At 39.4% G+C, this 72,089-nt stretch overlaps 1 protein-coding gene across 1 annotated transcript; it reads right to left on the minus strand.

Moving 5' to 3' along the window:
* Positions 1 to 16,907: 16,907 nt before the first annotated feature.
* LOC111881478 (uncharacterized) lies at positions 16,908 to 17,722 on the minus strand. Its single transcript, XM_023877866.1, has 2 exons — positions 17,353 to 17,722; positions 16,908 to 17,245 (listed from the first exon to the last, which is right to left on the minus strand). The coding sequence occupies exons 1-2, from the start codon at positions 17,720 to 17,722 to the stop codon at positions 16,908 to 16,910; spliced, it is 708 nt and encodes a 235-aa protein (XP_023733634.1).
* Between the last annotated feature and the right edge of the window lie 54,367 nt (positions 17,723 to 72,089).

The following is a 72,089-nucleotide window of genomic DNA, read 5'->3' on the forward strand; positions in this document are numbered from 1 at the left end:
CCGGAGTTGACTATGATGAGACCTTATCACCAGTTGTGAAGATAAAGTCTATTAGAGTGATGCTAGCTATTGCCGCATTTCATGATTATGAGATTTGGCAAATGGATGTCAAGACTGCTTTCCATAATGGGAAGTAGGATGAGGATGTTTACATGGCTCAGCCAGAGGGTTTTGTTAATCCGAAGCATCCAAATAGAGTGTGTAAGCTTGAGAAGTCCATTTATGGACTTAAGCAAGCGTCTCGCAGATGGAATCTTTGCTTCGATGAGAAAGTCAAAGAGTTTGGATTTGTACGAAGCGAAGATGAATCAAGTGTATATGTCAAGGCTAGTGGGAGTATAGTCAGCTTCCTCGTTCTGTATGTCGATGACATACTACTCATAGGAAACGACGTCCCGACACTGCAGGAGGTTAAGTCCTGGCTCGGGAAGTGCTTCGCTATGAAGGACCTCGGAAAGGCTTCCTATATTTTGGGTACAAGGATAGTGAGAGAGGGAAGTAAGAGACGAATAGGACTTAGTCAGAACACTTACTTAGATAAAGTACTAAAACGTTTTAGTATGGAAAATTCGAAGAAGGGAGAATTATCGATACTCTGATAACCCTATATTTTCCAAAAACAGTGTAACGCTCAAATGTCAAATACAACGAAAACTATTTTGAATTAACCTCACAGATAAAGTGTTCAAATATCTAAGTTGGGATGCATCAAATATTAGATATCGTGCCAAGGTTTCCAAAAATATAAAGAACATTCAAAACCGGGTTATATTGAGGAAATTATAACCGCTCGTATAATTACGATATACCGTTAAAACGCTATTTAACTTAAAAAGTGACATTTCAATAAAATGCATTTTAGCCTTAAGTATCTAAACAAAAGTCGTAGATTTCGTTAAATGAAAAGCGTGCATAAAAAGATCGCCCAAATTGGACTTCGTATGAAGAAGTTACGAATTTCCTAAGTTTCGTAACAGTAGTAGAGGGCTAAAAACTCAAATTGAAGATTGAGTGTTATTTAGCTATCGCCACCTAAACGGAAGTTGAAGATCTCCACAATAGTAATAAAACGATAAAAAGACAAACGAAAACCGACGTCGAATAAAGAAACTATGAATTTTTAACGGACTTTAAGAGTCCCGGCCTATTGAAATTATATCATTAAAAATAAAATCAAAACTAGCTGACGGAGTCTAAATGAAAGTTATAGAGCATAATCTCACCTACGCGTGGATATAAAGAACACGAAAAACGGAGCCCGTACGTGAAAGTTACGGAATTTAGAAGACGGGAGCCGGGATTACGCCCCGCATAATATGGGAGTACGCCCCGCGTACTAGACCCAAAGTCGAGTCCCATCAGCTGCACCTCTACGCTTAGCTAGACCGGAGTCGTAAGCCATGACGCATTTCTACGCCCCACGTAACCGAAGTACGCCCCGCGTACTGCGTACGCCCAGCGTACTCCAGAGGTACGCCCCGCGTACGCCATCCTCCAGTACTATAAATAGAAGGTTTGAGCCTCGGGTTTTTGCACACCTTCTCAAAGTCTCAGTCACTCTCCCATACTTCTAAGCTCCAGAGATCATCCCGACGCCCTAGGTTTCCGCACTCGAGCCCCCGACGAAAGATCTACGCTGCAGAGATCCCCGAAGAGCCTGAAGACGCAACTTTCTGCGGTCGAAATTCTGCTCAACTATAGCCTCTCTCTTCAAACCAAACGAGTGAGTTCATACCCCTATTTTTCAATTATTTTCATGTTTTAGGGGGGAAATACAAGTACATTACAAGTCAAAGTATCGTTTTATAAACAAAATTATAATATCTATTTTACAGGATATTGATACAAACATCTTTATGTTTAAAGGGCTATTATATCAACTAGTTATTCTTACTAAATGGAAACATACCTTTTGAGGAACTATAACGAGTAAAGTTAACAAGTTATTCATACATTTTGCATATATATTTTGACTAATGAAATACTTTCAAACGAAGTAAAGTCTTTCTTATCGTAAATTTGTTTATACCAAGTAATGTGAGATATTCAAACTTCAACGTACTCTTATGCATGCATTTCAAGTCCTGTATTATATACCATAATCTCTTGGAGAGAGAGCGTGATACTTGTGTATAGATCTATACGGGATTGACAACCCCGCACCTAAACTATTAGCTATTGTTAGACCAGCAGGTCTGGGGTGACAAATGTCATAACACTACAACACCTGAAGAATGTTGTTACAGGCCGTCAGTGTCAATAGTATGGTTATAAAAATCATGTAAAAGTATAAAAACAAGTTTGATTTACGAGATTCATATATGCATTTAGTTTTCCACAACATTTTTAGCACAAAGTTTATCATTATTATTCAAGTAAGGAACATACTAACGTACACCAACTCTGGAATCTTTTCAAACCATTTTGTAGAAAATATTGGATTTTCTGAAAACCTTATTCATCGATTTACTACTAAAAGGACATACTTTTCAACGCGAAACACTTATGAACTCACCAACTTAATTGTTGGCACTTTTTCAATACCACTTGTATTTCTCAGGGAATCAGTAATACAGGTAACCTACCAGCTTTTGAAGAAGGAACTCTAAGGACGTTTTATTATTGAACATTTATCATCATATTGTAATATTCTTTTGCTAATATGTATAATGCAACAATATACGTTTTCATTATATATATGATGGTTGTGTTACTTTCTTTACAATATTCAATTGTTGTGATACTACGTGAAGTCATCCACCCCCGAATGTTTCCGCCATTCTCGTTTGGGGGTGTGACAGATAGAAAGTAATGCCAAGTTGAGTAAGACTCAAAGTCCGAGTACCGAAGCTGAAATAGCAGAAATTAGCCGAGTACCATACGCTTCCACAGTTGGCTCAATCATGTATGCTATGACTTGTACTCGCCCTGATGTAGCCTTTGCTTTGAGCATGGTTAGTAGATATCAAGGGAACCCTGGTAAAGCCCATTGGATTGCGGTCAAGAATATCCTTAACTACCTTCGGAGGACCAAGGAATGGTTTTTAGTCCTCGGGGGGAGTGATGACTTGAAGGTGCGAGGGTATAGTGATGCCAGCTTTCAGACCGATAGGGACAACTTCCGTTCGCAGTCGGGCTGGGTGTTTACCCTTAATGGAGGAGAAGTAACTTAGAAGAGTTCCACGCAGGAAACCGTAGCTGATTCAACGTGCAAATCAGAGTACATTGCAGCGAACGAAGCGTCGAAGGAGGCAATATGGTTGAAGAACTTCATTGGTGATCTTGGAGTTGTGTCTGCCATAAAGGAGCCTATGGAAAATTTATGTGATAATGAAGGAGCGGGTGCCTTGACCAAGGAACCAAGGGATCATGGCAGGTCTCGTCATATCGACAGAAAATATCATTTCATTAGACATCGAGTAGAAGAAGGACACCTCGTGGTCAGGAGGATATCATCAGAAGATAACCCAGCAGATCCGCTTACGAAGGGACTGAGTAGGGTTAAGCATTTGCAGCATGCTAGGAGTATTGGACTGAGAGATGATATTTGATTAGATTAGATGATTTTAGAAACTTGTAATAGATAAATGTAATTTAACATTTGATGAATAAATAAAGGAGTATTATTTATAAGTAACGTTACTGTCTTATGTTAAATGTTTAACTATTGTTTCACTTTGCATATTTTGACTTCCAGAATAATTGAGTTTATTTAGAATAATCGAATTATTCAAACAATCCACAATCGTTAATATGTTGGAAGTAGGTATGAATGAAGATTGTCATGAATTGGTGTGTAGATTGTCTAAATGGCATTAGACATAGCAAAAGTTTGTTGCAACGTTCATGAGTGCTTATGAACTGGTTTTGAGCATTGGAACAAACCCGCGCTTGCTGGAATCACCTTATGGAATGTGATAAAAAGGTTGATCGCAAGACGATAATATCATATGGTCTTAAAACCTAGATATATGGTTTGTTATTTGTTAACTGTTTATACATTGATAATGCGAAACCACATCAGTAAATTGATGTTATAAAACGCATTGTTGTGTATAATTGATTAATGAATAAGTAAATGCATATAAGTCGAAGTTTATTAGTTACTTTTATCCTAAGAGGGTAAAAGCAATATCTCGGCCGCTCGATGATTTGATTTGACTTATGTGCCTGGTACGGTCAGAATTGAATTGATGTGTTCGATTAAGTTCTATGTCAAATAAATTTGAGATCGAGCAACCAACTGCTGGACAATTGGTTCCATAGAATTGTCCGCATGATATCTAAAGAGAGGACTGTACGATCCCTTATCTAAAGGATAGGACTGATAAGATCAGAGTTTGAGCGCATCTTTGAGAGCTACAATTGCAAAATCGGATTATTCTTGTGTATATAGTTACTAGACTTATCTAAGTGGGAGACTGTTGGAATAGTGTCTAAAGCTGCAACTATATTTGGCAAGTATTTGACCCGGTTGTGCATGGTCCTTTTGGGTTGCCTTCACCATAGCAACTTGACAGCATGATTTATAATGAGAGCAGAAATATTATTAATATATTATGAGAATAATATAAGGAATAATAATATTGTTGCTTGATTAATATAAGTAATAAATTAATTAGGAAGTAATTTCGTGACTTAAAGAGATTAATTAAATAAAGGGGCATAAACTATCAATTGTATGATAGTTGTATTTTGAGCAGTGATTCCTTATGGATAAAAGGTGGACGATTTTAGGGTTTGGAAGCGCCTAGAAATCGTCCAAGGCTTATCAATAAGGAGATTGGATTGCTTAGGGTCTAAGTTATCCAAGGGTTTAAGGGTGAAACCCTAGGAGGCTCACTAGTATAAATAGACCCTTAGGGTTAAGAAAATCGGCACCCCTTGGTATTGGAGAAACCCTAGCCGACTTTTCTCACCCTTATCTCTCTCTCTCTAATCATCCTCTTGCTAAGTTGGTGTTTGTAAGCCATTAGAGGAGTGACATTTGTGACTCTAAGCTCCAAGGGCAAGAAGATTCAAGCAAACAATTCAAGGTAATCTTTCAGATCTGATTTCATGTGTTATGATATGAATTTTTTCATTAGATCTATCAATCAAAGTCTTGGATACATTGCATGTTCAATTAGAGAAACCTAGATCCAAGCATTAGGGTTTGTATGTGCACATCAGAAAGTTCTTATGAATCAAACCCATGATATATATATATATATATATATATATATATATATATATATATATATATATATATATATATATATATATATACTAGTAGGGTACCCGCACAATGCGGCGGCGTCATATAATTAATCGGCAATTAATGTGCAACGGTAATTAGTTTTGTTTCGACGGGCTATGTCAGGATCAAAATGAAAGTATATTTTTAATTGTGATTTTTAGAAAAATATGTTGTAGTTTTGCAATACTAATAAAATGTATTGTTATTTTTAGCTTAAATATGAAAGTGTGTTGCTGGTATAGGTTAAAATTAAAAATACAATGTTGTTTAGGTTAAATAAAATAGGCGTTTTTTTTTATCTTAAAAAATAAGTCCATAATTTTTCTTTTTAATGTTTGAACTTAACAACATTATATTCATTAACGAACATATTATTGGTTTTATACTATAATTTATTTCTTTTAGTTAGGTCTCGAACATTATTCTCTTGGTGGACCATGTTTTTTAAACGATTAGTTTCATATGAAAACTTGTCACATTACAAAAATTAGAGAATGCACCGATATATATATATATATATCATTAACATTTAAATACATATAAATAGAATACGAACATAATTTTATTTTACATATCATGTAAAACTTCTTGTTACATCACGTTTGATGGGTATACTCCAACTTGATTAAAATCTTTAGTAGGCTTCATTAACACTTTTGTATTGTCGTGTGATATTCTGTCACACCTCAAAACCGAAACGGCAGAAACGTTCTGGGGCGGAGGACGTCATGTATAGTATCACAACAATGCATAATAGTAAACAAGCAACAACATCATCCATTGCATTAATAATATAATTCAAATACAAGTGTTCTGTGTATAGTTTATAAGACACCAATAATGAATAATAAAAAATAAATTTGAGTGTGGAAGCTGCTCCGTCTTCTCAAAACCAGCCATCGGTACCTGTCTACTGATGACTTGAGAATACAAGTTATTTTGAAAGAGTTTATCAGCATTAAAGCTGGTGAGTTCATAAGTATTTTAGTGTCATTTGTTTGTATAAGTTTACAACAAATGTTTGTAACAATGTAATGTAAAAGTTTGTAAATGTTTTTAAATGTTCGAAAATGTTTGTACTTCCTAGAAAATCATATATTTCTTACTGAAATGCAGTATTCTACCTAGACCCGACTGTTTTGTATGTTTGTTCTCTTGTAAAAGTGTGTATTTTATCAATTATGACTATCATTAAAAAAATATAGTTTACATTATCGGTTATGTGAGAAGATCAGAAAGTGAATGCAATAGGAAAATAATGTAGTACTATAGTATTTTATAGATTGACTATTGTTGTACTAACCACCTTAAATCAATTGTTAATTAACGTAAAATGTGATATTTTGTAACCATGCTTGATTGACTAATGGAAACACGACGCTGAAATACATTGAAAAGTTATGACATTCGTTACCCGTAGACCTGCAGGTCCCACTGTAGCTAGCATCAAGGTGTAGGATGGTCAGTCCAGTATAGATCTATCCATAAATTCACGCTCTCCCTCCAGGAGACTCTAGTTACAAAACGAGACACAACAATGATGGCATGCCCCGAAGTAGTGGCTCACATTTATGTTATAGTATTCTTGTATATGTATAGTATGCTCTGTCTGTATAGCGTATAGTATGTTCTCGTTGTAGAGTGTATAGTATGTTCTCTTTGTTTCTCATCATAGTATGTTCTTTTTGTTTCTCATAATAGTAAGTTCTCTTAGTTTCTCATGATAGTATGTTCTTTCTGTTTCTCATAATAGAAAGTTTGTATTGACCCATGAATGAACTGACTCATGTATGTTTCATTGTACTAGAAATAGTGAATAGTATACCTCTAACCTATACTTATTATAGTTTTACTAGTAATGTTGTTTGAATGACTGAGTATGTTTATACACCTCTGCTACCCAAAGGTGTTGGAACTGAGGTAAAAGCTTTTATATCTATACACATATACATAATATATAACTAATGATCAAGCGACACTCGGATACACAGAAGGGTACTCTAAGTCCACAACCAAATAAGGAACAAGAAATAAGGTGAGTTATTAGTCCTAAGTCCTTCCAACCTTACTTATATAACTATATCTGCATAGACATGGTTTTAACAATATATATGTTTAAAAGAGTTTAAAGGAAAGGTTTAGCATATAAAAAAAGAGTTTGAAAAAGAGTTTAACATGTAAAAGAGTTTGATACTACGCTTTGAAATAGATTTATTGGAAAAAATTTTTTTGAAGTATATGAAATCCATATGTTTGATAGTTATTAATCACATGTGATTGATTCAATAACTATAATGTTCAACTTGTATCCCCCCTGTCAAAGCATTTAAAATCATTTAAAAGGTAGATTAAGGGGTATGAACTCACCGGTAGTGAGTGGTTTGGATGAAAGAGTAGTATAGGATGCTAAGTGTCAAGTGAAGACTTGAGCACACACACATGGATCTTGTTTAGCATATAATGACACATATATGTATATAATTAGTGTTTATACAACTAATCAAGTAAGGCAAACACCTTATGGACTAGGTTACACTTGAATGAAAAGGTAAAAATCAAAAATGATTGTGTACAAGGTGAGTTTACGGCCACACTTGGTGTTTATGGCCAAGTGTTCATGGCCCTAGGGTTTACGGCCATTGAGTTCACGACCACATGAGTTTACGGCCGTAAACTCATGATGAATTGCGTCTAATGGGTGTTTTAAGGTCTTACAAACCACAAGGAAGTGTTCTAGCCTCAAGTCCAAGCCTTAGGAAGAGTTTAAGGCTCATATGCACCTCTAACTAGGGTTTATGGCCAAGGGAGATGCTCTTGGCCGTAAACACCTCTTGTTCATGGGAAATGAGCGATTCCAAGGTGTTTAACATGCGATTCAACTAGATATCGAGTATAGGGAAGTAATACTTACGATATAGAAGCTAAAAAGGTTGATTTTGGACCAAAACACTAGTGTGTGTTCTTGGTGTTTCTTGAAGATCTAACCAAGAAATGAATTTATCGATGAAATCAATGGGCAATGCTAGTTAAGAAGATGTAGTAACAAATAAAGGAATAAAACACTTACATTTTTGAGGGAAAAATGAAGATCCTTGATGATAGTTGAGAGCAAAACCCGATTTCTTGGCTTGAAAATGGTAAAAGTGTTGGAAAATAGCCAAGATTCATATATATAGCCAAGAGTTTATGGCCACCATGAGTTTACGGCCATAAACTCATGTGCCCTAGCCATAAACTCCATTTAAAGGGGTTTATGGCTTGATTGATTGTTTTGAACTTCAGTTGACACATCCTAACACTTAATCCTTTGATGTACTAGGCTTAGAATGCTCAAACAGACTCTAAACAGTGCTGAAAGTTAGCAGAAACAAGGCTGACTTTGACTGAATTGAATAGTTTTACAGATAGAAATTTCGGGTTGTCACATCATCCCCCTGTTAGAGAGAATTTCGTCCCAAAATTAGAGTTTAAGCAATTATGTAGTTACAAATAACTAAGCGAAAAGTTGAGCATATTTCAATTTCATTTGATCCTCACGCTCCCAAGTGAGTTCAGGTCCTCGCTTGGCATTCCAGTGAACCTTCACTATCGGGATACGACTTTGCTTCGTTTTCTTGACCTCACCGTCCATGATCTCTACTAGTTACTCAACGAAGTTGAGGCTCTCGTCGATCTTGATCTCGCCGAGTGGGATTACAAGAGTCTCATCGGATAGACACCTTTTCAAGTTCGAGACGTGGAAAGTAGAATGTACGTTACTAAGGACGCGGGGTAAGTTGAGTTTGTAAGCTACAGGGCCGATCCTAGCGATGATCTCGAAAGGCCCTATGTATCTTGAATTTAGCTTTCCACACTTTCCGAAGCGTATCAGACCCTTCCAAGGTGAGGCTTTCAAAAGAACGTGGTCCCCCATCTAGAATTCCAATGGTTTCCTTCGCTTTTCTGCATAGCTTTTCTGTCGGTCTCTAGAGGCTTTCAATCATTCACGAATCTGAACGATCTTCATTGTCGTTTCCCAAAGGATCTCAAGACCTATGAGAGTGTTGTTAGGAATTCGTCCTTTAGCTAACTGTGTCTCACCCACCTCAGCCCAACACAGAGGGGATCTTCACTTTCGACCATAGAGGGCTTTGAATGGAGCAACCTCTATGCTCCTGTGATAACTATTGTTGTAGGAAAACTCGAAAAGGGGTAAATGAGTATCCCATGCCTTCCTAAAATCGATCACATAGGCTCTGAACATATCTTCCAAGGTTTGGATAGTTCTCTCACTTTGTTCGTGGGTCTTTGGATGGTAGGTTGTACTCATGTCCAACCTCATTCCTAGGGAACTTTGTAACGACTGCCAGAACCTCGAAGTAAATCTACTATCTCTATCGGAGATAATGGATATTGGAACACCATGTAGTCGTACGATCTCCTAATGTATGTTCTTGTAAGCTTATCCATCTTTCTAGTCTCTTTGATGGGCAAGAAGTGTGCGGACTTTGTCAACCTGTCAACGATCACCCAAATGGTATCGAGACGACCCGTTGTCTTGGGCAACTTGGTTATAAAGTCCATCGTGATCTGCTCCCACTTTCATTCTGGTATCTACGGTTGTTGTAGTAAACCTGAGGGGTTCTAGTATTCGACCTTAACCTTGGCGCAAGTAAGACATTTAGTCACGAAGGTATCAATCTTTGCTTTCATGTTAGGCCACCAGTATAACTATTAAAGATCCAGATACATCTTTTCTGAACCTAGATGGACAGAATATCGAGTGTTGTGCGCTTCGGTCATGACCAATTCTCTGAATCCACCGTGTTTCGGTGTCTAGATCCGGTCCATGAGATATAAGGCTTGGTCACCCTTGACTTCCAGGTTTTTATCCATCCCTCTCAGGGATTCACCTACCACATTTTTAGCTTTCAAGGCGTCATGTTGAGCCTCCTTAATTTGTGTGGATAGATGCGAATGGATAGTCATAGTCAATGATTTGACTCTATGACCATAATATTCTTTCTGACTTAGGGCGTCTGCTACTATGTTGGCTTTACCAGGATGATAACGAATTTCACATTCGTAGTCATTGAGTAGTTGGACCCACCGTTGTTGTCTCATATTGAGCTCCTTTTGGTTGAATATTGTTGTAGGATTTTTTTGGTCTGTAAAGATAGTGCTTTTCGTACCATACAGGCAGTGTCTCTAGATTTTCAGAGCAAACACAACTGCTCCTAGTTCAAGATCGTGTGTGGTGTACTTTACTTCGTGCGTGTTCATCTGTCTTGAGGCATAGTCGATGACCTTACCTCGCTGGATGAGGACACAACCAAGCCCTTGTTTGGATGCATCGCAATAGACCACAAAGTCTTCTATTCCTTCTAGGACGGATAGTATCGGTGCGGTGCATAAGGCTCGCTTCAGTGTTTGGAATGCCTTCTCTTGTTTCTCTTCCCAGTCAAAGACCACACCTTTCTGGGTCAATGTAGTGAGTGGTTTTGCGATCCTAGAGAAGTTCTATATAAATCTGCGGTAGTAGCCAGCGAGGCCTAGAAATTGATGAATTTCTATAGGCATTTTTGGTGCGGACTAGTTCTCAATGGCTTTAATTTTGGAAGGGTCCACGTGAATTCCCTCTTTGCTAACCACATGACCTAAGAATTCGACTCTTTGGATCCGAAATTCACATTTAGAGAACTTCGCGTAGAGCTTCCCTGACCGTAACGTTTCTAAGATCAGCCGTAGATGTTTACTATGCTCCTCCTCACTATGAGAGTAGATAAGTATTTCATCGATTAATACGATGATGAACTAAACCAAGTAAGGACGGAAGACCCTATTAATCAAATACATGAATATTGAGGGAGCATTAGTCAATCCGAAGGGCATCACCACAAACTCGTAGTGTCCGTAACAAGTTCAGAAGGCTATCTTCGAAACATCCTCCTCTAACACTCGTAACAGGTGATACCCGGATCTCAGATCAATCTTTGAAAAATAAGTCGCCCCTTGCAGTTGGTCGAATAAATCGTCTATGCGAGGCAGAGGGTAACGATTTTTGACCGTTAGCTTGTTAAATTCTCTATATTCGATGTACATACGGAATGATCCGTCTTTGTTCTTCACGAATAAGATCGGTGCTCCTCATAGTTAGAAACTTGGTCTAATAAAGCCCTTGCTGAGCAGTTCATTAAATTGATCGAATAGTTCTTGCATCTCAGTTTGTGCTAGATGATTGGGCGATTTGGCTACTGCGGTAGCTCCTGGAACTAAGTCAATTCTGAACTCTACTTGGTGTTTCGGTGGTATTCCTGGTAGTTCTTCTAGAAAGATGTCAGGAAGGTCGCATACCACCGGAATATATCTACAATGTGAGAAAGGAATGCATGATATTCCTTACGCAAGTTCTTCTGAGCTTGAATACTTGAGATGATATGAAGACTCATGCCAGGTTTGTCACCGTAGATAATAAGCGTTTCATTAGACGGAGGATTAAGGCGGACAACTTTTTCAAAACACATGATGTCGGCACACAGATGACTCAACCAATCCATGCTGATAATGACGTTAAAACTTTCAATTAAGTCCGGCATGAGGTCGATTAGAAATGAATGGCTATTTTGAGTTAGAGTACATCCTATGTATATACTGCTAGTGTTCTTAGTTTTCCCGTTAGCCATTTCCCCAGTGAATGGTTCTTTAAGTGTGTGTGGTTGTTTAAGTAAGTGAGCAAATTTATGATTCACGAAACTCCTCTTCGCTCCACTATAAAATAGTATGCATGCTTGAGAGTTATCAAGGAGAAACATACCAGTGACCATTGTGGTGTCAACTACTGCTTCCTCATGGCCTATAGCCAAAACTCTTCCAATGCCGCCTGTGTTCCCTGCCTTCGGGCAGTTCCTCTTGTAGTGGCCCACCTCGCCACATCCGGAGCAAGCTTGGCGCAGACCAGCACCGGGGACTTCGTTGATTGGCCTTTCCGGAGCTTTGCAGAAATGGACAGTGTGTCCCTTCCTGTTGCAGTTAGAGCACTACATTTCTTGGTAGGGTCCAGTGTGGTGGAAGTTACGCTTCTCGCACTTAGGCAAGCTCCCAGCATACTGCCTTGCTGGCGCAGTAGCAATAGGTGTTATCGCAACATGAACAACAACGACCTGCTGCTTTTTGGTAGAGTTCCGCGCTGCTTTTTCCTTCTTGTTAACCCAGTGTTTCCTCTTGTTGTCAGCGGTCTTTGGAGGTACTGGGATGGCTAGGGTTATTGTTGTTGACGGGGTGCGGACTCCGTGATCCATGAGCCGCTGTGCCAACTGCTTGGCACTGTCAAAGGTAGCGGGGTTTAAAGCTAGGACATTCCCCTAGAATGGAGGCATCAACCCCCATATGTACCTCTCAATCTTCTTTCCCTCAGTAGAGACCATTCCGGGACATAATGCCACCAGATCGCTGAATCTGGCAGTGTAGCCCACTACGTCGGAGCCTTTCATGGTTAGGCTCCAAAGTTCTTCTTCAAGTTTCAGAACTTCGCCCCTCGGTCAATATTCCTTGATCATGAGCTCCTTCAGATCTTCCCAACCCATAATGTTAGCCACTATAACAGTTAGTTACTTGACATGGCTATTCCACCATGTAAGGGCTCTTTCTGAGAAGATGCAAGGAGCAAAATATACTTTGCTTCCTTCTGGGCAGGAGCAGATCTCAAAGATCGACTCCGTCTTCTCGAACCATTGCGAGAAGGAAATGATTCCGCCAGTTCCGTTAAAGGATATGGGATTGCAGTTGCTGAAATATTTATACGAGCACTCCTTAGAGCACGCTGGAGCTTCGACAATAGTGGGAGGCACATTAGTCTCACTCCCGCTAGTACCGGTGTTGGTGAATTGTGATAGAGCTGCCGTAACAGCCACATTTACCGCAACTTGGATAGCTGTTAGATTGTATTGTGGAGGAGGCGATGGTGGTTGAGTTGAAGTTATCGTAGGATCACGTCTTGATGATCGACGCGAAGGCATGTTTTAACTAAAAGTTTACAAAGATGAAGATAATAGTAAGAATAAATTTGTAAGTATAATGAGAGTGATCCGTGGACTAAATCGCTATAGCCCAACAATTGAATGAGTGTACGATTGAAATAAAGATATAAATGTAAGAGTAGGAAAAGATAGACGCAAATATTTTCAAACATATTAGATAACTGTCAATAATATTGGTATTAATGATGTAATAAGTTCGGGAAAATGACCTACCAGTAGGTCTTACACCAAACCATACAGGGAAAATGTTGACAGCTTAGAAGTCTAGTAAAAGTATTCGAAAGACAAGAATATTTTACAGAAAAGTGCTTCATAGAGCACAGATAAGAAAGGCTATCCCTTAAACCAAAACAAAAGAAGAGTCAAACATCTTCTACCGACACTGGGTACTCCTCGAGAGAACCCTCGGATCTGCCAGTTAACGTACTACGACTTGAAGATGTCGTTCATGAGCTCTCTGATGCACTCGAAGTTCTATGACTTTAGCTCGGGATAAAACTAGCCGTTGATGCAGAGCCTCATTGTCTCTCCTAGTCCATCCCATAGCCTCTTCGAGATGGCGAATGTGGACCGTGTTAACGTTGATTTGGCATCAATTTCCATGATTCGGTCGATGGCTGCCCGACCTAGCTCATCATTCCGAGCAATCCTGCGGACCATAATGGGTAGGACTCGGTCAGCTGAGCCTCCCTCGCTTAGATTGTAAAAGCTTCTGTCTCCATTGAAGGGTAAAGGTTGACCCTGTTCATTACTCCATCTGTTCAAGTTTGTCGCCCACAAGGGTGTGGGACCTTGAAATACCGGTCCGTGGTTGAGATTTGGGATTTGAGCCTCTTGAGCTAGGTTGTTGACTTCTGGTTTGGAGTCAGAACCTTCGGAGAAGTTCTGTGCAAAGTCATCGTCCAAAGGGATTGCAGGCTCTTCTTCTGGTTCGGCGTCGATCCAACTAGCATTGCCTTGGTTTGGAAAGTACGGGTCGCCTAGAGGATGGAATCCAGCCATGATATCTACGCGAGAAAAAGGGGTATAAGAATCTTATATAAATAGACGTACTACTTAAGATAATTATAAGATGATCCTAACCAGTTACTTCAATACTTGCATAGTTCATACCAGTTATATGAAATCAAAACAAGATAGACCTTCGAATAAGTGACCCTAACTCCAAATCCACAACCAAACAAGGAAAAGGAAATAAAGCAAAGGTCACAGACTCTAAGTCTATGACTGCTTAGTCACATATAACCTTAGTGTATCCACTTAGCAACTATTGACGTATTAGTATAGACCTTTTTAATTCTCAAATAAGTAATTATAGTAACACAAACTACTCCTATAGTATTTTAGGTTCATGTTCTGTTCTAATGTTTTCATTGTAGTAGTGTTGGTAAGTTTTTAGACTTGTTGCAACCTTACAGCCATTCTTGGGCATATTCTAATCACTTCTCGGACCAACATAGGTGATCAGGCTATGTCATTCCCAGAACTGACCATACATCCCCAAGCCTACTTGTGATGTTCAACAATCGTAATACTTTGGTTCTGTCCTAGTGACACTGATTTTAGCATGAATGCAGGTATATATACATAGTTAAATATTTTATTATTTAAAAGTATAAACTCTTGGTCAGAGTATTTTAATCCTGATGTGTTTATAGTTTCTATATCTTTTATGGGTTGATACACTCGATTCACTATACACAATGCTTGATTGACTAGTGGAAAAACGACGCTGAAATACGTCAAAAAGTTATGGCATTCATCACCCGTAGACCTGCAGGTCCCATTATAGCTAGCAGCAAGGTGTAGGATGGTCAGTCCAATATAGATCTATACACAAATTCACGCTCTCCCTCCAGGAGACGCTGGTTAAATGAGACACAATAGTGACGACATGCCCCGAAGTAGTAGCTCACATTTTTGTTATAGTATTCTTGTATATATATAGTATGCTCTGTCTGTATAGTGTATAGTATGTTCTCTTTGTATAGTGTATAATATGTTTTGTTTGTTTCTCGTCATAGTATGTTCTTTATGTTTCTCATAAGAGTAAGTTTGTATTGACCCATGAATGAACTGACTCATGTACGTCTCATTGTATTAGAAATAGTGAAGAGTATACCTCTAAACTATACCTATTATAGCTTACTAGTAATGTTGTTTGAATGACTGAGTATGTTTATACACCTCTGCTACCCAAAGGTGTTGGAACTGAGGTAAAAGACTTTATATCTATACACATATACATAATATATAACTAAGGATCAAATGGCACTCGGACAAACAACAGGGTACTCTAAGTCCACAACCAAACAAGGAATATGAAATAAAGTGAGTTATCAGTCCTAAGTCCTTCCAACCTTACTTATATAACTATATCTGCATAGAAATGGTTTTAACAATATATAAGTTTAAAAGAGTTTAAAGGAAAGGTTTAGCATATAAAAAAAGAGTTTGATAAAGAGTTTAACATGTAAAAGAGTTTGATACTATGCTTTGAAATATATTTGTTTGATAAACATTTTGAAGCATATGAAATCCATATGTTTGATAGTTATTAATCACATGTGATTGATTCAATAACTATAATGTTCAACTTGTATTCCCCCCTGTAAAAGCATTTAAAATCATTCAAAAGATAGATTAAGGGCTATGAACTCACCTGTAGTGAGTGTTTTGGATGAAAGAGTGGTATATGATGCTAAGTGTCAAGTGAAGACTTGAGCACACACACGGATCTTGTTTAGCATATAATCACACATATATGTATATAATTAGTGTTTATACAACTAATCAAGTAAGGCAAACACCTTAGGGACTAGGGTACACTTGAATGGAATGGTAAAAATCACAAATGATTGTGTACAAGGTGAGTTTACGGCCACACTTGCTGTTTATGGCCAAGTGTTCACGGCCCTAGGGTTTACGGCCATTGAGTTCACGGACACATGAGTTTACAGCCGTAAAATCATGATGAATTGTGTCTAATGGGTATTTTAAGGTCTTACAAACCACAAGGAAGTGTTCTAGCCTCAAGTCCAAGCCTTAGGAAGAGTTTAAGGCTCATATGCACCTCTAACTAGGGTTTACGGACAAGGGAGATGCTCTTGGCCGTAAACACCTCTTGTTCATGGGAAATGGATGATTGCAAGGTGTTTAACATGTTATTAAACTAGATATCGAGTATAGGGAAGTAATACTTACGATATAGAAGCTAAAAAGGTTTATTTTGGACGAAAACACTAGTGTGTGTTCTTGGTGTTCTTGGTGTTTCTTGAAGATCTAACCAAGAGATGAATTTATGGATGGAATCAATGGACAATGCTAGTTAAGAAGATGCAGTAACAAATTAAGGGATACAACACTTACATTTTTGAAGGAAAAATGAAGATCCTTGATGATAGTTGAGAGCGAAACCCGATTTCTTGGCTTGGAAATTGTAAAAGTGTTGGAAAATAGCCAAGTTTCATACTTATAGCCAAGAGTTTATGGCCACCATGAGTTTACGGTCGTAAACTCATGTGCCCTGGCTGTAAACTCCTTATAAAAGGGTTTATGGCTTGATTGATGGTTTTGAACTTTAGTTGACACATCCTAGCACTTAATCCTTTGATGTACTAGGCTTAGAATGCGCAAACAGACTATAAATAGTGTTAAAAGTTAGCAGAAACAAGTCTGACTTTGATTGAATTGAATAGTTGTACAGATAGAAATTTCGGGTTGTCACATATTCCAATAGAGAGTGCGACGTAAAGTTGTCCATGCGAGAAAACTGATTCCGGTAGGAAAAAACCCACATTTGGAATTGTTTGGACTTGAGCTTTATTGATTGTCACAACTAAGCTAAGTCGAACTGGAAATTGCTTTCCTTTTAGTTTGAATGGAAACATGTCATCAGAAAATGGACAAAGAGGTATTCTTGGCAAAAATACTCTTTTTCCAGCTTGATGACCAACTACTATTTCTACATCGATGACGTTCATTTGAAAACCTTTGCATATCAATCTCGTTCCATTACATAACCCATTCGAAGGATCAATATTCCATAATAGTATTATAGGGTATCCAATTTTAAGTCAAAGGAAGTAAGGGGTAAACCACTAACATTTAGAGAGTTTAAGAATTTCGTCGGATAGAAGTTATTCTTCTCTTCTTCTGCTTTATCAAAACTGTAGTACACCTTTTCATCTCCATGGAAACTATCGATCAGTTGTTTATTAATTTGGTCAACATTTTCATTTTTAGTTGATAATATGGCCCGGGAAATAATATAGTCTGAAGAACCACCATTGATTTGCAAAGAAGGAAAAATTACATTAATCAAATCATATTTCGATTTAGCTTGATCAGTTGAAGCAATACACATGTCATCAGGTATTCGAATAAAACTTCCATCAATAGCTTCTTCATCACCATCACCAACTCGTATTAAGAACTTTGAAAACCATGGATTTGCCAATGTCCTCATGTTTATAATTAACCATATCTTTTTAATCAAAGACCAAAGAGGCAACATCCGTAGGTTGGAGTCTAGAATTTGTGCTCGAGTGCCATGTCGAATGACTAGCAACACCTGTCTAAAATCACCTCACAAGACCATTATCTTTCCACTAAATAAGAGGCTCACGTATTTAATGTCTTGCGTCGTTCGATCCACCGTCTCCACTGCATGCCTATGCGCCATCGATGATTAATCCTATATGATTATGTTGGCCAAACGAAGTAGTTGTGCAGCCCCACTCTGTTGGTTAATATTGCACATCGAGTTATTATCAAGATTTATCGGAATCTTAAAATGCGAGTGAGTTGATCTCCATCCGGGCATATTATTACCAGCAACACCCGATGTAGCAGTCGAAAGTGCAATAAGACCATGGGAATGAACCTCGGAAAGTAATGCTTTGTCACCAGGAGCATCTATAAAGAACACACCTGACATATTGTGATCTATGTAGCTCATGATCTCATCATATGCAGTTCTTTGATCGAGATTGAGAGAATCTTTAGCACAAATGTCTTCGTCCTCCACAAAAATAAAGTACTCTTGTTGAACCTCACGATATCCTCCAAATTCCAAGTTGATGTTTGTATTTACCCTAGGAAGATCAAAGTCACCAAGATCCTTACCCATAGATTGTAAAAATATAGTAATATATGTAAGAACCATAGTTTGAACTCACTCAACACTTTCACATTGTTGCCTGTAATCTTCAGAAACTGAATTATAGTGGCTATCTCATAACTTACGAACGTCTCTGGGGTCACAATAAAACAATATAGTAGAAAATAACCTTCTTAGAGCCCCAGGAAATTGAAATAATGGGGCCTTTGTAAGACATTCCGATAGATTATCATCATTCTCTATTAATCCTCTCTCAACAGCAAATTTATGAAATATCAAGTGTAATATGTTGTTCACCTTGTAAAGATCTTCAAAGCACATTGTCCCTTAAACATGTGACAATAGTATTCGCAGGTAGTAACGCTCTCCTTCAGTGGGGTTAGCAGAAACCAATATGCTTCTCATTGCTTCTTTCTTTTGTTGATTCCAACAACATTTGGTTGCATTCCATGTAAAGTGTTTTGGGAATTCTTTATACAAATATTGCCTCGCTATCTCATGTTCTTTATTGGTGTAAAAAAAGCAGTCAACATTGAACTCCTATCTTTCTCCCTATCAATAATATTAGCCATGATATTGTTATCTTATAATCTAACTAACTGTTGGTTTGGGAGATGAAGATGCAAAGCCTTAAAAAAGGGTGGATTTGAGGAAGTACAAAGCTGAAAATCCTCCATATTGTCTCAGGAGGCGAGACATAACGTGCATCTTGATATCTGGTGATCTCATTAACAATAGGTTCTGCTCCATCTGGATCAATATGAACACAATGTTTGTCATGTCCCTTGTAAACATACTTCAAAAGCATATTTCACAAATTTTATACTCGAGCAAAATTCGAAATTCATTTGGCAATTGAACATCATTAGCAACTTTGGATTATATGGGACCACCCACCTGTTTTCCAGTGTATTTCCTTATACGGCTACCTCTATCCCATTGTTTCTCCTACGATCTAACGGATATGAGTCATTTCCTTGTGCCGTCGCTTCATTAAATTGTCTAGGATATCTCTAACAACATTGTGATGGCTTACCTTGCATACAAGGACTCGTGTCTCGTAAATGACCGCAAGGATCATGCATCATGTGTTTGACAACAAATTCATGCATTTTGAGATACTTTTTTGGGTCGGGAAGTTCTGCATGCACCATCTTATCATAATGGTTTGGATTTGTCACCTTTTGTTCTGGTCTCATTATCAGGAGGAAATGCACAGGTGGCAAACCACATTTTTGAAACTCTACCACATAAACATATGCTCGTACCATGCCAAGGATATGCTTCTTGAGAAGTTGATCTTTAAGATCTTCTAGTTTTGCATGAAACACTCTTGATACAAGGTCTGGCGGGTCTTGAGCACGTTGGATAAGTTTCAAATCATTAACAATTTCCGTCCAACTTGGATTGCATGTTAGGGTAAGGAAAATATCAGGCTTTCCGTCATCTTGAACTAACGTCATTGCATCCAGGAACCACCATCACATGTCACGTGGACCTCCAATAAAAGATGCATGCAAGACAACCCTTTTTCCGACTCTACTTGGTTCAACCTTGCCAGCATTGACACAATCCACAATTCCTTGGTAAAGGTCCGATCTTATCTTTTTTTGGTTTAGTCTACAAAAGAGCAATCGTGATGTCTCAATCTTTATGTAGATATATACCACAAACTGTTTTAGCAATCTTCCCCCTAATAATATCAAATTATTAGATGAACGAATCTGGAATTTGTAACAGTAATACTCACGCATTGTTACAATATTCCTACCCTTTCTTAAGTTAGTCCTTACATGATGGGAATGTTCAAAACAAATAAATTATACATAAACTTTCATCTAAATTATTCATTTTAAGATAGTAGAAACATACATACCTTCTACATCATCCTTAATATTTTCTTTATCAACAATAACTTCATTAATAGACACCTTATCTCTTACTATTTTAGCATGCGAACTAGGCTCACCAATAGGAAATAACAATGAATAAGACAAGGGATCATAACAAATTTCGTAGGGTTGAATTTATGTACTGTAGTCAGAATGCCTATACACAACAATGCTTCTTTTATAAGTGGTTATATTGTCATTACCTTCTACCCAAATACCAACAACCTACATAATTTTTTATTTTAGTATGTTTTATATATAACATGTAAATTGATATAATGACTTCAACCTAAGTAAAAGTAAATAATAATATCCAAACCTCAGATGTGGTAGGTCGATTGTATACCCTTTGGTCAAGATCCACCGATGCTTTCAAAGTGACTCAATAGTTATCGAGAGGTCCTAGCTCACAAATTCTTTGAAATGTTGTAGCATATGGACTTGTAGCAAGAGAATTCGTCAACGCTTGAATGATGCTTTTGTCAAGATTTTGCTATTGAAGTCTATGTGTAAAGTCTGTTTCAAAATCATAGAAATATAATTGTAAGTACCTAGGTTTTCCATCCCGTGGAACTAACTGACCGATTTTGTGATAAATTCCTCCATTGGCTCGAAATGTATATACCCCAGACTTCATATTGGCCAAATCTATTGGATTAGATGTCTAAGCCCATAACTACATTTGGTATGTACTTGACCCGAATGTGGCATGGTCTTTTTGGGTTGCCTTCACCAAAGTAACTTGACTGGATGAATAATGGAGAAATAGAATAATTGTGATTTATTAATATATTATGAGAATAATATATTAAAAGATAAATCATATTGTTTAATTAATATTGGTAAAGAATTAATTTAGAATTAATTTTGTGGTCAAAAGAGATAAATTAAATTAAGGGGCTGATAGTGTAATTATTGGATAACTGCAAAATGAGCTGAGGATCCCTAAGTTAAGGGATGGATGGTTTTATATGGAAGCCCATATAGAAATCTTTCAAGGATAGGTATTCTGGAAGATTCCTATGGGCTACTTAGAGCCTAAGCAACCAGATTAGGTCTTTGACTCAAACCCTAATTATTCACCTATATAAATATCCCTTGGCTTCATATTTTCGACTACCAGAAACCCTAAGGATTCCCAGAGCCAAATTTTAGTTTTCCACTCTCTCTCTAAGATTCTCTAATTGCTTTTGTGTTTGGGATCAATTAGAGTCATCACATTTTTGGTGCTAAGTTCTCAAAAGCTCAAGGTTATCAAGCTACAATTGAAAGGTAATATCCTAACTCTTCATTAGTTATGATTTTCGATTTGTGTATGCTATATATAGGGTTCAAAAGCTTTGGATGATTATTGCATGTAGAATTAGAAAAACTAGATCCAAAGCTTTAGGGTTTGCATGTACACCACAGGATTTTTGTTATACTAAAAACCTATCAGTGGTATTAGAGCCTAGGCTGTTTATCTATTTATTTGATGATATGCTTAATTATTCAAAGCTGGAAATCTCAAAAAATTGGATCTGAAACATGGACTCGACGAGTCCATATATGAACTCTTTGAGTTCACTGGCACCTCGACGAGTCCAAAGCTGGCTCGACAAGTTCACGGGTCTATCGGCTGATTTTTTGGGATTTTGACTGCAATTGGTTAAGGATAATTACCATAAACGTTTTTAACTATGAAAATTCCATTTTCACTATATGGTAATTATTATCCTCATTCAATTAATAGATAATTGCCAAATTTAAGATAATTACTTGTTTTATATGATAAAGATTAGTTCTTTGTATTTTGATTTGAATTATGTCACACCCCCACACCGGAAGGTGGAAACGTTCGGGGGCGGATGATTTCATGTGGTAACGTAACAAATGAATACATAGTAAAGAAAGCAATACAACCATCATATATATAATTGAAAGTTTACATTGTTAAAAGGTACATGTTCAAAACCAACTACAATATGATGCCAAAATATGAATTTAAACTGGCGCCGCAGCGTCCCTTCTTCAAAAGCTGTTTGTTACCTGTAATTACTGAATCCCTGGGACATAAAAAACCCAGTAAATCAATGTGTTTTTAATACTCCATGTGAGTTTTATAACCATGCTATTGACTAGAAATGCCTATCCACAACGTTCTTCAGGCGTTGGAATGTTCTGACGTTTGTCACCCCAAATGGTGGACTGTAGCTACCAGTCAGGGCGCGGGGTTGTCAAGCCCGTATAGACCTATACACAAACACCATGCTCCCCTCCACAAGGGATTCTGGTATATAATATAGGACTTGAAATGTGTACTCGAACGTACGTGAAGTTAATGTCTCACAAAACTTAGTATAAAAACAGATTTACGTGTGAAAATGTTTGTATAAATGATCATCCCCTAAGACTGGGATAGCTATGAAAAATGACGTGAAATCTTTAGATATGCATTTGACAATATTTTACCCTTTGCTCAACAGGATACAAATGGAGTAGAGTTTCGTAAACTATATATGTATATTTTTTATGTAGAAGACAAGTTTGTAAACAAAACATATATATGTATATTTTCAATATTGAAGACAAGTTTGTAAACAAAACATATATGTGTATATGGTTATATATATGTATAAATTTTAAATGATGATTTGGTGTGTTTCGTAATTGTTGTTCATATTCTTACGTTTTTATTAGAAACTTTGCATGAAATAATCCTTAAGTTTGATACTAAAGACCTTTTTGTACTTATCACTTTTGTAAAAATGGTAATTAAACATATTTAAATGATTGTGTTTTAACTTCCTTAATGTATAAACGTTGCTCAAAAATGTTAGAAGGTGTTAATAAATCTATAAACAACTTTTGACAGTTTTACCCTTTACCGTCCCTGTTTTTAGAAAACTCATAGAAAAATCATTGTAAGTCAAAAACTGAATCCGTAACCTCTGAGAGTTTATAAAATTAGTCTACTTTGTTCCTAATTTTTAGTATTATTTTCAGTGGTCTCAAACTAGTGTAAAAATGAACATCTTCACAAACTGGTCCGAAATCACTTCTGAAATGACAGGCAGTTTTATAAAAATCGCCATAAATTGTAGAAAAATTGTATGAACGCGTGCGAGTAGTCCTTAGAAAGGTATAAACTTGAACTATTTGCATATTGTACAGTTTTGAAAGATATTAAGTTTAAGATGGTCAAAACAGTCCGTGAACAGGACTCAACTTTTCTGTAGAAAGCTGTCATTTAAATTCAAGTTATGTTTAGTGTTCTAACTTGTATTCCCCCCCTTAAAACTGGAAGAAAACATGAAAATGTAGGGGTATGAACTCAACTTATGTGAATACTTGAAGAATGGAAGGTTGAAGATGAACTTTTGGTTGTTGGTTTGATGCTCTAAAACAGCCACTCTTTTGGCTATGTTGCTTTCATGAAAATTTCACAGCAAAAGAGCAAGAAAAAAGGTAGTTTACTCACTGTTTTGAATCAATAATTTTGAGTATCATAACAAGTAACTTCCAGGGGTCTTTGGTGGTAAAAGTATCAAGCAAAAGGAAGGTGTATATGGGTGAAATGGTGGCTGAGACACAAAAGGGACAGCAGCCCTTTAGTTCATGGTTTTGATGAATTTGGATGGAAGTTCTTTTGCTTGAAAATGAGATGAAGGTTGAGAGTAATTCCTTGGAGTATTGGCTGGTCAATTGAGGGTAAAATGAAGAGGAAATTTCGTGGATAGGAAGGAGGAAAGAGTGGAAGAGGATAAGGGGACAAAACCTAGACCAGCTTGTGATGGGATGTGAGTTTAAGTGATGTGATCTTGTCTAGCCACTTGCTTGGGTGGTTGCTTAGAGATAGGGTTAGTTAACTAACTAACTACTAGTTATTTAGTTAGTTAGGAGTTCTAGTTAAGGAGAGGGAAGGTCTTAATCTCGAAAATTAGAAGAGGGATTAAGAAGCATTCTTAGTAAAATGTCTTAAGTGATTAAGCACTTATTAATTAAGTTGGCACTTATCTCCACCAATTCTCTTATCTTAATTGATTTAGACATCATAAAACTTACATGAAATCACTTTAAGTCATGACCAATAACTATTCATTCACTAGATAATAATACATATATACAAATACATACATGTATACTTAGTATAAAATAACAATGTAGTTTTTGTGTATTTGAACTTTAATGTTTATGTTTTATTCTTTTTATTCAATAACACTTAAATACATTCTAATTATACCTTATAATAATTCATTTTATATTTTAATTTATTTAAATATAAAATTTATTGACCAATGTATAATTTCGTGACATTTAACCGGTTAACATATCGTTAAACACGTTTTGTCACTTTGGTTCATATATTTGTCAAATTTAGATCCTCCACATCTATTAAGCAAACGTTTTACATAGAACCTAACTTACTTATCAACTATAGAAATGTTGATACAAAAAGTAAGTTTGTTGCGTTTAAATGATGTTATATGCTAATTTCACAAACCGGTGATGGTTCGTAGCCATACATCATAACGAAATTTATCAATAGCTACTTGTTTTATATTTCACAATAACTTATTTAAATAAAAGAGGTTAAATTCCTTCAACCATTCTTGATAAAGTACTCATATTGCTTAATAATCATAACATAGCATCGTACGATCGTTCCTATTTTTACCAATTGTTACATTCTCCCCCGTTAAAAGAATTTCGCCCCGAAATTCAACTTGTGGACGGGATATCACTAAAGAATTGGGGGTGTTTTCTTTTTTTTTTTTATCCTTGCATTCCTTAGTGAATTTCGGTCCTCGCTTGGCGTTCCAACGAGCCTTCACTATGGGCATGTGACTTTGTTTTGTCCTTTTGACCTTCTGATCCATGATTTTCGCTGGTTCTTCGATGAAGTTTAGACTCCCGTTGATTTCAATTTCATCCAGTGGAATAACAAGAGTCTCATCAGACAAGCTCTTCTTCTGATCCTGGGATGCATTCAATCGCTCACGGGTTTGAACAATCTTCTCTGTAGTTTCTCGTATGATATGGGGGTTGGTGAGAGTGTTGTTAGGAACTTGCCTGTTAGCTATTTGCGTGTCACCTACCTCATCCCATCAAAGAGGTGATCTACACTTGCTTTTTGCAGAGAGCTTCGAATGACGCGACTTTGATGTTAATGTGATAGTTGATGTTGTATAAGGATTCGATGAATGGTTCTTCCTCTTTGTCTTTCAGTTTGAGGGTGATAAAAAGGACTTCTTTAACGAATATCGAAAACACGAGGCGAATCACCTATCCCTTATCCAAAATGACAGATAGTGGTATATTCTACAGTCTCGCAATCTTCTTGTGATATGCTCCTGTCAGCTTTTCTATTTTTCTTTGTAGCCTTGGTCGGTAGAAAGTGTGTGGGTTTGGTTGATTTGTCTACGATCTCTCAAGTGGTAGCATGTCCATCCACTGTCCTAGGTAACTTGTCATGGAGTTCATGGTATGACTCATAACTGATTCATCTATCGTCTCTTTGTGTTTATAAGTCGTATATAATTAAGATTGAAAAGACAGTCGAATCGGTGATTCTATTCTAAGCCCACATCCAAACAAGGAAAAGGATTTAAAGCGGAATTACCAACCCTAAGTCCATAGAATCTTAATTAGATAGGGCTCCAATATATACACTTAGTAATCATAGATTCACTAGTATGGGTCCATAGTCTCTACTTGAGTGGGGTAATTAACTTGGGTGAGATGACATTTACAACAACCCTTTTCCACAACTACTGCACTTAGGTTGATTTTTGAACTCGGCTTGCCGTACGGATGGTATTCCCAGGAGATCTTCTCGGAATATATCGAGAAGGTTATGGGATTTTTCAACATCCATGATGTCTTTCTCTTCTTGTTTCTTATCCACAGCACGGGCTAGGACGGCGTGGTACCTCCTATGTAGGTACTTCTGAGTCTTGTTATAAAAGGTGGGTCGGGGGATTGTGTCCCGTTTGTCGCCATAAACAACGAGGGTTCTATTACTCGATGGGTTTAGGCAAATGGCCTTTTCTTAATATATGACATCGGTATGGTGAGGAAACTAACTAATACGTTGTTAAAATGAAAATGTTGTAAATTTTTATTATGACCGATGTTAGGATTATTTGAACGAATTGGTTGATTTAGTGTTAGAGTGCACCCTATGTACACGTCTCTAGTGCTTTTGATTATTCCAATTCTACTTTAAATATTTCGATTATGTTTTTGAGGTTTTTGGTTGAGAGATTGATTAAATATACAACTCACAATACTCCTCTCCGTGTTGCTATTATATAGTATCCATGCATATGTGCTATCGGGAATGAACGTACCGTAATCTCAGCGGGGTCTATTACTGCTTTCCCATGCTCTATTACTAAAACACTTCTGACGCTCTAGACATCTTTGTTTTTAGTCTCCGGGAACTCCTTTATGAAATGCCCTACTTCTCCACATCTGTAGCAAGTCCGACTCATCCCAGATTTTGTGTTTTGGGCAGTCTGTTGAGCCGGCACCCTACAAAAATTTATGGTAAGCCCCTTTTCATTACAGTTCTTGCAGTGCATTTCCTTGCACATTCCTTTGTGATGAAAGCTACACTTGGTGCATTTTGGCAGGTTTCCAACATATGGTCTTGTCGGCACTGAGGTAGTAGGGATGGTGGTGGTATGGAATGTCACTGTTTGTTGTCTTTTGGTATGTCCTTGATTTAGGGCGTCGTTGCAGGAACATACTCGGGGTGTCCCTAGTTGTTATTACGATTGGAGCTTTCGGCGTCGTTCCCGCTTTTGTTTGTGTTGTTAGCGTCGAGGTGTGCCATGACTGCTGTCACGGCGGCTGTTACCGCAATTTGAAATGTTGTAGGGTCTATTTATAGAACTAGAGTTGCACCAGTATGCTCATTACCTTCATGTGTCAGCATGATTCTATTTGGCGAGTGGCCTCCTATGTTCTCAGTTCTGTGATGACTGTCCAGGTTGTAGCTGTAAAGGTTCTTTGTGTTGGGTTTTGAGCAATCTAACACTTCCTAAGTGTGCATGCAAACCTAATAAACCTTGGATCTATGTTTGTCTAATACATGCAAAACAATAATTTTTCCAAGGTTCATAACCTATCTAACATAGCATGGGGATCTTTTAAACATAAAAGAGTTAGATGAGATTACATACCTTTTGATGAGATTGATTCTTTGGAGTTTGAGAGCCAAGCACCAATAATGTGAATGCCTCAAATGGAATCACAAATCACCACAAACACTTGGAAAACTTTGAGAGAGTGTATACACACTTATATTTTCGGCCACACACAAGCACATACACTAGTACACTAGTTGCTATATCATGCAACATAAGAATGCTTATATAGTGTGCATGGTTAGCGTGAAACCCTAATAACCCATGACCTTTCCTTTTCCAAGGATCCATGGGTTAAAAGCTCCATGGATCATCCATGGACTTCCATACAAGCCTAGTCCATTAACAAATGAGTATTAGCCCACACCATATAAAACCAATAGCCTACAATCTAATTAGTCTTCCTTTTAATCTCTAAATTAATTCATAATTAATTTAAGACTAAGACTAATTAAATAACATGACTTCATATTAATATAGTATAACTTATAATATATTAATAAACATATGTGTATAGCTCTCATAAAATTATCCATAAATAGTTCGGGTGAAGTGCAACCCAAATGGACCATGCCGGGTCGGGTCAAGTATATACCAAATAAGTTATGGACTTTGACACCTTATCCAATAGACTCCCACTTGGATAAGTCTAATAACTGTATTTGCCTATATAACTTCAGGAACCAACCACCAATCGTAGCTCTCGAAAACTCTGTTGAACTATGAAGCGCCATTTTAAGACAAGTGATCATATAATCTGTTGGGTTTTGAGCAATTTAACACTTCCTAAGTGTGCATGCAACCCTAATAAACCTTGGATCTATGTTTTCTTCTAAAATACATGCAAATAATAATTTCCAAGGTTTCTTCCTAACTAGCATAGCATAAGGATTATGAATCATAAAACTACTAGTAGAAATACATACCTTTTGATGATCGTTGATTGTTTGGAGTTTGAGAGCCAAGCACCAATAGTGTGAATGCCTCAAATGGAATCACAAATCACCCCAAACGTTTGGAAAACTTTGAGAGAGTAGTATACTTTCTTGTGGAGTCGGCCACCACTAAGTCTCACACAACTAGTGACACTAGTGCCACTTTTCTTGCATCACATGCTTCTTTATATAGTGTGCATGGTTAGGGTTAAACGCTAATAACCCATGTCTTTTCCTCTCCAAGGATCCATGGGTTAAAAGCTCCATGGATCATCCATGGACTTCCATATTAGCTTAGCCTATTAACAAATAAGTATTTGCCCAGACTATATAAAATATAATAGCCCATAATTTAATCAGTCTTCATATTAATATATTATAACTAAAACTAATTAAATAACATGACTTCATATTAATATATTATAACTTATAATATATTAATAAATCGTAAGTATACAATTCTCATAAAATTATCCATAAATCGTTTGGGTGAAGTGCAACCCAAATGGACCATGTCGGGTTGGGTCAAGTATGTACCAAATAAGTTATGGACTTAGACACCTTATCCAACAGACTCCCACTTGGATAAGTCTAATAACTATATTTGCGTATGTTACTTCAGGAACCAACCAGCAATCGTAGCTCTCAAAAACTCTGTTGAACTATGAAGCGCCATTTTAGATAAGTGATCATATAATCCTCTGTTCTCATGATATCAGCCGGACAAATACATGGAACAACGTCGTACTTATTGTCCAGCAGTTTGTTTCCCGATTTTCGATTTGTTTGACAAAGAACTTAATCGAACACATCAATTTAGTTCTGACTGGCCGGTACATAGGTCACAACAAAATCATCGAGGGGCCCAGATATCGCTTCTATTTCTAGAAGGAACATATAAACTTCGACTCATATGCTTGTTCTACTACTTGTTGAATTATACACAAAGGCACGTTTTATAACATCAAGTTACTGATGCGTTTACGTGCAATCAATGCACAACCAACTCATAGGTAACAACTCATATCTCTAGGTTTGAAGATTTATATGATATTACCGTCTCACGATCACTCGAGATAAATTCCATGAAGTGATACAAGTGAGCGTGGGTTTATTCCAATACTCATAACTTATGAGCACTCATGAATGTTGTAGCAACCATTGCTATGACTAAACCCATTTAGCCATCTACAAACTCGATTCATGATAGTCTTGATTCATACCTACTTCCAACATACGAACGACTGTGGAGTGTTTAAATAACTTAGTCATTCGGAAAGAATAACCTAGCTATTTTGGAAGTCAAAACATGCAAAGTGAAACACAATAATAATCGAATCCAATATGGTCTCAGAACCCTTTTAAATATAAATAGAACCACCTTTTATTTATCACCATATTGATTACACATTATTCATTGTATAATGTTTCAAACAATCAACTTAAGACTTGAATAAAAACAACAGTCGTCCCATGCTCCTAGCATGTACACTTTGTTTTCTAAACAATAGTTATGCCACATTCCAAGTATGCACACTATGTTTGTCTATGATCTTTACTTTGTGATGTAGATCAATTGAACATGATTCCATTGATACTCATTTCACAATCCCAAATCCTTATTGTAAATGTGAGAATCCCCGATTCCTATCATTTACCAAAAAACTGTTAGATTTTAAACTTTTATGCAATGTTCCTCTTGTAATGATTATGCACAAAGTCACCAAAACCTTGTCACCAGTCATTACAGAGTATTCCAAAGAAGGTCAACTTATATGGAACGGAAGTCTCATATTTAAAGTACATTGCTTTGAACATCCTTCTTGCATTAAGGTTTTCTAATCTTACATAGATTGAATAACTTCCACCTATGGAGACATTTGCATAGTCTCATTTTGACTATCACTTCCGAACAAGAGTTACTTCTTTTCAGAATATGTCAATATGGTCCTTTCCGACAACTTACATCATACTTCCAACTTTCCCTGAGCAACCAATCTTTGGTGAACCTAAGATTGTCCTCGACAATTGCTTAATCACTTTAGTCATATCCAGTTCTAGACTTTTCCCTTCTAAATGCCCTGAGCATTTGGAAAATTTAGAAATGATGAATATTATAGCACATGAAATCGATCGTATATCTGAAGCATATGGGACACGATTCATGATGTCTCACATAAAGACATGATACTAGACTAGTCTCTTGCTACAATATTTTTTATTTGCCATGTTTTCAAAATTTAACTATGAAGAGGAATGTCGTAGTCATAATTGAATTTTGAGAACGCAATATATATAGAATTTCGTTAAGTCGAACCATTCTGACATAAAATTCATACATATATTCTTGACTAAAGATGATTAAAATCTCAATCTATTCTTTAGAATTGAAATGAAGTATAATTTCCTCTCCCTTAATTATAGCAAAACAACTTTTCAACCCCTGCAACTTCACAAATTGAACCTTTGTTTTCTATAATTAACATTTCTAACTTGCAACACTAAACGTAATAATCATGCTCCCACTAACATCATGAATATCAGCATTACGCTTATGCTCCCACTAGCTCTGACATATTTTCAAAAATCTGCTGGACTTCTGAAATTTAGATTCATACACCCTTTCTTAGATAGCTCACATGTGTGTCTAAACAATTTTCAGAACTATGAAAAGGCATGCCGTAATCATAGTCTCAATTCCTTAGATCTTTTCCATTTCTCACAAGTCCATGTTAGTGTGCCGGTTAACCACACATGCTCCACTAACGACTTTTTGAAAATGCAAACAACACAATTGCTATCTACTTAAAATCTACTTAGTGAAAGCGTTTCCTCACCATCATTTTCATGAATCAGAGAGAAACCTTATGACACTTAGTTTTTATAGTGTATGAGTTCCTATCCATGTGAATTTGTCAAAAACATAATCACACGATAAGGTTAGTGACAAATTCAGCCTTACATGGATTAAACTTGTTCAGTGTTAGTTTCTTGTCACCTTGGTAGCACAAGGCCCACCAATGCTTCCTAGTTGAACTCTGATAACTCACATGCAAATTCAACTTATTCGAAGTAGGTACAGAAATAAGAATTATGTCAACACGATAGGTTGCAAACCTTAAGTAGTGTGCTAGTGATAAATTACAGGTTTTACTCTTGATTAAATCTTGAAACTCTTTTAGGATATTTAAGGCTCCCACTGTCCTCTTGACATATAAGTTTCCCCAGTCAAGAACTGTTCCTTGACAAAACAAATATTCAAGGGATAGTGCGGATTCTTATCAAGACTAACACTTCACACAATTGGTCTTAGTTGGTCTTTGTCTCATCCAAGACATCACAACTTACCAATCTCAAATGCACAAGAGTAGAAAACATTTTACTCTTACATTCGACTAGTGTTAATAAATCTTCCTTTATGTCACTCAAGGTTACAGTCTTGGAGTATGACTCTAAGAATTGTTTTGGAACGAAGTATGACTCATCTTGTTGATCTTAACCAATCCAACAATTCAAGACCTCTCTTCTTAGCCATAACAATGCACTAAGACGTCCTTAGAGTATGAATTTGTGATATGGTTTCATAATCATTAAGATGATCATGAAATATGATACTAAAGTACTCTCCCATCCTTTCAGATTGGAGAAACTTTTATCTTTCTGCCTAATTTGATTCTTCTCATTTGTTTTGTCATACATTGTAACCTTTCCAATGTTACAGAATTATACTTAACTTCATAAGTATAATCATATTTACTAATCTTTAGTTAATCATGACAAATCAATCTTTGTGGTGGACCTTGACCAGCGCACACCCAGTGTACCTAATTCCTTAGTCCTTCAATTGACTCACATATACATGTGATCAAAGAATTAGTCTTGATTTTCAAAGATGAAAATTCTCATTCATCATACAATACAACTTGTATGATTCCGAGTTTCTGTCCAATTGAAACTTGGGTGATGAAAAACTTTCTTCATTTGGTAAATTCAGACACTACCACAAATGAAGGAATCAAATCCACTTTCCAATATTGCTATTACTGGAAACATATAAGCAACAATTTTCCACAGATGCCATTGTAAGGATATTTTTAAAATAAATAAAATTAAAACCCCTTTTTTTCTTTTATTTTAAAACTTTGCGGAAAAACTTATCCTTACAATCCACATGAAAATCTTGTTTTTATCTATTCATAAGCAATATATTATAACTCTTAAGCAACAGCTCAAAATTCTGATTACCGAACCATGCGATCGAAACCCACCTTCGCAATCAGAATCAACATATACTTACTTTAAGCTTCCTATATTTTCTTTTGATTCTTAAAACATCAACATGTGACCCATTCACATTATGTAATAAGAATCTCCAAATAGAAACTTAATAGAGTTAGTCAGTGGACTTTACCCGAAGTAGAGTCAAACCTCTTGACTAGATCAACCTTATGACCTTTCAGGTGAATAGGGAAGCTTCGCAATCAGTGTCCCTCCCTTTGGCAATAAAACATATAGACCCTTTGGTAATGGCACATGAGACTATCTCAGACTTAGCCTTTCTCATTACCATTTGGTCAAACGAGTGGACTATGGCCGATCCCTTTCCATTGGGAAGAGAAATGCTTTTCTAGATATCCAATGCTACCATTGCCAATGTCCATTTAAGGTTTGGGAAGTTGTTCTTTTAATCAAATTTGCTTTATTGGTGTTCCAAATCATTGTTGATTCCACAACACCAAGCAAATAGATAAGATCATTAAGGGTCATGTCATAGTCTGTCTCATAGTAGTCCCAAAGAGACTCACTATGTTACTAAGAAAGTGATTTGAACATCCAACCTTCACGAGACTTTGACACCCAACTCTCCCGGCTTGTCAATATGCGACTTTATCTCCAAGATGTGATCACACATAGACTATGCTTGCTGATGGGATTAAAACAACTTTTAATCTATGAAGATCGATTAGATCTTGAACAAGTATATGAATATGAAACAACAAAAACGCAATAATAAGAACAAAACAGCTTGAATCAAACGTGTCGAATGATTAAATAAAATCCTTAGAAGAGCTCGATTAAGAACATCAACTGTAAAGGATTAGAAGATTACAAGAACGACTAAAGAAAAATATTGTACCTTGATGAATCGCTATGTCGATAATCTCAGCAATCTTAACCTAATATGCATGCAAGCATTTAACTTATATACAATACATAAAAGGCTCTCGGTTGGACAGGCCCAAACCGGAGAATACAAGGCTAAACAACGAGCCCAAAAGACGCAACATCAAAACTATCTTCAGCCCAACAATCTCCCCCTTTGCGTCAATTTGGAGCGAGACTTTCACTTCTTACTTGGGCCGGCAGCTGAAGCTGGTACCTTCTTCTTCACGGTGTTAAACAGACACTTGGTTATGGAGAGGATGGTCTGTCTAAACCGGATGTACCAATTGATCATATCATTGAAGTACTTGATGTCATCAGCCGAATTGTCTTTACACCGCTTGATGATTGATAAGACATGCTCCAAGCAAGTTGTAGTGTAAAGATGTTTGTCAGCTAAAGCGAAGAGACATTTATGTCCTTCGGCTCTAGTGAACATCACAGAGTTTCGCCTCAGATCAATCTTACCCATTTGCATTTGATTTAGATCACTGGCCGATCCCACAGGTGCGACTTTCGGTTTCTTCTTAAAAACTGTGGCGACCTCCTGATCCATTAGGGCAACCTCCATGATATAGCATGCCAGCATCCTTTTGACATGGTCTATGATGGGACCATATTCAGATTCATTTGTCAGCAGGATATTGTACAAGACTATCCAATCATGAGGATTCAGATTGGGCAGATCCGCCAGGGAGATGATGTGGGCAGTTCTTGCAGATCCTCGGATGAGCTTGAACTTAACGTTTGTGAATCTCCCCACGGCATATGGCTTCAGCACCCGAACACTAACAATCTTCTGGGCGCTCCATGTAAGGTATTGAGGGCGAGCGGCCTCCAGGTAGAAGTCAATGAGCTCCCTGTCAAGCTCATCGTTCGGATGCGGGACTTCAAAAATGTTAGAGAAGGCGTGGAAGATGAACGCCTTTCGAGTCAGCGGCATATCAAACTGCGAATCAATAGAGTTGTTGGAGTCGAATGATATCACCGGCTCGAGCCATAGTATGCTTGGAGTCTCTAGGGCCTCTTTTATCATGCGATCCCTAGTCCAGGAAAGGAAGAGCAACTTTCGGCTCTCAAGGAGATCGTGGGCTTCTTTTTGCTTTCGTTCGGCTTCTTCAGCCTCACGCGCCACACGACTGGCATCGTCTTTAGCATTGCGACTGTTCTTTCTTTTTAACATGTCCGCAATGGTCTCCTTGTCTTCATCTTCATCTTCATCTTCATCTCCTCCCTCTGCTATGTTTTTGCCCTTGTTCTTCACACCCGAACCCGAGGCATGACTAGTTGGGGTTGGTTCGGTTGTGTGAGTCGCTTTGGCGGAAGGAGGTGGTTTCGATCCTTGCTTCTCATCTCCCCTTGTTTCGGAATGGACATGAAACTCGGTAGGCCTTCAATTTTACTTAAAAGGTCCATGGCCGGAGACAGTTTTTCAGCGAGGGTTCGCCTCACTGAGTGGTTAAGGATGGGGTCATGTGCTTCCAGGATGTTTGAGAGAGCTGCGTGGACATCCGAAACACACGTCTTTATGACCTCCCTCTTGGATCGAAGAGCATCCAATTGTTGCTGGGAATTGGAAAGCTGCGTGCTCTTGACCTTAAGGGCGGTAGTCTTACTCGCTAAGACGTCCATCAGAGAATTTTCTGCCGCAAGATCCTCTTGTAGCTTTGCCAAGCGGGCATCGATGGAGGCACGAAGTGCCGAGTTGTCGTCGCTAAGACGTTGTCTGAGAGTAGCGAACGAAGACAGCTCCGTCTTGACAAACTGGGCCAATTGTTGAACAACTGGTTCCAGAGTTGTCTTAGTGGCTTCGGCGCTTTCCTGCAAAGACTGCAGCAGGACAGAAGCGTCATTGAATAGTTTATCGACTTTTGCGGTCGCTGCCTCACAGGCTCGGGTGGAGGCGTCTATAGCAGCAGTAGTTGATGCCATAGAATCATGTTGAGCCTGGGAGAAGGCGTCAACGATCTTCTGAAGGGCAGCTTCAGACAAAGATGACTGCTGGTTGGAAGAGGAGGCGAGAAGTTGATCAACCTTCTCGTTAAGCTCACGAAGATGCTTCCGTGTCACTGGAGCATCATCCTCCTCATCACTCTGAACTTGAAACGGACTATAGTAGACTGAATCGAAGTTCATGTGATCACCACCAAGGTATTGATCACCGCCATCGGAGGCGTCTTCTGGAGATTGAGGTGGTGGAGAAGCTGGGGGTGTTGTGGGTTTGGTTTGTTTAGGTTGAGTGGGTGGGGGGTTAGTTTCGGGTGGTGGTTGTGTATGGGTAGTTTGGGTGGTATGTGTTTCGGTTTGTGGAGGTTCGGTTACTGGAGGGGTTTCGGTAACTGGTGGTGTTTCGGTTGATGTGGTGAATATGGGAGAAGGTATAGGGATAGAGGTTGGGGGAATAGTGGGGTTTATGGTGGGAATGGAAATAGGAATAGTGGGTGGAGGTGAAGGAACTGGGGATTGATGAAGTTCCATCTCTGGGGTTGGGGACCGAGGGGGTGTGTTGCCTCGTTGAGGAGATTCGTCTTCTTGTGATCCCTCAGAGTCCGAACTCCCACCTTCGGATTCGCTTGAAGAGGAGGGAATAACGAGCTTTCGCTTCCTTTGGGTCTTCCTCCTTTTCGGTTGTGGGGATGAAGCAGCCTTTGGTTGTTTTCGCTTCTTAGGACAAGGTCCTTTTGGGGCTTTGGACGCTTGCTTCCCCTTCTCTGCCTTTTTGCTCCTGGCCACCGGTTTGTCGGCATCATGAATCGATCGCAGCATGTCAGGTGTCAGTTCCCTTGGACCAGTTGGCTTAACCTCCTTGATCGTCCGGATCAATCTGCTGTCGGAGGGCACACTTCCATACATTGTCTCCGGGATGGAGCCAATGAATGAAAATTTTGATGCATCTGAGACGATGATCTTCTTGGTATGGAACGTACCAATAGAAGACATCGATGCACCATCAGCAGTTGGGACATCAAACTTGTCCATGGCCCATCTTGTTATCAAGATCCAGAACTGGGCCAGCGACACCTCAGAGTGTCGGGATGAGGAAGAGAGGCTCTGAATTAGTTGTTGCCATAGGACAAACCCATAGTCCAGGTTTATCTCGTTGTACACCCCATACAATATCGAAAGGAAAAGACGACTTGCACCGTCAGATCCGGAGCTCCTCTCTGACAGTCCTTTGAAGAGAACTGTAAATAACCCATTCCACTGGGGCGGTAGGGAGTACTTCTTAAACCTGGCGACGGAGGTGAGAACCTCTGTGTAGCCCATGTTGTAAAACATGCTGTAGAACAACCCAACCGGAATCGTCTCCGGGTGAACTCGCGATGGGTCAGCAGCAAACCCTAACATATTGCAGAAACGGGGGCGAGAAATTAAAGTCTTGTGTTCTCCCACTTCAAAGAATACCCGGTCGACGGCCTTGTCGTAGTAAGCCGTCGCATAGACCTGAGATAAGGCCACCATTGGCACCGTTTCAATTCTTGACAGTGCAGGAGCAAGTTGGGAGTACTTGAGGCATTCTATGACCGGCGACATGTAGGAATCATATGCCAGTGGGTTCAGATCAATGACTAAGCATTGTTGGGGTCGGATGGGAAGAATCTGAGAAGTTGCATGAACAGAAGAAGATTCAGCCATTGTTGCAGGTTTGGAGAAGAAGAAGAACGAGAGAGAGTTTGGGAGTATTTTGCTTTGGAATTAAGGAGGCAGTAAAGAGGTAAAAGGTGGTGTTGATGGCTTTTTATAGTGGGTGATAGGAGAGATAAAAATCGTTTCAAATCTCTTATGGAAATACGAAACGGGTTTTTGAGTGACTGATTGGTGACAGTTGGGGCGTGCGATGATCACGTAGGAGAGAGAGTGTCAGTTTCCTAGGATTACGCCGCCCAATAAGCGTCGGTTCAGAGAAAGGAACCGTTTCCATTTCCACACGCGCCTCTAATGTCAGATTGATGACGCTTCGATATAGCACACGCGTCCTTAAATGTCAGAAAAAGCGCGACCGTTTCAAATTCACGCGTCCTCCTTTTTACCGTCGTTTGAATTTCTATCCTTTTAACTCCCGCCGAGTCAGCAACTTTTTGTCTTATCCCCTTTTAAACAGCTGTTTTCAATTAATGACCCACGTGGCTAATTTTTTACCACAACTTCATTTGTAACCATCCAATAATAATCCAGCCTGTAAAATAATTAGTAACGGAATTTTTGAAAATCTAGGATTTTCGTGCAAAGAGTGTAAAAGAAAAAGAAATAAAGCAACTCTTTTTAGGATTATCTGTGATGTCAATAATGACACGAAACTGATGATCCCGGGCACAAATCTCTTCCTTCAAGGTCAAGAGAGACCTCAAAGTGTTAGTGTGGAATCCCATTGAATGAAGATCAAACATTTATTAAGAAATGTTGAAAGGCTTCTTTTAATAAGGCTAATTAAGGGTGGTTTCGCTTTGATTCAACAATTCATTTCTTGACATAAGAACGAAGGTGAACAAAGTACTTGTGAGACCGGTGTAGTCTGTTGAACAAGTAGGTTGGAGTTGATTTTGTTCTTGCTTTGATTAATATGAAATCGCATATGAAAATTTAAAATTGGATCCCTTGGGAAGAAATGTTATGGTGTGTAACAATTTCATGGGAATCACTCAAGAGAAAAATTGAGATTTCATGAGGGTACATTCGTCAATTCATTGGTGAAATCTTGATCAAATTAATTGGTCACCGTTAATTCGTTGGTGTTGAATTTTGGGTTTCACTTAGCTCGTAGTGGCACGAAACTAAGATCATAAACACAGATGTTGTGTAACCATAAACCTCAGTGGTAGTTTCTGAGAGTCTCAAGGGTTACAGTGATGAAACGAATGTAATGGAGAAGTGTAATGGGGATGGTGAAAGAAAACATAGTACCTCTGCTGCGAAAATAAGGACCAAGCAGGAGACTCTGAACTCATGTGAGAAGAAAGTGAGGTAGCTCACGATTAGAATAAATGAGTTAGCCTTATTGGGAAGACAAGGTTTGTGTATACCAGGTCATGAAGGCTATTATTCGAAATCTTATGAGGCTTGGGACACATACAGCAGCATGTTTCTAGGGACACTTAAGCAAGTCATCAAATATATCCCCATAAATAGATGAGCACACACAAAAAAAATATATATATATTTTTGGAATTTTGATATTTAAAAAGATAAAGAAAATAAGACTTAAAAAAAAATTATAAAAGAGTTAAAAAAATACGATTTAAAAAAAACTTGGAAAAAGATTGAAAAACCGAACCCGAACGTTCGGTTGGTTTCGGTTGGGAAAAAGTTGAAAAACCGAACCCGAGCGTTCGGTTGGTTTCGGTTCAGGAAAATTTTGAAAAACCGAACCCGAACCTTCGGTTGGTTTCGGTTTTGGAAAATTTTTAAGAAACCAAGGAGTTTAGATATGCAATTTGGAAAAACTTTTTACACAAAGAAAAACAAATTTTGTACAAAAAAATATACAACATAGAAAAAACCACCTTTTGAAGTAATGAGCGAGTCAGATGATTGAACCGAACTCGAACGTTCGGTTGGTTTCGCTTCTTACGTTTGAGGTTAAGAGGTAGTGTGAGGTACTGACTCTGATTCCATCATTCCTAGTCCTTGCAATATTTTATTGAATGATGCTTCTGGAAGAGCTTTGGTAAAGACGTCAGCCAGTTGATCAGTGGTTCTTACGAAGTGAACTTCGACATTTCCATCTTCCACATGATCTTTGATGAAGTGATACCTCAGTACTATGTGTTTGGTTTTAGAGTGTTGCACTGGGTTATGACAGATCCTAATTGCACTTTCAGAGTCACAATATAGTGGGATCTTCTTCATATTGAGTCCATAGTCTCGAAGTTGACTCTGGATCCAAATCACTTGTGATGTGCAGGATGCAGCGGCAATATATTCCGCTTCGGCAGTAGACAGCGACACACATGTTTGTTTCTTGGATTGCCAGCTGACCAATTTCCCATCAAGAAATTGACAGCCACTAGTTGTGCTTTTACGGTCGAGTCCACATCCTCCAAGGTCAGCATCAGAATAGGCTTGAACGAAGAAGCCTGAATTGGATGGATACCATAGACCTAAGGAGGTGGTTCGCTTGAGATAGCGTAGGATGTTCTTTACTGCCAGCATGTGAGGTTCGCGTGGGTTAGCCTGAAATCGAGCACAATAACACACAGAAAACATGATATCAGGCCTGCTAGCAGTTAGATACATCAGTGAGCCTATCATTTGACGATAGAGCGTGATATCGACAGCCGGTTTATCTAGTGAAGGGGTAAGTTTGGTGCCGAATGCCATTGGGACTTTGACTCTTGAGTCTCCCATCATGCCAAACTTCGCTAGGAGAGTCTTTGTGTAAGCTTCCTGATTAATAAAGATGCCTTCGGGTCCCTGTCTTATGTTTAAACCAAGGAAAAAGTTAATAGGACCCATTGAGCTCATTTCAAACTTAGTCTCCATCAACTTTCTGAATTCAGCTGTTAAGCTGGGATTCGTAGAGCCAAAGATGATGTCATCGACATAAATTTGAACGATCATCAGGTGGTTACCTTCCTTTTTGAGAAAGAAGGTTGGGTCAACCGAACCTTGTTTGAATTTAGACATCTTTAAAAATCTTGTAAGCGTTTCATACTGTAACGCCTGTAGATCCGGGCTAGTCAATTTAGAGACAATAAGAGTCAAAAATGACTTTTTGATAGAAGATTATTTAGAATGAATAATCCTAACTAAGTTGTAGTATATGTTACAAGGTTTCCGTGCATATAAAGAACGCCAAAATCCGAGTTATAACGAAGAAGTTATGGCCTGTCGAAGTTTCGCGACAGAACCGGCACGACACAGCACGACGTAAAAAGTGAATTTACGTTAGAGCGATATTTAGCCTTAGCAATCTAAACGAGAATCGAAGATCTCGTTGTTGGTATCAAAGCGATAAAAAGTTAGGCGAGAACGGACGTCAAACGAAGAAGTTATGAATTTATAACGAAGTTTTCTGTCGTGGCCTATTAAAAATAAATAATAAAAATAAATTCAAAATTAGCCGACGGAGTTTAAACGAAAGTTGTAGAGCGTAGTCTCACCTTCGCGTGGATATAAAGAACGTCGAAAACGGAGTTCGTATGAAGAAGATATGAATTTCCGAAGTTTATTAATCAATTTGTATTTAAATTTAAAAGGAAATTCGGAAGCATTATCCGAAGGAGTCACCGGTCTGATCCGAGGTACGCGCCGCGTACTCGAGTACGCCCCGCGTACTCCGAAGTGTCGACATTCGCAGCAAGTGGCTTCGGATGACGCACGCAGTGATGTTTTTCGGACCAGTACGCCCCGCGTACTCCGAGGCTCCAGCCTCCTATAAATAGGATGCGAAGGCAGCCGACCCAATTGCCAATTTCTTCTCTTCTCTCTCCCGTTTTGCATCGTTTTGCGTGCCAGAAATACCCCGACGCCCCGGTATTATTCTCTAGCCCCGAGGCAAGTCCCGAGATCCCGAAGATCCCGAGAAGTGCGGTTCCCGAGCCGAAGCTCTGCCCGCGAGAAGTTCGATTTTTGTGGAGATCTTCCAGATCTGCGGTGGATTACTACTTCTGCAAGTCGTAGTGCTGTCCGATCATCTTCTGATCAAGTGAGTGTATACTACCTTTCATAAACACGATAATAATACAAGTATGGTTTGAGTGTATTAAGTATATTGTTGTTTATATGTGTGGGTGTGTAGTTATTTCTTCTAATACAATAATACGAAGTATTTTATATAAAAATACGTGCTATGTGTATATATTTGGTTGTGTTATGTGTGAATGAGTATTCACTCTCTTCTATCTTACAGATCTGCTTATTTCTTTATGAGATATGTGTTACGTGTGTGTGTGCCTCATCTGTTATGTGATATATGTGTTGATTAAAGCATGCTATACATGTTTTCTTTAAACTATGTATACAAATGTATATTTTTTATCTACTAATATTGTTGGGTAGAACATGGGTAGATGGGTTAGTTGGTGACTATGGAGTTAGCGCCTGCTGTTAGATAAACCTTGGTGACTATGGAGTAAGCGCCTATTATTAGGTAAACCTTGGTGACTATGGAGTTAGCGCCTTTTGTATAAACCTTGGTGACTATGGAGTTAGCACCTATTGTATAGACCTTGGCGACGATGTGACTTCGTGCCTATTTGATGAACCTTGGCGACTATGGAGTTAGCGCTTGTTAAGTAAACCTTGGCGACTATGGAGTTAGCGCTTGTTAAGTGTACCTTGGTGACTATGGAGTTAGCGCCGCTTGAGTAAACCCCGACGACTATGGAGTTAGCGTCTGATAACTATGGATTTAGTACTCGATAGATAAACTTTGGCAGCAATGGATTTCGTGCCGATTCCTTAGGAATAAGTGAATGAAGGATAGTTGGTTCTTAGGGTGAAACCTTAAGAAGATAATGGGGATGGGTATTTGGGTTGATTGTTTGATAATTGAACATAACAAATTTATTATTGTGGGTTGAAAACCCTATATGCTCACCAGGCTCCCAAGCCTGACCCACTCAGTTTTCTTTTCATTACAGGTAATGACACAAGAGTATAACTCGGCGGACTTGACGAGAGACTTTGGATTATAGATCAGTAGTTGAATAACTATTGTAAGGTCTATTTTACATTGTTTATGCTTTTGGTCTGTAACGAACATGACATCCCGAGGTTTTATTATTTAATAAAAATACATTCTCTTTGAAAAATGATTTGATAAATTTTATCATATTTTATTTTGGGAACAAATTCCGCAACCGTTTTCTTTAAACGATCACTCTGATTTTGAAAACAAAGCATAAACAAATCGGTCTTTTCTGGCCGTGAAATTGGGGATGTCACAGTTGGTATCAGAGCATTAGTTTAAGCGAACTAGGAATTTGTAGGATTTCTAGACTTAAACTTAGAATGCTAAGCAATGATTGCGAGTTGAGTGTGTCCATTATATTTTAGGTAGTACACCTAAATTGACACAGGCACTATTTTATTTTAGGAAAATTGCCTAAAATGCTTTTACGTGCTAAATGTTTTGTTTGATAGCTATATTGATGCTATTATTTGTTCGGATCTATGGTCTGTTGCCGACCGGATCTGGAAACCTTAGGTGTATAGGATTCTAAGCGTACGTCTACGATATTAGAACTAGCATATAAACGTTTCGGAGTGATAAGGATGATTTGAATATCTATCGTGATTAAGGATCTAATTTCACCATATTCGGTGTACAGATCAAAAATGGTGAGAACGAGGAGTGGAGTTGGAAATGCTGATGAGAACAGGAATCAAGTACCAGTAATTGAACAAATACCTGTTGTGGCAGCAGCGCCTGAACCAATGACAATGGCCGGAGTTCAAGTGATGATCCAGGCAATGTTGAATAATCAGATGGAAGAAACTAGACGTCTGATCAGACAAAATCGCGAGGAATTGTCAATTCGAGTAGAAGAGCCCGAAGTAAATGGAGGGCATTCTGAAGGAGGAAACTATAGTGGGACCGTTGGTCAAGCCAACCCACCAATAGTTCGCCAAAACAACCAGGATAGAGGAAATGATGGACGTGGATGCAAGTACAAGGATTTCATGGCATCCAAACCACCATGTCTTTCTGGGAGCCCGACACCGGTGCAAGTCATGGACTGGATCTCCGAAATGGAGACAATGTTTGAAAGTTGCGAGTGTAGCAACAGACAGAAGACCGCTCTTGCAATCCCTCTGTTAAAATCTGGAGTATTGAGCTGGTGGAAGTTACTGGCTGGTTCAATGCCCAAGGGGGAAGCTAGCAAGATGTCTTGGGAAGAGTTCGTGGAGCAAATGAAAATGCAATACTGCTCTGAGCAGGATCTTCTGGAAATCAACAATGACTTCCAAAATCTGAAGAAAGGAAAATTGAGCGTTACTGAATATGCTACGAGCTTTACGGAGAAGATGAAGCTTATTCCATACCTAATTACGACTGAACTTTCCAAGGTCAACAAGTTTCCGAATGGATTACCAGCGGACTTTGGTCCGATAGTCAAACAAGCAACCACTCTGAAAGCCGCCATCTGGGCAGCCAAAAATGTTGAGACCCAAATAAAAGAAAAGGGTCTGGAAAGGGCTGAAGTTGGAGAGAAAAGGAAGCGTGAAGGATCTTCAATAATCGATAAAGAAAGTAAATTCTCGAAAACTGGAGGGAGAGATGAGGCTAAGTGGTGTGAGAAGTGTAAGAAGAAACACTTCGGGAAATGTAGCGAGGAGATGACTTGCTACAAATGTGGGAAGACAGGGCACTATGCCAACAAGTGCGCACCTAACAAGAAGATGTGCTATAGGTGTAATGAAGAAGGTCATATTTCTAAAGACTGCCCACAGAAAAACACACCTCCATAGCCAAGGGCATTCAACATGTTCCTCAACGAAGCAGAAAGGGATGGGAGGGTTAAAGGATGAAGACTTCATATTAATATATAAAGTCGGTAAAGTCTGTATCAGGAAGCATAGCCTGTTAGAGGCATAGTATAGGGTGAACTTGAACTTTTGTGTAATAGTTTCAAGAATTAATATAAATCCTAGTTTTGTTATCTGATGTGTTGAATGATTATATGATTTATGTATGGTGACTTGGTTAGCTGCGAGACAATACTTGGGACGAGTCTGAGTAGGTGTGAATGGTAGTAGAGATCTATACTATCGGAAGCACAGGACTCACGCTTGGATCAGGGGAAGTCACAAGGTTATCAAGAAGCTAGTAATTGATTCCGTTTTATTCAAGTATGTCATTACCATTGTTTCGGTAATGTCTAGTAAGATAGTTGTTATTCCGACCCTAGGGGTCATATCAATTGAGTCCGACTATGATGAGAGGTCATCGGGACACGACCCATCAGGGTTATTACTTAGAATGGAGAGATAACTTATGGAGTCAGTATGCGAATCCTATTTCGTTGATGATTCCGGGACGTAATCATCCTAAGGGGGAGATAATTGTAACGCCCGTAGATCAGGGCTAGTCAATTTAGAGACAATAAGAGTCAAAAATGACTTTTTGATAGAAGATTATTTAGAATGAATAATCCTAACTAAGTTGTAGTATATGTTACAAGGTTTCCGTGCATATAAAGAACGCCAAAATCCGAGTTATAACGAAGAAGTTATGGCCTGTCGAAGTTTCGCGACAGAACCGGCACGACACAGCGCGACGTAAAAAGTGAATTTACGTTAGAGCGATATTTAGCCTTAGCAATCTAAACGAGAATCGAAGATCTCGTTGTTGGTATCAAAGCGATAAAAAGTTAGGCGAGAACGGACGTCAAACGAAGAAGTTATGAATTTATAACGAAGTTTTCTGTCGCGGCCTATTAAAAATAAATAATAAAAATAAAAGTCAAAATTAGCCGACGGAGTCTAAACGAAAGTTGTAGAGCGTAGTCTCACCTTCGCGTGGATATAAAGAACGTCGAAAACGGAGTTCGTATGAAGAAGATATGAATTTCCGAAGTTTATTAATCAATTTGTATTTAAATTTAAAAGGAAATTCGGAAGCATTATCCGAAGGAGTCACCGGTCTGATCCGAGGTACGCGCCGCGTATTCGAGTACGCCCCGCGTACTCCGAAGTGTTGACATTCGCAGCAAGTGGCTTCGGATGACGCACGCAGTGACGTTTTCGGACCAGTACGCCCCGCGTACTCCGAGGCTCCAGCCTCCTATAAATAGGATGCGAAGGCAGCCGACCCAATTGCCAATTTCTTCTCTTCTCTCTCCCGTTTTGCATCGTTTTGCGTGCCAGAAATACCCCGACGCCCCGGTATTATTCTCTATCCCCGAGGCAAGTCCCGAGATCCCGAAGATCCCGAGAAGTGCGGTTCCCGAGCCGAAGCTCTGCCCGCGAGAAGTTCGATTTTTGTGGAGATCTTCCAGATCTGCGGTGGATTACTACTTCTGCAAGTCGTAGTGCTGTCCGATCATCTTCTGATCAAGTGAGTGTATACTACCTTTCATAAACACGATAATAATACAAGTATGGTTTGAGTGTATTAAGTATATTGTTGTTTATATGTGTGGGTGTGTAGTTATTTCTTCTAATACAATAATACGAAGTATTTTATATAAAAATACGTGCTATGTGTATATATTTGGTTGTGTTATGTGTGAATGAGTATTCACTCTCTTCTATCTTACAGATCTGCTTATTTCTTTATGAGATATGTGTTACGTGTGTGTGTGCCTCATCTGTTATGTGATATATGTGTTGATTAAAGCATGCTATACAGGTTTTCTTTAAACTATGTATACAAATGTATATTTTTTATCTACTAATATTGTTGGGTAGAACATGGGTAGATGGGTTAGTTGGTGACTATGGAGTTAGCGCCTACTGTTAGATAAACCTTGGTGACTATGGAGTTAGCGCCTATTATTAGGTAAACCTTGGTGACTATGGAGTTAGCGCCTTTTGTATAAACCTTGGTGACTATGGAGTTAGCACCTATTGTATAGACCTTGGCGACGATGTGACTTCGTGCCTATTTGATGAACCTTGGCGACTATGGAGTTAGCGCTTGTTAAGTAAACCTTGGCGACTATGGAGTTAGCGCTTGTTAAGTGTACCTTGGTGACTATGGAGTTAGTGCCGCTTGAGTAAACCCCGACGACTATGGAGTTAGCGTCTGCTAACTATGGATTTAGTACTCGATAGATAAACTTTGGCAGCAATGGATTTCGTGCCGATTCCTTAGGAATAAGTGAATGAAGGATAGTTGGTTCTTAGGGTGAAACCTTAAGAAGATAATGGGGATGGGTATTTGGGTTGATTGTTTGATAATTGAACATAACAAATTTATTATTGTGGGTTGAAAACCCTATATGCTCACCAGGCTCCCAAGCCTGACCCACTCAGTTTTCTTTTCATTACAGGTAATGACACAAGAGTATAACTCGACGGACTTGACGAGAGATTTTGGATTATAGATCAGTAGTTGAATAACTATTGTAAGGTCTATTTTACATTGTTTATGCTTTTGGTCTGTAACGAACATGACATCCCGAGGTTTTATTATTTAATAAAAATACATTCTCTTTGAAAAACGATTTGATAAATTTTATCATATTTTATTTTGGGAACAAATTCCGCAACCGTTTTCTTTAAACGATCACTCTGATTTTGAAAACAAAGCATAAACAAATCGGTCTTTTCTGGCCGTGAAATTGGGGATGTCACACATACCAGGCTCTCGAAGCTTGTTTGAGGCCGTACACAGCTTTATCCAGAATGTAACAATGATTTGGATACTTTTCGTTGACGAACCCAGGAGGTTGCTCCACATACACAGTTTCTTCGAGTTCTCCATTGAGAAATGCACACTTGACGTCCATTTGGAAAACCTCAATGTTTTTGTGAGCAGCGTAGGCCAGAAAGATTCTAACAGATTCTAGCCTAGCTACTAGAGCGAACGTCTCTTCGTAATCTATTCCTTCCTCCTGACAGTATCCCTTGACCACCAGACGAGCCTTGTTCCTTATGACATTACCTTCCTTATCCATTTTGTTCCTAAAAACCCATTTGAGACCAACAACCGAAGCATCCGGAGGAGTTGGAATGAGGCGCCAGACTTTGTTCCTTTCAAACTCGTTCAGTTCGTCTTGCATTGCTTGAACCCAATCGGAGTGATCGAGGGCAGTGTTCACTGTCTTCGGTTCAACTTTTGATACGAATGAGTTAAACATACAAAACTCAACCTTTGAAAATAAGGATGTCTGTTTTGCCTTCAGTTGAGACCGGGTCAGAACCTTTTCAGATACATCACCAACTACTTGAGAGATGGGATGATCTCTGGTCCATTTGGTAAGAGGAGGGTAATTCGGATCAAAGGTGGGGTCTAATTTTGCGTCGATCATTTCTTCTGGCTCAGATTGGCTATCGTAATCAAGCGTCATATCATCATGCTCCCCCTCAATTGATGAGTCTTGAGAAACATGAGGTTCAGGGGTTTCTTGTGGTGCTGGACTTTCGGGCGTTGAAGCACCTTCGTTTGGAGGAACATCTTCGGTTGGAGAGGCACCTTCGGTTGGTGAAGGACCTTCGGTTGAAGAAGTAGAGCTTGGCTCCCCCTGGACTTGTGAGCTTGGCCCCCCCTTGACATGAGAACTTGGCTCCCCCTCGACTGAAGCATTGTTGGTTGGAGATTCATCAGTGGGCGATTTTCCTACATGCATTCTTTTTGCAGCATCTTCGACAATTTGCTTCATATGATCAACTTTGTTGTCAGCTGCACCTGCTTCTGAGAGAGAAGCTTTTTCAGGTTCGTCAAAGAGTTCCAAAAAGTTCTCGTATAAATTGGCGATTGAGACTGTGACTTGGCCAGTTTGAGGAAAGATTTCCCTGGCAGTGTCATCTATGGCCTGTAGCTTCTTGACATAGCTATCGTCGAAGGTCACATAGTATGTCTCTTCAATCCTTCTTGAACGTTTGTTTAGGACCCTGTACGCCTTGGATGTGAGTGAATAACCCAGAAAGATTCCCTCGTCGGCTTTGACATCAAACTTGTTGCGGTGTTCTTTGGAGTTAAAGATGAAACACCTTGAGCCAAACACATGGAAAAATTTCACATTGGGTTTTCTGTTATTTATTATCTCATATGGTGTGAGCGTGAATCGCTTATTGAGATAGGACCTGTTCTGTGTATAACAAGCAACAGAAATAGCGTCAGCCCAAAAATAAAGAGGTAAGGAAGCGAAACTTAGCATAGTTCGGGCAGCTTCACACAAGGATCGGTTTCGTCTTTCGACTATTCCGTTCTGTTGTTGTGTGTAGGGAGCTGAGAAATTATGACTAATTCCCTTTTCTGCAAGAAACTCTTCAAACTCCCTGTTCTTGAATTCGAGACCATTGTCACTCCTGATGTTTCGAACGACCTTCTTGAGCTGGACTTCAATTTGCTTGATAAACACTTTCAGCTTTTGAGTCGCTTTAGATTTGAGCTTTAGAAAGAACACCCATGTAAATCATGAGAAGTCATCAACGATAACAAGAATATACTTACTACCACCGATGCTTTCGATAGATGAAGGACCACACAAATCGATATGAAGCAATTCGAGTGGTTCAACAACTTTTGTGTTAATTACGGATGGGTGACTTTGACGACTCTTCTTTCCCATTTCGCATGCAGCACACAAATGCTCTCTGTCAAACTTGAGCAATGGAAGACCCCTAACATGATCTCCAGTGACAAGTCGGTTGATATCTTTGAAATTGAGATGACAGAGTCTTCTGTGCCACAACCAGCTTTCGTCGGATTGAGCTTTTGATAACAGACATATGGCTGGGTTTCCTTTGATGGGTTTCATGTTTAGAGGAAACATTTCACCCTTTCGCTCTGACTTCAGAATCACTTTCTTTGTCTTTTTCTCTATGATTTCAGAACCTTAATCATCGAATGAAACTTTGAGACCTGTACCTCCAACAAGCTGAGATACACTGATGAGGTTGTGTTGGAGTCCTTCCACATAAGCCACCTTCCTTATTGTAAAGTCGCCATTCGTTATCATCCCGTATCCCTTTATGGTGCCGAAAGAGTTATTTCCAAACTTAACGTTGCCACCATTTGCAAGAGATCTGTATTCCCTGAGCTCCTCTTTCCTCCCTGTCATGTGACGCGAGCAGCCACTGTCGATGTACCATTCTTCGTCAAACTGCTCGTCACTTATAACCTGCAAAAATTAAGCAGATTTAGGAACCCAAAGTTTCTTGGGTCCATGTGAGCTTTTCATGGGAACGGGAATAGTAAGAGAGATGTCAACTAGATATGCTCTTTTAATTAGAGTTGTTTCATCTTTCTTTTTAATGATAAAGACTTTTATTTTGTTAGGATTGGGTTTGTTCGCTTTTGTGACAACCCGATATTTCAACTCCTTATAAGGACCAAAATGGGTCAAGTATTGTAACCGCTTCTAAGTAATAAAATTTACTTTCATAATAAAACGTACAAATAGTTCTATTTAATTTCCTTCTATGTTTAAATGTCTTTGAAACATAATCGTACGTGAAAAGAACGCCCAAAATCCGACTTCATATAGCGAAGATGTGATTTTTCCAAGTTCGGCTTAGCAACAGACAGCTAAAAACTCGAATCGAAGATCGAGCGACTTTTGGCCGGAATGACCTAAACGAGAATCGAAGGTCTCGACAATGGTATTCCAGCGGTAAAAAGTCTGGCAAAAACCGACATCAGATAAAGAAGTTATGAATTTTCTAAGAAATTCCTTAAACACGATGGATTTTTAATAAATAATAAAAATATAATTTTGGAATTTGCCGACGGAGTCTAAACGAAAGTTGTAGAGCGTAGTCTCACCTACGCGAGGATATAAAGACCATCGAAAACGGAGTTTGTATGAAGAAGATATGGATTTTTGAAGTTTATTAAATAAATTAATTATTTATTTAATTCAAAATTCGGATATTATCCGAAGGGGAGTCAGCATCCTCCTCCGAAGTACGCGCTGCGTACTCCTGTACGCCCCGCGTAACCGAGAGGATTGGCCTCGGATCGTCCACGTCGCCATATCCGAGGAATCCGATCCATCCGACCCGTCCGACCCGACGTCCCATCCGACCCGGTGTCCCATCCGACCCACCTCCCCAGCAACCCGTCCCATCCGACCCGAGAACCCAACAACCCGTCCCATCCGAGCCGAGGCAGTCGAGGCTTCGGTCATGCATGACGTACGCGTACGCAGCGCGTACAAGCGTACGCCCCGCGTACCGAGGCAGACCAGCCTTCCTATAAATAGAATGCGAGGGTTTCCAAAGAAAGGGTTCATTTCTCTTCTCTCTCTCTCAACTTTGCCTCGTTTTCCGTGTCCGTTCAAACCCGAAGCTCTAGTCTTTTTGGCTCAAGTCCCGAAGGTCGATTTTACTCCCGAGATTCCCGAGAATCCCGAGGAAAATCCGTTTCCCGAGACGAAACTCTGCCCGGTTTTCCATCTCGCTATCTTCAAACTTTCAAGTGAGTTTCATACCCCTTAATCAACCGTTTTAATTATTCTAAATACTTTTATATGCTTTCAAGGGGGGGATTACAAGTAAAACACATGAGTATTATCGTGTGTTCCATAAGGAAACTCTTTTATATACTGTTATATATTCAAATATCATGCGATTTATAAACATTTAAAGGAACTTTTATATATATATAACATATGTCACAATAGCATCTTACCTTTTAAAATATAATGTTGTTGTAATACATGTATAAACTAAACTGTTCATAGATTTTTCTTGTCTATCCTAGACTCTACACCAAAAATCTATACTTTCATAAACAAGTGATTTCTTTTCTCAATATTTCTAAACAAACAAGACACGCTTTTTGGAAACTATAATAGGTATGGTTTTACGAAACAAATTTCTAACTCTTATGTAGTAGAATCACATATTTCAAGAAGTTCACTTTCGTGTACAAGAACAAACGTAACATTTTAACAAGTAGATCTGTTTTTATACCACGGATTTGTGAGACACTAACTTCATGTACGTTCGAGTACACATTTCAAGTCCTGTATTATATACCAGAATCCCTTGGAGGGGGAGCATGGTGTTTGTGTATAGATCTATACGGGCTTGACAAACCCGCGCCCTGACTGTTAGCTGCAGTCCACCGTTTGGGGTGACAAACGTCATAACATTCCAACGCCTGAAGAACGTTGTGTATAGGCATTCAGAGTCAATAGTATGGTTATAAAACTCACAAGGGGTATTAAAATGCATTGATTTACAAGGTTTTCAAATTCATTGGTTCTCTTACATTTACATACATTTTAGAAACAAACATTGGTCTTGAGTGAAGGCTACTTTTATACTAGTAGAAAATATTGGATTTTCTAACCACAAACAAACGAAGATAAAACATTTCAGTTCATTCAAACATTGTCACTTAAATACTTATGAAATTCACCAGCTTAAATGCTGATCTACTCTTTCAAAATTACTTGTATGTCCCAGGGAATCAGTAATTTCAGGTATTCATTTCGCTTTTGATAAAGGGATGCTGCGGCGCCAGTTTAATCTCGTATTTTGACATCATATTGTAATTAAGTTTTGAACATGTAACTTTTGACAAATGTAAACTTTCAATTATATATATGATGGTTGTATTGCTTTCTTTACTATGTATTCATTTGTTACGTTACCACATGAAGTCATCCGCCCCCGAACGTTTCCGCCGTTCAGGTTTGGGGGTGTGACAGATTGGTATCAGAGCAATGTTTATAGTGAACTAAGTATATCGAACCATATAAGATATACAAACTATAAATGCTTAAGGGACTAATACTCTCTGACAAAACAAATTTTCTTTTTTTTTTACACTTAAGTAGCATTTCGTTCAACTTAAATTGGTAGTTCATTTAAGTACAAATACATGCATACCACGAACTATTTTCATGTTATACAACTATACAAGTATTTAGACAAGTTGACACTACGATTGAGACTCGATATATGTAATCAGATTTTGGACAAATATAGTGTGATCAACTATATTTGCCCAAGATTGGACCAACGTATATCGAGGAATGATCGTAGTAAGCAACAAGTCAAAACTTACCAAACCATTTCAAGAATCAAACACAAGAATTTAAATACTATAGGAGTATTTGCTATCTAAACTAGTTTAACTTACATGTTTTACATGTTCCGACTTTACTCAATTCTTATAACCCTATTTCTCGTACAGCCAAATGGCTGGATTTCACCACCCTGGCGACCCCTACTTTCCCAACCAAGGCAACGGAGGATGGATCGAAGATGATCCCGAAGAGGACGAGGAACCCATAGAAGTGGGTGATGACTCCGGTACCGACTCAGAGCCGGAAGTTATCGATCCACCACCCATTCAACCTCCCGTCTTCGTAAGGAACTTTCAAGGACCGACTCCCGTCTGGGGAAGTCACCTCCACCATTGGAGCCAACAGCAGAACCTACGCCCTCCCTACGGCATGTGCCGGGACTTCTATGATGTCCGCGGTGGAGGTTCGGCTGATCGAGCACTCCCGGTAATGGTGGGTAAGTTAGCCAATCAGTCCTATCAGTCTGGAGTACAAGCTAGCCGACTCCGGGATATCAACGTGGAAGTGCAGGTTCACACTTCTGACATCCGTAGGCTGGACAAGATGCAAGACAACGCTCAATTCCAAACCGAAGCGTTTCAAGCGCAAATGATTGCAGCCCTCGCCGAACTAAGGGAACAACAAGCCGCTTTCGATAGGCGTCTAATGGAGTCAAAGCAATCAGATACGGAGTCAAGCTCCAAGCGCAACCTTCGACGCAAGTAGTGCTTGTCAAGGACTCAAATTTTGTTATAGCTTAGGACCTCGGCTAAAAGTCTTTAAATTTCTCGAACTTTGTAATCGGAGACCCTTATAGGGGTCAAATTTTCATGATCGTTGTAACAACTTTTATATTAATATAAGTGGCACTATTACTACTATGTTGAGTATTTCGTTCGAACCTTGAATGGTCTTTGAGAACCCCAAATACTTGTTTCATACCTTCAGTCTTACAAATAACTTCCATTCTTCTATTGTAAGACTCATACTATCATCTGTTGTTGAACTATAGCGATTTAGTTCATGAGACACATACATTTTCCATTCTATGAAATTCTTATCCTTGTCTTTTCAATCTATAGTTGAAGGATGCCTCCGCGTAGGAATCCGAGGCGAAACAACGGTGAGGAAGCACCTATACCACCACCACCTCCACCACCCCAATTTGATGCTGTTATGTTTCAAGCAGCAGTCACCGCAGCAGTGGCAGCTGCCATGTCGCAGATCAATAACTCAAGTACTAATGGCTCGGGATCTGGCACACACCCATCCAACCATGGCGAGAGTCATGGACCACCTCGGGAATGCACCTATAAGGACTTCACTAATGCCAAGCCCCGAATGTTTTATGGTACTGGTGGTGTGATGGCCCTGAGGTAGTGGATCGAAAGGACGGAGGCAGTCTTTGAAATATGCTCCTGCCCCGAGCACAGCAAGGTCAAATTTGCAACTTTCACCCTTCTCGATAAAGCTTTAACTTGGTGGAATGGCCACGTTAAAGTACTTACCCAAATCGTGGCGAACTCCATAAGCTGGGAGAACTTGAAGGCCATGATGATGAGAGAATACTGCCCACGGGGAGAAATTCAAAAGCTTGAACACGAGCTATGGACTCTCGGAATGGTGGGTACCGACATCGCTACTTATACCAACAGATTTTGCGAACTGGCAATCCTTTGTCCAGATATGATTGCTCCCGAGAGCAAGAAGATAGAAAGGTACATCTGGGGACTGACGCCCCAAATGCGATCAAGCGTGTTAGCTTCTAAACCTGACACCTTTGAAAGTGCTAAGGAACTGGCACAATCTCTGATCGACTACGGAGGTCATCAGAACTCAATCACTTCTGCACCAGCACCACAGAAAGCAAACAACAACTACAACAACTACAACAACAACAACAACAATGGCAGGAAGAGAGCATGGATTAAAGGGAAGGGTGGATCTTCCCAAGAATCCGCGAAGAAACAACTTGTGTCAGTAAATGCTGCCATTGTACCTGCTACAGCCCCTACAAATACCTACCCAACAAAGCCTTATATAGGCAACCTCCCAAAATGCACCAAATGCAATTACCACCACCATGGACCTTGTCGAACTATGCAGTGCGCTAACTGCAGCCAGAAAGGGCACACAGCCCGTTTCTGCAAGGAACCCGCGAAGCCGATCACTCAAGTTCCCGGTGCGGGTGTAGGGCAGGCTTGCTACGGTTGTGGCGAGGTGGGCCACTACCAGAGAAACTGTCCTAAGGCAGCAGGCACCGGAGGTGTGAGACGAGTTTTGGCAATAGGCCACGACGAAGCTGTAGCTGACCCAACTATTGTTGCTGGTACGTTCCTTCTCGATAATTCATACGCATGCATATTATTCGATAGTGGAGTGGAGAGAAGCTTCGTGAGTCAAAACTTTATTCATTTACTTAAACCTAAACCTAGCAAGTTAGAAAATTCATTCACTATAGAGATGGCCAATGGAAAAACCGAAAACACAAATTGCATATTCATGGGCTGTACGTTAACATTAGACGACCATTCTTTCCCAATCAATCTCATGTCGGTTCAAATTAAAAGTTTCGACGTCATAGTCGGCATGGATTGGTTGAGCCTTCTTCGCGCCGACATCATGTGCTTTGAGAAAGCAGTCCGTCTTAACCTCCCAAACAACGAAACATTAGTTATCTACGGCGACAAATCTAGTGCAAACCTTCGCATCATTTCGTGCATCCAAGCTCGAAAGTGCTTGCGGAAGGATTGTCGAGCATTCCTAGCGCACATCGTCGATACAAGTCAAGAACTGAAGGACATCAAGAGCATCTCGGTAGTACGCGACTTTCCCGATATCTTTCCAGAAGAACTGCCAGGATTACCACCGCAACGCCAAGTCGAGTTTAGAATCGACTTAATTCCAGGAGCTACCCCAGTAGCGAAGTCGCCTTATCGTCTTGCACCAGCAGAGATGCAGGAACTTTCCAGTCAACTTAATGAACTCCTTCACAAAGGATTCATAAGACCAAGTTTCTCACCTTGGGGAGCACCGGTCTTGTTTGTAAAGAAGAAAGACGGATCGTTCCGTATGTGCATCGACTACAGAGAGCTGAACAAACTTACTGTCAAGAACCGCTATCCTCTACCCCGTATCGACGACCTATTCGATCAACTTCAAGGGGCGAACTACTTCTCCAAAATAGACCTGCGATCCGGATATCACCAATTACGAGTTCTAGAGGGGGACATTCCGAAGACAGCCTTCCGAACTCGTTATGGACACTACGAATTCGTGGTGATGCCGTTCGGATTAACCAATGCACCAGCAGTATTTATGGACCTAATGAATAGGGTATGCCGCCCTTACTTGGATCAGTTCGTCATTGTCTTTATCGATGATATACTTATCTACTCTCGAAGTGAGGAAGAGCATAGTCAACACCTACGAAAAGTCCTAGAAACACTGCGAACGGAGAAACTATATGCGAAGTTCTCTAAATGCGAATTTTGGATTCGAAGAGTCGAATTTTTAGGTCACGTTGTTAGCGAGAAAGGTATACACGTGGACCCTTCCAAAATTAAGGCTATTGAGAACTGGTCGGCACCAAAGACACCTACAGAAATTCGTCAATTTCTAGGTCTAGCTGGCTACTATCGCAGGTTCATAAAGAACTTTTCGAGCATTGCGAAACCTCTTACTTCATTAACCCAGAAAGGAGTGGCCTTTAACTGGGAAGCGAAACAAGAGAAGGCATTCCAGACACTAAAACAGGTCTTGTGCACCGCACCGATACTATCCCTCCCCGAAGGGATAGAAGACTTCGTGGTGTATTGCGATGCTTCAAATCAAGGACTTGGTTGTGTTCTTATGCAGAGAGGGAAGGTTATCGCTTATGCCTCCCGACAGCTTAAGACACACGAAGTGAACTATACGACACATGACCTCGAGTTAGGAGCAGTGGTATTTGCTCTGAAGATCTGGAGGCACTACTTATACGGAACAAAGAGTACTATATTCACCGATCACAAGAGCCTTCAACACATTTTCGATCAGAAGGAACTCAACATGCGACAACGACGATGGGTTGAGTTACTGAATGACTACGAATGCGAAATTCGTTATCATCCTGGCAAGGCCAACGTAGTAGCCGACGCCCTCAGTCGAAAGGAATACACTGGTCGGAGGGTCAAATCTCTGACCATGACTATCCATTCCCACCTATCCACACAAATTAAGGAAGCACAAATGGAAGCTTTGCAACCTGAAAATGTGGCGGGCGAATCCCTGCGAGGAATGGAGAAGAATTTAGAAGTCAAGGGTGGCGGAGCCTACTATCTCATGGACCGAATCTGGACCCCAAATCATGGTGGTTACAGAAACGTAGTCATGACCGAGGCTCACAATTCAAGATATTCCGTTCACCCGGGTTCAGATAAAATGTATCTGGATCTTAAGAAACTATACTGGTGGCCTAACATGAAAGTAGAAATTGCTACCTTCGTGAGTAAATGTCTTACTTGCGCTAAGGTTAAGGTCGAGTATCAGAAACCGTCAGGACTACTACAACAACCAGAGATACCGGAATGGAAATGGGAGCGGATTACTATGGACTTCATAACCAAGTTACCCAAGACGACAAGTGGACTCGATACCATATGGGTCATTGTCGACAGGTTGACCAAATCCGCACATTTCCTACCCATCAAGGAGACTGACAAAATGGAGAAGCTTACAAGAACTTACTTAAGGGAAGTAGTGCGACTGCATGGTGTTCCAATATCCATTATCTCCGATCGAGATAGTAGATTCACTTCAAGATTTTGGCAGTCACTACAAAGTTCCCTGGGAACTAGGCTGGACATGAGTACAGCCTACCACCCACAGACAGACGGACAAAGTGAGAGAACAATACAAACTTTAGAAGACATGCTGAGAGCCTGCGTGATTGACTTTGGAAAGGCATGGGATGTTCATTTACCCCTTGTCGAATTTTCATACAACAATAGTTATCATACAAGCATAAAGGCTGCTCCGTTTGAAGCCCTCTATGGTCGAAAGTGCAGATCCCCTCTGTGCTGGACTGAAGTTGGCGATACCCAGTTAGCTAGAGGAAGAGTTCCTGAAAGCACTCTCACCGGTCCGGAGATCATACGTGAAACAACAGAGAAGATCGTTCAGATTCGTGAACGATTGAAGGCCTCAAGAGACCGACAGAAAAGCTACGCTGACCAAAGGAGGAAACCTTTAGAATTCCAGGTAGGAGACCACGTCTTATTAAAGGTCTCACCGTGGAAGGGTTTAATACGATTTGGAAAGCGTGGGAAACTAAATCCAAGATACATAGGGCCTTTCGAGATTCTTGCCAGAATCGGCCCTGTGGCTTACAAGCTTAACCTACCGCGCGAACTTAGTAACATCCATCCAACCTTCCACGTCTCAAACTTGAAAAAGTGTCTGTCCGACGAGACTCTTGTTATTCCACTCGACGAGATCGAGATCAACGAGAGCCTCAACTTTGTGGAAGAACCAGTAGAAATCATGGACCGAGAGGTCAAACAAACTAAACAAAGTCGCATACCCATCGTGAAGGTTCACTGGAACGCCAAGCGGGGACCTGAATTCACATGGGAACGCGAAGATCAGATGAAACAAAAGTACCCTCATCTCTTTCATGTTCACTAGTCCCTTTACTACTTTAAATTTCGGGACGAAATTCTCTCTAACGGGGGGATGATGTGACAACCCGATATTTCAACTCCTTGTAAGGACCAAAATGGGTCAAGTATTGTAACCGCTTCTAAGTAATAAAATTTACTTTCATAATAAAACGTACAAATAGTTCTATTTAATTTCCTTCTATGTTTAAATGTCTTTGAAACATAATCGTACGTGAAAAGAACGCCCAAAATCCGACTTCATATAGCGAAGATGTGATTTTTCCAAGTTCGGCTTAGCAACAGACAGCTAAAAACTCGAATCGGAGATCGAGCGACTTTTGGCCGGAATGACCTAAACGAGAATCGAAGGTCTCGACAATGGTATTCCAGCGGTAAAAAGTCTGGCAAAAACCGACATCAGATAAAGAAGTTATGAATTTTCTAAGAAATTCCTTAAACACGATGGATTTTTAATAAATAATAAAAATATAATTTTGGAATTTGCCGACGGAGTCTAAACGAAAGTTGTAGAGCGTAGTCTCACCTACGCAAGGATATAAAGACCATCGAAAACGGAGTTCGTATGAAGAAGATATGGATTTTTGAAGTTTATTAAATAAATTAATTATTTATTTAATTCAAAATTCGGATATTATCCGAAGGGGAGTCAGCATCCTCCTCCGAAGTACGCGCTGCGTACTCCTGTACGCCCCGCGTAACCGAGAGGATTGGCCTCGGATCGTCCACGTCGCCATATCCGAGGAATCCGATCCATCCGACCCGTCCGACCCGTCCGACCCGTCCGACCCGACGTCCCATCCGACCCGGTGTCCCATCCGACCCACCTCCCCAGCAACCCGTCCCATCCGACCCGAGAACCCAACAACCCGTCCCATCCGAGCCGAGGCAGTCGAGGCTTCGGTCATGCATGACGTACGCGTACGCAGCGCGTACGAGCGTACGCCCCGCGTACCGAGGCAGACCAGCCTTCCTATAAATAGAATGCGAGGGTTTCCAAAGAAAGGGTTCATTTCTCTTCTCTCTCTCTCAACTTTGCCTCGTTTTCCGTGTCCGTTCAAACCCGAAGCTCTGGTCTTTTTGGCTCAAGTCCCGAAGGTCGATTTTACTCCCGAGATTCCCGAGAATCCCGAGGAAAATCCGTTTCCCGAGACGAAACTCTGCCCGGTTTTCCATCTCGCTATCTTCAAACTTTCAAGTGAGTTTCATACCCCTTAATCAACCGTTTTAATTATTCTAAATACTTTTATATGCTTTCAAGGGGGGATTACAAGTAAAACACACGAGTATTATCGTGTGTTCCATAAGGAAACTCTTTTATATACTGTTATATATTCAAATATCATGCGATTTATAAACATTTAAAGGAACTTTTATATATATATAACATATGTCACAATAGCATCTTACCTTTTAAAATATAATGTTGTTGTAATACATGTATAAACTAAACTGTTCTTAGATTTTTCTTGTCTATCCTAGACTCTACACCAAAAATCTATACTTTCATAAACAAGTGATTTCTTTTCTCAATATTTCTAAACAAACAAGACACGCTTTTTGGAAACTATAATAGGTATGGTTTTACGAAACAAATTTCTAACTCTTATGTAGTAGAATCACATATTTCAAGAAGTTCACTTTCGTGTACAAGAACAAACGTAACATTTTAACAAGTAGATCTGTTTTTATACCACGGATTTGTGAGACACTAACTTCATGTACGTTCGAGTACACATTTCAAGTCCTGTATTATATACCAGAATCCCTTGGAGGGGGAGCATGGTGTTTGTGTATAGATCTATACGGGCTTGACAAACCCGCGCCCTGACTGTTAGCTGCAGTCCACCGTTTGGGGTGACAAACGTCATAACATTCCAACGCCTGAAGAACGTTGTGTATAGGCATTCAGAGTCAATAGTATGGTTATAAAACTCACAAGGGGTATTAAAATGCATTGATTTACAAGGTTTTCAAATTCATTGGTTCTCTTACATTTACATACATTTTAGAAACAAACATTGGTCTTGAGTGAAGGCTACTTTTATACTAGTAGAAAATATTGGATTTTCTAACCACAAACAAACGAAGATAAAACATTTCAGTTCATTCAAACATTGTCACTTAAATACTTATGAAATTCACCAGCTTAAATGCTGATCTACTCTTTCAAAATTTCTTGTATGTCCCAGGGAATCAGTAATTTCAGGTATTCATTTCGCTTTTGATAAAGGGATGCTGCGGCGCCAGTTTAATCTCGTATTTTGACATCATATTGTAATTAAGTTTTGAACATGTAACTTTTGACAAATGTAAACTTTCAATTATATATATGATGGTTGTATTGCTTTCTTTACTATGTATTCATTTGTTACGTTACCACATGAAGTCATCCGCCCCCGAACGTTTCCGCCGTTCAGGTTTGGGGGTGTGACAGCTTTGGACTCAGGTTTGGATTCATCGACCTTCTGCTTTCCCTTCTGTTCAGCTAATGAATGAGGTTTTTGAGAACATGCGGGATTAGCTTTAGAGCAAGATGGAGATGAATGAGTGGAAGTAGAAGAATGAGAAGAATTAGAACGAGAGGATTTGGATGGGGAGGACTTCCTGGCTGATGACTCTAGGTGACCCTTTTGCTTTTAATCATTAGAGGGGCTGACCTTTGAGTCTAGTTCTCTTTTGACTTCAGAGCCGAACCTCTGAGTTCGGTTGGAGTTGTTCTTGGAACCGAACCTTTTGTTTCGGTTGAAATCCTTTTCAGAACCGAACCTTTGCTTTCGGTTGGTATTTTTTTGCGAACTGAACCTTGGCTTTCGGTTGGTATTTTCTTGTGAACCGAACCTTGGCTTTCGGTTGTTGGAACTTTCAGGCTTTCTTACAGGATTGTCTTCATACTTCAGATTCTTGTCTTTGTGTGAATAGTATGCATTCTGGGAGTGCCAAAATTGTTTTCTTTCAGAAAGGTTTTTCCTGTATCTTTGGTTCCTTTCTATCTTATCCCTCATCTGCTTAGGTTGATGATGAACGTTCGCTTTCGTTTTTGTTGTCACCTTGGCTGGTTCCTTTTGAACTTCAGGAGTTTTACTTTGAGCCGAGGGAGCAGAGTGAATATCTGAAGAAGATTCAGTTTGCACTGAGGAAGTGGAAGGAGTATCTGATGAAGTTTCACTTCGAGATGTTGGTGTAGAAGGAATGTCTTCTGTTGCTGAATGATCATTCTCCTGAAGAATATCTTTTGTACCACTGGTACTTGGCTCATTGAAGTTATCCGGCTTATTTAATGGGTCATGGATGTATCTTCCTTTGCTCATCCAGGAGGTTCTTTCAGAGAAGCCAACGGTTTCGTTTGCATTATCAATAGGAGCTTCCCAGAAGTGCTCATCACAGCCATCAGCATTGTCTTCGTTAACAATAGTTGTGAGTTCAGCTGTTTGATGTTCGGTTACTCCAGTCACCTTGTATACCTGATTCGGAGTGGTCCTGACCTTTTGATACATAACAGGTTTTTCTACTAATTTCGGGGACTTTTGTTGGGACAATCTAGCGAATTCCACAGAATTTTCAGAAATAAGATTTTTGTGGTTTTCAGTTTTGCTTTTAACAAATTCTGAGCAGTCAACCGTATCCTCTACAGAAATTTCACTCATGTTTTCGTCCTCGTTAAGCTCAGATGCATTTTCAACATCGATTTTATTTTCTGAGCTTACGTTGGCGTTTAGAGAGTCAAATTTTTGCATGGTTTCGGTTCTCAGTTTAAGTCTGTCATTTTCGTCCAAAAGATTTTTGAGCATGTCCTTGTGGTCTTTGGATTTAATGAAGGACTCAATTTTGTCCAGTCCATACATGTAGGTCGGATTGACATCATCAGACGATATCACACTCTCACAATTGTAGGCTTCGGCATCAATTTCATTCTCCTTAAATTCTAGGAAGGGCAAAATCATGCGATGGATCTTTTGGCCTATCTCACAATCCAAGTGAAGTTGAGTAATATTGGAATATAAACGTTTAGCTATTAAACAAAAAACATTTCGTTGTTTTAACAATTTAAAATTGTCTCTCTGTAAATAAATGTTTTCGTCTTTGACTTTAACTAATTCCGACTCTTTTAACTCAATCCACATTCGCCGCTCCTCACTCTTCGATGCCACCCTGCTTAATTGATCAGTCAGGTTAGAATTAGTGACTCGAGTTTGAGTTAAGCTACTATCTAAATGAGAAATTCTTGTATTAACATTTTTTAGTTCTTTCTCATATGAGGATGATGGTACTTTAGATGAAATAAAAACAGATTGTACCTTCTTTATCAGTTCATCGAGCTCATTGAACTGCTGGCTGAGTGGTTTGGCCGTAAAGCACATATCCTCCTACACCTTCGGTCCATCGCTTCCTCCATCGGTATTGTATCCCCTCATTTGAGATACGTCAGTCACCATGAAGCATTTTCCACCACTGCTTTCCTCCTTAGCCACATAAGCCTTTCCATGAGTAGGCTTCCTCACTTCTTCGTCTTCTGAGTCAGTAGACCAAACTTCTGTGCTACCGAACTCATCGTCATTAACCGAACCCTACACAATAAGAGCATTAATAGAAGGGTTAGCAGTAGACTTCTTCTTTCTCAACTCATCCAATCTCTTCTGCAGCACGGCTTCCTCATCATTTCCATCGTCCTTTTCAGCCATCTTCTTAAGAACACATTCCTTAGCCTAGTGGTTCTTGCCACCACAGTAGAAACAGCTTACTCCGGAATCGCCATCTGCCTTCGGTTCCTTCTTGGGCTCCTCAGCCTTCGGTTCATTGTTCGCTTTTTCAGAGCTGTAACTCCCCTGCCAGTTTCGGTTTTTGTTGCTGGGGAATCTCTTCTTTATGAACCTCTTAGGATTGGATACCATCATGGCATAATCCTCAGTTGTGAGGTCATATTCTTCCAAGTTGAGCTCTTCATCCTCCAGTACAGCTTTACTTTTAGATAGGAGGGCCAACGAACCAAGACTAGAAACAACGTTCTTCTCTTGAACCACAATCTTCTCTTGGGACTTTAGAATACCCACCAGTTTCGCCAAAGAGTATGATTTAAACTGTTCATGGGCTTTGACTGTGGAAACTACTGCTCTCCATTCAGATCTCAGTCCGTTCAAGAAAGTAACCTTTTGTTCGATGAGCTTCCTTTCAATGTCGTGTTTGATCATCTTGCTGAGAAGATGATTGAAGCGATCAAACGTCTGGGTCACCGTTTCTTCGGCCCCTTGCCTGAATTCTCCAAACTCAGATAGAAGCAAGGTTTGGATAGAATGTTCAAGATCTTCGTCTATGGAATACAGTTCGCGAAGTCTATCCCATACTTCCTTTGCCGTAGTACATGAGCTGACTAGTATGAATGTGTCTGACTAAAGGGCGAATCTGATCAACCTTAACGCCTTAATATTACACTGGAATTTGTCTTTCTTGTCTTGTGCAATATCCTTCACGTCCTTAAGCAGATCGTTGTACTCTTTTTGTGTCTTGATAATTCTGGATGTTGCAGAATGAGAAAACGGTCCATTGATGATGGCTTCCCATATGAGATAACCATTGTCCTCTGATCCAATCACGTAATCTTCAAAATGATGCGCCCATACTTCATAGTCATGGGTGTATAAGATTGGAATCTTTGTCGTCGAACCGATGCTATTGGAATATTAATAGGATTTGATTGCGTCGCGTCCATTATGATCGTAAAAACCTGTTCAAAGATCAGACTTGTAATAAAGAAGATTAGGGAAAAACAATAAATATTAAGATACGTCAATTAAGATGACAGCTCAATAAATATCGATGATTGCGGAAAACCCTAATGGAAATCTTTTTCACAGAAAAGATGTGTATCGATTACACAGCCTCCTGCTCTGATATCAATTGATGGGATTAAAACAACTTTTAATCTATGAAGATCGATTAGATCTTGAACAAGTATATGAATATGAAACAACAAAAATGCAATAATAAGAACAAAACAGCTTGAATCAAACGTGTCGAATGATTAAATAAAATCCTTAGAAGAGCTCGATTAAGAACATCAACTGTAAAGGATTAGAAGATTACAAGAACGACTAAAGAAAAATATTGTACTCTTGATGAATCGCTATGTCGATAATCTCAGCAATCTTAACCTAATATGCATGCAAGCATTTAACTTATATACAATACATAAAAGGCTCTCGGTTGGACAGGCCCAAACCGGAGAATACAAGGCTAAACAACGAGCCCAAAAGACGCAACATCAAAACTATCTTCAGCCCAACACTTGCCAATAGGGATTGAGTGACTTTAAACTTTTCAAGAGCTTGTGGGTGAGGGAGAATAATTAAAGGAGGTGGAGGAAATGAAGCATGATGTTGAGGGACACCATCTTCATGAGATTTGGGAAGATCATAGTTGTCTGAACTAGACATCTATAATGGGAGAAAATCAAGTTAGTTGATTAAAAGTCCTTAATATAACACCCAATATGAAATATTAAGGCTAGGACCCAACACAGTATTTTATAACTTGGAAGAGGGATGCCGTAATCCAAGCTATAAAATATTTGAAGGTAGGCGAATGACGATTCACCAATTTCCACCATGAAAAATGAAATAATTTATTAGGTTTTAATTGGATTTGAAATTCCTAGATCTTTTGAGATTCATTAAACTTTTCAATGGCATGTTTCAATCTCGAGTGCGCCCTCTCAAATTTTGTGACTGGGATGCCGAGGATCACAAAAAAAGGTGTGAATAACCATACCAATTCACTTGGTACCCTTAATATTATCACCTAATCAATGTGCCGGTTAACCACACACGCTCCATTGATCTATGACAAACATTAAGTCACCCTTCGTGATCCTTACTAGTCCAAGTTAGTGTGACGGTTAACCACACACGCTCCACCAACGACTTGGTAAGGTACAAAGTGTGAATTCCATGGACTAGCACCATGTTCACATTTTCCTAAAGTAACTAAGATTGGGAATTAAAAGAGTTTAGTTACTTTATAATAATCATTATACTTTTAATGAGGATTTAAAGTCATTGTCCTACCCGTTCGGCTAACGACCCTCCACCGATCAAGGAAGCACTGGGTGAGAGTGGACACCCATTAAGCTGCCATTTTATAGGCAACAACCTTATACCCCCCTTATAGACTGACTTCGTGAATGAGGCCTACTAACGGTAGAACGACTTATTCTTATACATATATATAATAATTAACCATTAATGTTATAAATAGTATATGGGTTGAATTTTAACTATTAAAACTCTAAGTGTGTGAAACTTTACAAATTCCAAAACTTGAAGGCAAGTTTTGTAACTATCCAAAACTTTTCATTTCATAACTTATGAATTAAAGGTTCATAAAAATGAAGACTCTTCATTTTCATGTAACTTATGTGTTTTAAGTGTGTGTTAAAGAAAAGTGACCTTTGGAAATCCATAACTTGAGGACAAATTATGGACTCCATTAAAACACATAAATGATCTAGAATTAATTCTAAACAATTCAGCAAATAATTCCTATCATCTTCTAAATTCATAAGAACATGAACATGATCATCAAAATTTCAAGAATTATATGATCACATAAAATCATGGAATTTTGATATATGCTATTGTAAATGGATTAGAACAACCACTACACCAACTAAAACAAGTTTTAAAACACCAAAACAGTTTAGGGTAATGTTTCTAGTCCATTTCTAGCAGCAAAAGTCGAAATTCTGCATTCTGATCATTCTACTCGCCGAGTGCACGAATGTACTCGCCGAGTAGGATGAATTTTGCCTTGTACTCGGCGAGTCCCCCCATGGAATCGGCGAGTCCATCAGCCAGACATCAACAATTTCAACTTTTTTCACTATTTTGCATCAAGTATCAAACAGGCAAGCCTAGGCTCTGATACCACTGTTGGGTTTTGAGCAATCTAACACTTCCTAAGTGTGCATGCAACCCTAATAAACCTTGGATCTATGTTTGTCTAATACATGCAAAATAATAATTTTTCCAAGGTTCATAACCTATCTAACATAGCATGGGGAACTTTTAAACATAAAAGAGTTAGATGAGATTACATACCTTTTGATGAGATTGATTCTTTGGAGTTTGAGAGCCAAGCACCAATAATGTGAATGCCTCAAATGGAATCACAAATCACCACAAACACTTGGAAAACTTTGAGAGAGTGTATACACACTTATATTTTCGGCCACACACAAGCACACACACTAGTACACTAGTTGCCATTTCATGCAACATAAGCATGCTTATATAGTGTGCATGGTTAGGGCGAAACCCTAATAACCCATGACCTTTCCTTTTCCAAGGATCCATGGGTTAAAAGCTCCATGGATCATCCATGTACTTCCATACAAGCCTAGCCCATTAACAAATGAGTATTAGCCCACACCATATAAAACCAATAGCCCACAATCTAATTAGTCTTCCTTTTAATCTCTAAATTAATTCATAATTAATTTAAGACTAAGACTAATTAAATAACATGACTTCATATTAATATATTATAACTTATAATATATTAATAAACATATGTGTATAACTCTCATAAAATTATCCATAAATAGTTCGGGTGAAGTGCAACCCAAATGGACCATGTCGGGTCGGGTCAAGTATATACCAAATAAGTTATGGACTTAGACACCTTATCCAATACTTTGTCCTATAACGACTATCTCCTTTTCTAAGGAGTGTAGGTGATCCGTATTGTTCTCTTGATCTGCTTACCGGTCTATGGGTGTCACAACTGTGAATTTTAAGCTATGTAATCTATACATTCAAGTTAATGTGAATCAAAAACTTTAATCAAATACAAGATACAAGTACTATAAATAGTCATCAAACAATTGGAGACCCTAGAAGTTTTGGTTAAGTCCATTTTGGACTAAGACTTCCTTATTGGATCCAAATGAACCAATAAGCTTCCAATTAGACTATCATGGGTTTAGGACCCTAATTGGGCTCTAATTAGACCCACACTCGTTTATTTCAATATTTTGGGCTAGGTAGAACCTAGAAGGAAATAAAACACAAATTTTGATCCATAATTAAACCTAACCTAGCTTAATAAAGCACAAAAATCACAATTTTATTTTATAAGTCCAATAAATACCCTAAACTACCTCTAATGTTGGGCTTAGGGGCAAAAGCCCAAATTTTTCCTCCTTCCCTTCATATTCTCGGCCCAAGGCCCAAACACAAGGAGAGGTTGACTTTTAAGTGCCACCTCATTTTTACCCATGGGTTCTCCATGCAAAAATCACATTCATCCATGCAAGCATCACCTCAAAGTCTTTTCTTCCTTCTCTCTCTCCCTCTCCCTTCTTGTTTCGGCCGAGGATAACCAACACACACACACATCTCACAAAATTCTCTCAAAAATTCTCTCAAGAAGCTCTCTCCTTCCCCTCTCCAAAGATCTCGAAATTTAGAGGCTTTCCAAAGGGATTTTTGCAAGTAAATCATCTCCTAAGGTAAGATTATGCATAGATCTATGGTTTAAATTCTTTTGTTATCAAAATCCTCCCCTAATCTATACAAAAATCGTGATCTAGCATCCTCAAACCATCTCAAACTCAAGATCTTCACCAAAGGGAGCCAAGGCCAAAAACACTTCATTTTTCCTTCCATTTTCATTGCAAAAACCGAACCAACACCCCAAGGTGAGATTCATACCCCTATTTTCTGTTTTTAAGAGTTTTTGTGGGGGGGAATACAAGTGAAAGTGTAGATCTATATGTATTTGTATGCCTTGTATGATTTCCATGCTTATATGTATGCTTATATGTGTTTTAATGTTGGATCTAGCCATTAAACCCCTCAAAACCGAGATATAACTCATGTTTTATGATATTAGCTTCAAACATGTTACTACATAATAAGTGATACTAGATAAATAGCCAAGTGGTTAGCAACAATTTTCTTTAAGCTAAAAACACACATCTTGGGCCAAAAATGTGAAAAATACAAAATTAAGGGCCCAAAATGACATTTTACAGATTCTGATAGTTGAAATGTGTCAAAACAGTTTCAATAAAGCTATTTCTGGAATTTTATTCATTTTGAGGATCAAAAACATAAATTTCAAGCCTATTGGGCTAAAAATGTAAATTTCGGCCCAATAAGGCCCATTATGCGAAATTTTCTGTTTTGAAGGGCCAAAACTGTGAAATTCTGTAAAACAGTGGACTATAAGTGTCCCAAACCCCTTTCAAAGGTTTAAAATGCTTTTTAAATTTAAAAAGGACCAAAGTTGCAAAAATTTTCCATTTTGGGCCAAAATTGTCAAAATTGCGAAAAGATGGGCTAAAACCGAGAAAAACTGCATTTTCAGGGACTTAAACTGTTTTCTTTGAAAAATATGCTGGAAAATATTAATTTCAATAATTTTTGGTGTTAAAATGTCAAGAAAAATAGTTTAAGGACCAAACCGGGAAATATTCAATAAAAGGGTTGAAAATGTAAATTTTACAAATAATGAGGGGCTGAATACAGAAATATTTCAAGGCTGATTCATTATGTACAATGTAATCAAATAATGACACCTCAACTACCAACGAAATACAACTCATTACAATACCAAAAGTCGTTGTTAAACGAATTGGCTCGGTCTCGAGCCAATGAAAATCCACAACTACTAACTCTTTGATACATACAAATAACGATTGGTAATACACATACATACGAGTGTGCACAGACGTCTACGCACCATCTTCGGGCCCCAAAAGTGTAAAATCTTGTTTGTTGGGCCTAGCTAGCCCAATGACCTGATCTTAAGGCCCGAAGACATTTTTTTTTCTACGAAGTGTTGAGTTTTACCGACTTGGCACAACGTAGGGTGACTTTCAATGGCTTGTATCATTGGACCCCAAGGGCCATGGTATTGCTAGAAAAGTCTACACATTTTACGAGGCGGGTCGGGGACCCCTCGCACACATTTTTCCCAGCCGGTTAATAGAGTTACCGGGGTCTTCGTGACCTCTTTCTCTTCGGATGTGGGACCACTCATAGTCCGGGCGATTGGATAACGTGATTAGTACTGACGACGCCTTCGGGAATCGTTGGTATATCTATAAACCGGGCATTTGTGTAATGCGGGTTTGTAGTAAATAATCAATGCTCGAGAACCTTCCAACGTCGCTTGGGACCGATACTACTATTTTCGTAATGGTTTCAACGCAACTCAACGGATTTCAAAAGAACTAGGGGAACATCGGGTTTCCCTAGGGTTTTTATCACATACAGATTTTAAACGCATACATCTTAAATGAACAATTTTTGCAAGTATAGAAATAAACAAGCATACCTATGGATCTTCACAAACATTTTTGAAAGCTTATCTTTTCAGAAAATATCGGATTTTCTGGTGGTTTTTCAACAATATAAACATTCGATTTCAAACACTACTTATGAACTCACCAACATTTCATATGTTGACGTTTTTCAAAATACTTGTATTCTCAGGAAACCAGTGAGTCAAGAGAAATCATGCTCAGTGACGGTTGCAGCTTATTTTTGAATGAACCAAACAATATTAATTTTTGGAAATGTAATATCTCAAACAATGTATGACATGTAAACACTACTGGTTGTATTATGTTGATGAATGGTGACGAATGTTGTTTTGTTTCATATATATTCAATGTTATGGTATTCAATTGAGTCACGACAGCCCCCGGACGTTTCCGCCGTCTGGTTCGGGGGTGTGACAGGTTGGTATCAGAGCTTTGTTTATAGTGAACTAGCATGTCGAGCCATACATTGATATGCAACTATAAACCAAAAAGAGGGACTAACATAACTCTGAACAAAACAAGTAAATAAAACACACTTGCCTGCATTAGGAGTAAGGACCTAACGCTGAATCAAACACCATAATACTGGTATCTCGGTTAATTCGGGACTGTTCTTAGTAATACCAAGGAGTGAATGTAGCCTGATCAACTACATTCTCTCCAAGGTAAAACTAACACATGTCTTGATGAGATCGGCATAGCCAGGGAACCTAAAAATTTTACCCTATATCACCCAAAAAGAGAATATTTGCTTAGTCTGTGTAATAGTCATAGTACCCTAGGAATAATGTAGCATAATTACGTACTCGCGCAGACAGCATGGCTGGTTTTCATCACCCTGGAGACCCCTACTTCCCTAATCAGGGAAACAACGGGTGGCTAGAGGAGGAGGAGGAGCCCGAGGAGGAGCAGCAGGGCATCCAGTTTCATCAGGCCTTAGTAGCTCACGGGATGCTGGTGGATGAGCCGGAAGAGCATCCAGGAGAAGCACACGACGTCGAACCCGACGAATATATAGACACTGACTACGAATTTGGAGAGGTCGACGATGACGACGAGGAGGGTCAGGTCGGGGGCCAGGACCCCATCCCACCATGTGAGGACGAGGCCCAACCAGATCACCCCGCTCCACCAGTGAACCCCCCGAGGGAGAACCGTTCCCTCGAAGCTGAGATCGCCGCACTGCGACAACAGCTGTATGCTATGGAAGCTCGGGCAGTGAGAGCAGAGCACGAGAGGGATGAAGTTATAGGAGACATGGCAGAGATGGCGCAGCTACTAGCGCAACATTTCGGCATATGACTTCGGCACCACCTCCTGACACAGCTCATCGCGGTTAGGGATAGACCTATCGTAGTAGGATATTAGTAACTATGTTATGTACTCCGGCTCTATGTTTAAGTGACTACACTACTCATGGAGCCGTTATGCTGTCGAATTAGCGTTACTTATGTATGCTCCTACGAGCAAATTTTCTTGTACTAAATGCGGATAATATTAACGAACTTTTGTGTGTTTTGCTATGATATTCACAGTTGTTATGTGTTGAGTTGTTATGATTATATGCTTGATGATAGTAATGCTTAGGTTCGTACCCTACACCTAGTTAGTAGGATCATAACCTCACCGAAACCACGTACACTCAACATCTTTCCGTTTCATGACAGAAAGATGCCTCGCCCAGCTACTCGCGGAAATCCCGAACCAACCCCGCCGGAAGTTGACTCCACTGCTTTTCAGGCAGCCGTGTCTGCTGCGGTCACGGCAGCTATGGCACAACTTCACCGAGGAAACAACGGAGGAGGCAATGGTCAAGGCTCCGGAAGTTCGAACAACGGGACGAACCAAGGACTCACTAAAACGTGCACCTACAAGGATTTTGCGAACGCTAAACCCCGAACTTTCAACGGTACCGGAGGAGTGATCGCCCTAAAGCGATGGATCGAGAAAGTAGAGTCGGTATTCGAGATATGCGAGTGCCCCGAGCAGATGAAAGTGAAGTTCGCGGCCTGCACTCTTGTGGACCAAGCGCTCACTTGGTGGAATGGTCATGTGGAAGCTATGACACTCCCTGTCGCCAACTCTATTCCCTGAACAGAGATGAAAGAGATGTTGACGGCTGAGTACTGCCCCCGAGGCGAAATACAGAAGATGGAGCAGGAACTATGGAATCTCACAGTGCAGAATGGGAACATCGATGCTTACATATCGAGATTCAGCGAACTATCTCTGTTGTGCCCGGGTATGATCACATCAGAGGGGAAGAAGATTGAACGATTCATTTGGGGATTGACATCCCCCATTCAAGGGAACGTGATAGCTGCTAACCCTGAAACGTTTGACAGCGCGAAGAGATTGGCAAAGAGGCTCTATGATCATAACCACAAAAAGGGCGAGAAACCGGCAGAGACTGAGAAGAAGAAGGAGAGCGATGGTAAGAAGGGATGGAACAACAAGAGGAAGGGGCGTCAAGGTCCCGAGACCTCTAAAAAGCAGCAAACGGTGGCAGTTCACGCTGTCACTGCGCCGGTTCCAGCCACATCACATGCTCCAGCCTCAGCTGCTTCAAATACTTCAAGGCCCTATTTCGGCACTCATCCCAAATGCAACAAGTGCGGTTTCCATCACCAAGGAGAATGTAGGGAGTTCCATTGCACCAGTTGCAACCGAAGGGGACACACTGCAAAGTTCTGCAGGACTTATCCTTCTCAGAACCAGAGTCAGGGAAACAATCAGAACAACAACAACAATCCCCGCAACACCAACAACACCAATGCCGGCGGCAACAACGCAGGGCCTAGCCACACCTGTTTCGGGTGTGGAAGGACGGGGCATTTCCGTCGAGACTGCCCTAACAACAACAACAACTCCGGAAACAGAGGAACAGGAAGAATGCTGACCATGGGTCAGAGTGATGCAGTCCAAGATCCCGCAGTTGTGACCGGTACGTTTCTCCTAAACCACACTTATGC

Source organism: Lactuca sativa, chromosome 1 (assembly GCF_002870075.4).
Source record: "Lactuca sativa cultivar Salinas chromosome 1, Lsat_Salinas_v11, whole genome shotgun sequence".
Classification (NCBI taxonomy): domain Eukaryota; kingdom Viridiplantae; phylum Streptophyta; class Magnoliopsida; order Asterales; family Asteraceae; genus Lactuca; species Lactuca sativa.

Coding starts and splice junctions, on each gene's coding strand:
- LOC111881478 (XM_023877866.1), bottom strand. CDS start 17,722: ATGAGGACATTGGCAAATCCATGGTTTTCAAAGTTCTTAATACGAGTT. Junction 17,246..17,352: donor AAACTCTCTAAATGTTAGTG/GTTTACCCCTTA, acceptor TGATATGCAAAG/GTTTTCAAATGAACGTCATC.